This window comes from Megalops cyprinoides, chromosome 3 (assembly GCF_013368585.1).
Source record: "Megalops cyprinoides isolate fMegCyp1 chromosome 3, fMegCyp1.pri, whole genome shotgun sequence".
Classification (NCBI taxonomy): domain Eukaryota; kingdom Metazoa; phylum Chordata; class Actinopteri; order Elopiformes; family Megalopidae; genus Megalops; species Megalops cyprinoides.
Window position 1 is genome coordinate 15526832 of NC_050585.1, and position 72089 is coordinate 15598920.

The 72089-nt window shown below is 38.8% G+C and overlaps 6 protein-coding genes across 6 annotated transcripts; all 6 read left to right on the forward strand.

The window, feature by feature from the left end:
- The first annotated feature begins 4936 nt into the window (after positions 1–4936).
- LOC118774177 (olfactory receptor 52D1-like) lies at positions 4937–5866 on the forward strand. The gene has a single exon (XM_036523335.1). It carries the CDS (start codon positions 4937–4939, stop codon positions 5864–5866), a length of 930 nt encoding a protein of 309 aa, XP_036379228.1.
- Positions 5867–14089: 8223 nt separating this feature from the next.
- On the forward strand, positions 14090–15097 carry LOC118774178 (olfactory receptor 142-like). Its single transcript, XM_036523337.1, has one exon. It carries the CDS (start codon positions 14090–14092, stop codon positions 15095–15097), a length of 1008 nt encoding a protein of 335 aa, XP_036379230.1.
- Positions 15098–24498: 9401 nt separating this feature from the next.
- LOC118774179 (olfactory receptor 10R2-like) lies at positions 24499–25443 on the forward strand. Its single transcript, XM_036523338.1, has one exon. The coding sequence runs from the start codon at positions 24499–24501 to the stop codon at positions 25441–25443; it is 945 nt and encodes a 314-aa protein (XP_036379231.1).
- A 6529-nt stretch (positions 25444–31972) lies between these two features.
- On the forward strand, positions 31973–43826 carry LOC118774180 (olfactory receptor 142-like). Its single transcript, XM_036523339.1, has 2 exons — positions 31973–32894; positions 43690–43826. The coding sequence occupies exons 1-2, from the start codon at positions 31973–31975 to the stop codon at positions 43824–43826; spliced, it is 1059 nt and encodes a 352-aa protein (XP_036379232.1).
- A 7335-nt stretch (positions 43827–51161) lies between these two features.
- LOC118774181 (olfactory receptor 8A1-like) lies at positions 51162–52067 on the forward strand. The gene has a single exon (XM_036523340.1). It carries the CDS (start codon positions 51162–51164, stop codon positions 52065–52067), a length of 906 nt encoding a protein of 301 aa, XP_036379233.1.
- Positions 52068–64784: 12717 nt separating this feature from the next.
- LOC118774182 (olfactory receptor 142-like) lies at positions 64785–65747 on the forward strand. The gene has a single exon (XM_036523341.1). The coding sequence runs from the start codon at positions 64785–64787 to the stop codon at positions 65745–65747; it is 963 nt and encodes a 320-aa protein (XP_036379234.1).
- Positions 65748–72089: the final 6342 nt, after the last annotated feature.

The following is a 72089-nucleotide window of genomic DNA, read 5'->3' on the forward strand; positions in this document are numbered from 1 at the left end:
AGGTTGTGCCTCTGTAAAAAGCGGGCTTTAAACCAGCATTACCAGTCATTAAGGGTCAAGTGGAATTAACGTGTTCGACTGATCATACCTTCAAAGAAGTGCAAGCATGGGGACCTGCACTACAGCAGATGCGCAGGTCCCTCTGCCAATGTGGTCAATGTGGTCAATGACCTGGTCAAAGGTCACCATTACCTCTATGGTGCTCTGTGGTACTCAGCAAAATCATCTGGAGAGGGGAAGAACTTTATTTCATTCCAGGACCCACTGAGATTCAAGGGTCTGCACAATCAGGGAATGCACAGCTTTTCAGCATCTGAGGATGCCTGGAGGAAATTAAACAATAGTTTATGGTTACTGTTGAGAGTACAGAGCACACACAGTGGCTGTGTTTTAAGGGCACATGCCCCTGAATTCTTTCCCTCTTGATGAGAGAGTTCAGTACAGCTGTGCCACATTGTAACCGGACTGGCACACACTCTGTTTAGGCACAGCTGCTTAGAATTGGAATAAACACTTCCAAAATATAGCTAGATTCTTTGGATAGGTAAGGGGGGACCAGTGCCAACTGGCAGCCATCACAATCACAAACTAAATCTGGGTACTTTCTGCCTTTGACAACAGGTCAAAGGTCAGCTTGTCCATCCCCTAGCTAGCTGCCTAAGGCCTAATGCCTTCTAGTTAGCTATCTTCCAAGACATCCTCTTTATCAAGATAATATCTAATTTGCCCTCATAGTGTCTGTTGGAAACACTGACCAATGTGTTCATGTACTTTTTCTGATGGAGATTTGCAGAAACTCAATTCCAGACAGGTTTGACTTACAGTAATGGTACATTTAAAGTGAAGTGAAGCTGAAATTCATCAACATGTCAAAAGATTGGAAGATATTTTGGAGGATTAATGTGTGTTAATGAATCCATACCAGTCTCCTTTTGAAAAGTCCAATTGGTAAATTAAAGCAAGTCTGCTGTACTTCCATAGAGCAGTGTTGTTTTAATAAATGTAACTTGTTTAGTTAGACAAATTTTTAAACTGTACATGCCCTGAGAAATACTGTGAATTGTGGTTTGAAAACGATTTGTAATTATATTATTAAATTGCAATGAAGGCGACGATGCAGGTGACTTAAGTTCCTTACTAAAAATAAGGTAAAAAAAAAGAAAAGGTAAGCATTGTTTTTACCTGATGGTCTTTAAACTACAGTGGTGACAGATGGTCACTTGTTTCACTGTTGGCATGGAAAGCAGAATCAATTCCCAGCAGTACAGGGTTTACTATTTGCAGAGAGAAATGGGCATGCTTTTCATGCTTTGGTGATTTAAAAATTAACATTTTGATATGACTACGTATGGATAAATTTTATTAATTGTACTATGTACAACTGATATATAGTTCATTTGAACAGAAACTGTCAAGATCATCTTTGTACTACTCATTTCCAAGAATTTGCGGTGAAAGACTGCATAAATGGCGATTGTATTGCACTATGTAGGTGCAAATGGGAAAAAGGTGATGTAGCAGAGAGACTTTACAATTTCCAACATTCAAAAAACCAGTCCACATACAAACACTATTAACCATCTAATCCCTTTGGTATGCTGGGACACCTGTTGTTGCCCTCTATCCCTGAGGATAAAGAGCAGACATATCAGTATGATGATAAACATGTTTATCAACGGTCATTAGTCCACTGTATCTTTTTATCCCCTTGAAAGCAATTTAAACCACAGTCTGATGAGACCAACTGTCTGGAACAAACAATTGAAGCCCTCGGTGGACAGCACTTGGGGGATAGAGTGGGCAGAATAGGACACTGTGTTTGAAACATTTTAATGACCTCCCCCTGGACAGCAATGAGTTTGCATCTAAAGAGACCATCATGCAATTTCTGTGCAAACTGTGGTAATCAAAGATGCCATGGAAGCACACCCCCAATGGTCTGGGCTGAAGGGTCACACAGTAATCTGTACACACAGTGAAAAGGCCTGAAAAACATGCATAAAACCTTCTATATCCTGAATACCATCTTTTAACCACAACTTTCACCCATGATTTTGAAAAGCTTTCAACAGACTGACTGATTTTTTGTTGAATTTCCTGCATTGTAGAAACATATATGCTGATAGTTTAAAATCAGGTAATCATGTCAGAAACTCTAAACAGGACAGATGCTAAGCAGGCCTGTATATATGCTTACCAATCTATTATATACTTCATTATGATGACTGTAACACTATTGGGGAAAAAAGCAGCTCTGTACATATACATTTACAAACAAACTTCTTTTTTCAAACCTAATAGTAGGGAGACTAGTGACGAATATCATGCCATCCTCTATTATTTCAATACACTTCTGTGTTATTCAGCAGTACCAGTGCAGGATTCAATTTTACACAGAGGACCATTAATGCAGTCATGCTTTGTAACTCCCATAACAAAATGCTCCAAGTGTAAAGCCCTGAAAAACCTACAGCTACATGTCTTCATGAGTTTTGGCAAATGCAGATGCCAGTGTCATATTTTGGAGAATGAGTCACCTAGTTGAGACACCTGGTAGTCAGAAGAAGACTTCAGACTATTAAAGCCTTGAACCACAAGTTACGCAGTTTGAGGAAAGGTCCACATTTTGGTGGTTATGGGATAAACAGAGATCTCTGCTCATTTCAACAAACTTTATACCAACAAACACCAAAGTATCAGGTCTCAACCAAAGTGATGTCTTTTAGCAGTGACCTGAGTTTATGGCACAAAATTGTGTGTGTGTGTGTGTGTTTTTTTGGTGTGAGATTACTAATATCTGGGACCAGTTTTTGCATCGCATCCCCCAAAACAAACACCATGTAGCGTGAAATTATTATCTGCCACAAAGCTGCATTTCATAGGAATGGGGTGCCCATGGCATCCTGGAACTGATCAGAATAAATGTTCTTGTTACACTAGGGTGCTATCCAGCATCCTGCTAATATTGTGTCACATAATGCTAAATCTTATGCCACAAAATACAATTCCATCCTGCCTCCAAACTGAGAAGCCCCATTTCAGGCCACACTTTCCTTTTACATAGATTCAGAGACCACATGGGTAAGACTGCTTTGACTGAATACAGCTAAATCTTTTTGATTGAACAGCACTTTGCATTGGAAACAGTTGATTGAATTCAGACCAAGTCTCCTCACCTCACTGTTAACAATATAGAGTCAGAGGATGGGGTGAGCAGCCTTCGTCATACCAGGCAAAGTTTGCCTGCCCGACTAAGCATGAGACTGTCTCAGCCTGATGACCATGGGGTGTGATCCATGACAGGGTGCCACTCGCAATGATTGTACTTGATGCATTTTTCATTTTTGTTTGTATGCTTTATTAGGATCAGTTTGTACACAGTATGTACAATACTAGCACCATATGAAAATGTAAAAAATAAGATGGCTTCATAAACTTTATGATGACAATCATATGTTATTATAATGTGAATTAAACTGAGCAAATGATTCTTTACAGTGAAACATGATTTAAAATGTGTCAAGTGAGCCTTGGGACCACTGAGAAAAAGGAGTTCGTAGAAAAAAAATAGCGGGGCCGTCTCTACGATATTACAACCACTCATTCCACGTCATTATCTTACAAGGCCATGGGTGCAGATGCTCATAAAAGACTGAGGATGCTGATGTCTTATGTGGTAGTCAGGAGAGTGCTGAATGCCAACACAGCTGTCACGCCCTCACAACTTAAAAGACTTCTGAAACCCCAGAAAAGAGGTATGATCATTTTGTCATCAGCTTTACTTCCCTTATGCATGCTTCAATACTCTTTGAAAGTTTCTCTAGTTTAAAGTTTTTGTTGTCTGTTTGCACAATCTCTCCACTGAAATTGTTCTTCATCCCTCTGGTTGTTCTTTAAATGGTAATATAGTAGAGTTTGGATTTAATGTTTTTGTCTTTGTGTAACTTTTGTCTGTACCAGCCACATCCTATTGTACATTTTGCTCCCTTAAGAAACATGATAACAATGAAAATTGCGAGTTCATTTATTAGTATTTGTAAACCATTTTGAGACAGTAAACTTGACTGGATATTGCTTTTGCTTTTTATGATATTGTTTTCTAAATACTCTTCCAAATGGATTACTCAAAGAAAACCACATATTAACCTTACGTGTGATTTTGAAAAATTAAGGAATCTGAAACAATCATCACCTTCACCTTGTATGTATATTTAAGACTCACTGCCAAAGGACATTATTTTAGGCAAAACATTTCAGACTGGTACAATCTGATAATTATCTTAACATCAATGTCCTAAATTGAAAGAATATCTACCTACAGGAAAAAAAATGTTGAGATATATTGACAAGCATATTGACAGTACAAAGGGGCTTAATATCCCACTGCTTGGTCCATACATTGTAGTAAAATGTTTTAAAAGATTGTTAAACTACATGCTGTGTAAATTCTGGACTGGGAATATAACAGTGTTTGAAACTAAGCTGTGACAAAATTAAAAAAAAATACTACTGCAATATTCACAGTGAAATATTGAAGCACAATAGATGTGTTTCCATTGCAGCAGTATCAACATTATAACTAAGCTTGAATTTCACTCATGTGAAATTAAATATTTGTATATAATTGTAATTATACATATCCCATACCCCATTACATAAGTTGTAACAACTGTGCAGTGAAACATTAATGCCATACTAACCCCCTGGATTCAGTCAACATACAAATTAATAAACTTTCTTCTCTTGAAGGCAGACACAGTTTTATAATGTATTTTGCCAATTGCTGAATTTGTCAAAATGTACTTGTAAAGCAAAAACATAGCACTTTCATTTCACTATAGGTCAAAATGTTTGTTGACTGTGCATTTTAAACTTTAAAAACTTTCAAATTCCTTGCTTCTTTTCTCCACAGCACTCTTGATGCAAACAGAAAACCATGGAAAATGCCACCACAGTGACATCATTCATATTGACAGCATATTCAGAAATGGATAATCTGAAATATCTGCACTTCTTTGTATTCCTTGTGTTGTACATCCTAATCATCATTGTCAGTTCAATTCTTACTGTTGTAACTTATATTGAGAGAGCTCTACATGAACCCATGTACTTACTTGTCTGTAACTTAGCAGTTAATGGGGTGTATGGTAGCACAGGTTTATTACCAGCTTTACTGGGACACTTGGTGTCTGAAACACATGAAGTATCTCTAGGCTGTTGTCTGGCACAGGTGTTTTGCTTACACACATATGCCACTGTTGAATTTACAATCTTAGCAGTGATGGGCTATGACAGGTATATTGCAGTATGTTACCCACTGCATTACCACAGCATTATGTCAATTTCAAGAACTTGGAAGCTTATTGCATTTTCATGGATTTATCCATGTTCTATTTTTATCATGTATTTTTCATTGACTCTGCGACTTACATTTTGTGGAAGGTTTATTGAGAAGGTGTATTGTGTTAACTTTGAACTGGTCAAGCTTGCCTGTGCTGGTGCATCTCTGATTAACATTGTTGGGCTGGTATCAATTATCTTTTTCATTCTCCCCCAGCTCTTCATGATACTTTTTTCCTATGCGCAAATACTTAGGGTTTGTCTGCGCTCTTCAAAGGAATCTCAGATCAAAGCCCTTCAGACATGCACACCTCACTTACTGTCAGTGATAAACTATTCTGTGGGATCCTTTTTCGAGATCATTCAGAGTCGCCTCAACATGAGCCATGTACCCCCTGAAACTCGAATCTTCATGTCACTCTATTTTATATTATTTCCACCCATGTTAAACCCTGTGATTTATGGAATGACCATTCATGCCATCAGAGTGCGGATTTTCAGTATGTTCCGTGTAAGAAAATGGTAACAACATCACACGAGCTTGGTAACAGAAATATTTGGTTTGGATTTATTATACTATGCCATAGTATATTATACAGCATCTGGATTATGTATGTTGTAATTAACAGTAGTCAGTAACAGCGATTATAAAATAAAGAGGTCTGTGGAACTGTATAATTACATATTGAATTTACTGATATTACTAATATTTGTGGTTCGTTTTAACAGTTAGTGTTCTGAAATCGTCAGGCTGCCCTGCAATGTGGAGATTTGTGTCACTATATAAATACTAGATTTCGATGAGCTAATTAATTGTAGTGAAGGAGGAGAAAAAATCTTGAGACAAACATTTGGACTGAATGGTTTTTGCCCTTACATTCCACTTCACTAATACAGGGATGCATCAAAAGATACAAATGTAACACTTCTAATTCTCATGTCATCAGTTTTTTTTCTCTCACTTTTCAAGCATACAGTCATTTTTCAGATATAAAGGCCATTTTCTTGCAAGCGTGACGTTGCTTGCTATAGGACAAGGAATGCATACAACTGCTAGCTGTAGAGTATAGTTATAGAATTTTGCACATTTAAATGCTCAGATCTCCAGGGAATTTAATCTCTTTACATACATGTTCAATTGTGCATTAATTTTAATTATAAAACAAATAAATATGACAATGTTATACAATTATAATAGTAATAATAATTATAATGAAATACAGGCAAATTTGGTAATTAATAATCATGGAGGAAAAGAAAAAGATGAGAAACATGACCTTAGACAGGACTTTTGATTTCCTTTTATAGTTTGTCCCTATCACATACACTTCCATTGTAAAATATTAATTATTACTAATAAATCATTTCAAATATCATAAATAAGTCAATAATTTTCTCATTAAATAAATGATTCATTCATAAATCATCATTCTGTCATTCAGATATCAATTTTTTAAGTTTCTGAGTTATCTGCGGGAATTGTTTTACTTTTTCCATGCTTTAGAGAGGGCTAGTTTCCTAAGAGACTGCGGACAGCTCATCCATTACAGTTTGGTTGTGAAATATAACAAATTGAAATTAGAAATGATGAGTGTTGATTAGCAAGCTAACCTTTGTAATGATGATTATGTTTATTGATATTATATCCCCCTTTATTCTTTCATTATAATGGATGATAGAGACTAAGGCTGCCCCCGACCAAAGATTTTCCTAGTCGACTAGTAGTCAAGCCAGTTCAAGCCATTAGTCGAGCCAGTTCAAGCCATTAGTCGACTAGTCGTCGTACGTTTATGATATTAATCTAATTATTTAAATATATATTTATGGGGCATCACAAAATGATTTCAGTTCCAGGGCTGAGAACGAATGTAATAAGTAACATTGTTAACACTGTGCTACGTTACAGAGAAATACAAAACCGTAATAATGAGCCTTTAAAATACAAATTTTACAAGCGCACTCACAAAGGCAGCCGCCTGTTAACAACAATGCTAATGGCAAAAGAGGTAATGATTCTGAATGTGTCGGAACAACCAGCAAGGAGACTGAACACTTTAATTTATTTAATATATGTCAACACACATAACACAACTTATGAACTTGTAACACCAACACAATAACTTATAAAACAAATGATAAATAAAAAACAGAACATGAAGTTAAACATGCAGTAAGCTAGGTTATTTAGCTTCCCCAGTCCCCAAGAGCACTTGGATAGCGCATATGACAATATATTAATTTAGCTGCAAATAGCTAAATTAATGTTAATTAGGCCATCAATTATTTAGCATAATGGAACAACCCTTTCGCGCATACGGTCACACTGTTGTGATTAGCCGTTAAGTGCATGTGGTAAAACCGGTGTGATTACAACACTAGATTGGAAAAATTCTAGTTAATTTTAGCTTTGAGGAAACAGCGATTTAACATAAAAATATAGCAAATGCTAACTGAAAACTATGAGAAGCTTAATAACGCTAATGAAAGAAGATAACGTTATAGACAGAAACTAATTTTTGTTGTGATCAACAACTCACAACGGTGTTCTATTTATAGCAGGTGATATTTTGTACAAATGTGGAGCGACTTCGGTATAATAATATAGTAGAGGGACAAAAGAAACAACTGTTACAATGGTCCCGACAATGACTCCTGACAGTTAAACCTGACTTGCTTCTAAACTGAAAGACTCTGACATAACAAATTTCAGGATGTGTTAAAGTACTAATTAATCTGTCAAATGATCATGACTATGACCCATGAAACAAGACACAACTTGTCATTCAAAAAAATGTACTGCTTGAGTGAATTTACTTTCCGTGATCGAAAACAGCTTCTTGGGTATAACTCTGCGAAAGTATGACATATCCACGCGATTTTTCGCGGCTCTGGTAGGCCTAAGTGTTGCACGCTGTAGCCTACATTCTGACACAGTTACGCTTATCGGACTTCTATGGGCTCGGAGAAAATTATTACTTTTGTCCCGGCTCTCCCCTACATGTTTCAGATGATAAGTCATGTTTGAGGTCGACGGATGATAGGCGAATCTTTGCATGCAGACTTTGCATGTCACCTTCTTTGGGTCGTCCTTTACACACTGGAAATGATCCCACACTTTGGATGATTTCCAGCCTGACATAATCTAATAACTTTTCAACGACAAGGCGCAGCTCCCGAATGGAGTTTTTTTTTTTTTTTTTTTTGCGATTAACTGACCAATGAAAACTTGGTCGACTAAGACTCTTCTCATCGAATAACGTTTGGTCGACTATTGGGGGGCAGCCCTAATAGAGACACTACTAATTGGTACTGAGTGCAAGCTGGTCACATAGAGAGTAAATGGAAAAAAAGCTGCTTAAGTCTGGGTCATCTTTATATATGCTGCTGTGTCAACCTGTGGAGTATCTAAACTGAAGTGGTAAAGAACAAGTAAGTAGTATGGTTTCAAATACCTAGTGAGGAAGCCAGAGAACAGTGGAGAAAAAACATCAATGCATAACAGATTTCTGTGTTTCCCCCCTTTTTAATCCCAACTTGGAATATAAAATTAGAGATCATAGTGATCTCTGTTATAGTGTCATAGAGATGCTGCTCATTGTTATAATCTCCTCTAAAAACCTGGGAGTGTGTAGACAAACAGATGCTGTCCTCCAAAATACACAGTTCCAAGCACCACTGTTTTTCACACTGCAATCCCCATGCCAAGCCCGCTCAGGCATGAGCTGGAAGACACTTCATGCACAGCTTTATATAGACAGACTGTGTGTGCCCAACTGACCAGTGGGGGTCACTGGTGTGCAATGAGATGGCCAAGCCCTAGCCTACCTACCCACCTCTATCCCCAGTGTAACAAAGCCACTTTTTTCCACAGCTGTGGACTCCTGGTCATCGTGGTCTGATGTCGTGGCTGGGATGGAACCTGGGCCGTAGAGCTCAACTTGTGTTCAAAGTGAATACCTTAACCACTGAGCTACTCTGTCACTGTGTTATACTGACATTCAATTCAAAAATCGATTATTAGAAAATAGTGTCCTTTGTAAATGAAAGCTGTCACGCTAGAAGTCTTTCAAAGCTGAAAAACAGTACAATGACCTGTGCTTAGCTGCTGAAAGCCTGGTTAATGACACTATAGAAATCACAGTGAGGGAATACTCAAACTTCACTTTGCGCCCCTGCTCGACAGCACGAATAAACAGCTTTGTAGGAGAAAGTGAACCTTTCAAAGCAGTCACCCGTGCTCTACTTCTCATAAGTTTATTCAGCTCTGACATCACTGTGCTCACGTGCTGAGATTGATAATAAGAAATTCTGCAGTCCTTCAGAAAGCAGGATTGTTTTTTTACCTACTGTAGGATTGCTTCAGGCTTCTTTGAGGTTAAAGGTACCAGTCCTTTTTCTCTGTCTGTCCGTATTGTCCTTCCCTGACTTTCACTTTGTATTACCTTTCCTTTTTCAATATATAACTGTAGTCTACATCCAGTTTTAGCCTTCTTATTTTTTATAGCTGTTTTTAGTCTGTGTAATGTTTCTTGGGCAAGCCTGGTTGCTTACAGTGTTGGCCAGTATGCAAAGACATATGCAGACAGAGAACTGACTTCACAGCTTCTCAAATATCTTTAACTTTTTCATTGTTGTTTTCATTATTAACATGCTTGCCTGTTTAAGTAAGGACGTGAAGTGATTAGTGTAGTTTTAGCTGATGTTAAAGTATTACAGTTCCTTGGTGCACTTCATAAAACCAATGTCATTAAAAGAAAAACTGATTTTACTGAAGAAATTTGTGTTCGGTTTTAGTATCTAGGCCAGCTGTTCTATCTAAAACAATTTCATGTGAAGGGCACAAAGAATACATTTGGAAGTACCTCAGGACATTTGTCAAAAAAGGTATATCTTCCTTCTCTATATTTTAACTCACCAGCCACCACAGGTTGTATGCTTTGCCAAATTATTAGGTAGGTGCACATAAAGTGCATACAACCAACTTTTTTTTACTATATTACATCAGTCTTGTACATTATTATTGTTCACGTTATCAGTAGAATATTAAATTACCCCAGAATTCCCAAATTGGAAATCCCATAATTTGATAACTGATAACCTTTTTGTTTCAGGCTAAAATTACATGTTTGTTCTTGAGCATGGTATTTTTAGGGTAAAATACTTAAATGCCTTCATGCGTTTATGTGTAACCTACTGAAAAAAATAAAAGATAACCGCCATAGCAAATGTTGGGGTGGCAAAGTGAAAGTTTGAGGTGGGTTAAAACTTCAATTTGGTGGTAACCAGGAGCCTTTATTGTTGCAGATGGCCTCCTATATTTGTCTCTGCCACATTCTGAAATGTTATAAAATTGCATAATTGTTATTTTCATGGTGTTGCCAACACACACACAAAAAAAAACATTTTAGACGCAATTATTTCCATCTCATATTCACAGATGTGGAATTGCTATTAAAATGTAAGGGTTGTGACTGGAGGGATGGCAACTCGAAAAACAAATCAGCTATTATAAAAAAGCTAAACATTGTGCTTTTGAACTCACACAGGATCACATGCTTCATGCGTCCTTTCTCCACAGCATTTTGGACACAAGCAGATGACCATGGATAATGCAACCCTCGCGACATCATTCATACTGGCTGCATTTGTTCAAATGGAAGACCTGAAGTACTTGTACTTAAGTTTATTCCTTATTTTGTATGTGCTTATTCTCTTTGTTAGTTTGGTTCTTATTGTGACAATATATGTTGAGAGAGCTCTGCATAAACCCATGTATTTATTTGTTTGTAATTTAGCAGTTAATGGGGTGTATGGTAGCACAGGTTTATTACCAGCTTTACTGGGACACTTGGTGTCTGAAACACATGAAGTATCTCTAGGCTGTTGTCTGGCACAGGTGTTGTGCTTGCACACATATGCCACTGTTGAATTTACCATTTTAATTATGATGTACAACAATGACAACTATCTTTTTACTGTTCAATGGCCTTGTACTGTGTTCTCTCAAAGTATCATCTAAAATTATGAATGGGACATACAGGCATTGGACCTGTAATAATATTTTCTTTTATTCAGTTACAGTTTTACTCCATTGAGTTGGCATATTACTCCAAACTAAGATCCATGTTCACAAAATGGTTAACACAGTTGTCAAACCAAAATGTACACTTTGCAAAACAGACTAATTCCACTGCAAAATGAGCTATAACATTTCTAATAATACCTCATTAAAAATAAAATATCTACATTAAAACTATAAAAACATGTCCCTTTGAGGAAATCATATATTCACCTATATCTCTACAGCAATACTAAAGGCAAAACATGTCTTTTCAGGACCTCTTGAAAGACATTCTAGACCTTATTTCCTTTTCATTTGGTAATCAGTTGCTGATGGTGGTTTATTATGTGGTGGTTTATTATGATGTCTTTCCTGTAGATTGTCTGTGAACTGCACTGCACTGTGAACATCTAAGATTTGATGCTACCCATGTCCACAGGTCTTGGTTTACTCATAGATTATAAATATTTGGGTGACTCTGGGTGACACTCAGTTTGGGGTTCCCAATGGGTCACACAGAGTCACTCAATGGCTCAATGTATTCACGTAGCTCTCATCAAAAGAAATCTATTTTCCCACTATATATTGTCAGTTGATTAACAGATAAGAAGTGCATTCAGAGATTCACTTACAAAATAGTTACAAATCTGATGGAGAGCTGATCATTATTTCTTTCCAGAAATTATTTCAGGAAACGTGTTTCAATAATATGGTAAAATGATAATTTTTACAATTCATACAATGGGAGAACAATTAATGTTAAAAGACATATTCTGAGACTAACTTGTGGTGTGTATGTTAAAAAGCCTATGGGAGTTACAGTTTTCATAAATCATTTACACACTGAGAGTACATGTATACAAAGGTTCAACAGCTGAAGCTCATGTATCAAAACCCTGAACCATTTCTAACTTTTTTTTACCTTTAAAATGTGCAAGATATGACACATGCACATCTTGAACACCATTCCCTTATCAACTATAACAACCTTAATATTGATGATACCATATCAGTGTACTGCTTAGGACTGACAAAAAAGGCGTGTCCATGCTAACCAAACCCCACTGGGTGAATGAACATTACACATTTACAATGTGGATAAATCCACGTGATCATAACCACACTGGGAATTAGTCTCAAAAATGAATAAAATGCTTGCTGTGTGTTCAGCCCTTTCATTCAGACAGCAGCTCTAAGTTATAACTGTTGAAGGATTCAAAGATACATACAGGTATGGAAACTTCAATATTAATTTGCTTTCTCTACACTGTCAGTAATAGATGTGCACACTTTTCATCTATTCATACTCAAGTGTTTTGGCATTGGCTTCAGTCATTGAAAGTAGAATTATAAATGAATGAATGAATGTTTATGTTTTAAATAAGAAAACAATTTTATACATTAATCTCAAAAAGAGGAAAGATGCTTTGTACCAGATATAGCTAATAGCTAATTTCCATCTGCAGTTCCTGCATAAGTAAATAATAAAAATGAGCAGAATCTATTGAATGTGGAGTATTCTCATAGTCCTTTATTCATTACAATTAAAAATGGTAATATGATCAAGTTATTATTTTTGAATGTTACTGTGCAAATGTCAGGCATTATGTAGGTCAGAAATAATGCCATAACAAATTCAATGTCCTCAGCTAAATTATTTCAAACATAAAGAACTTGTAATCTGCAATGTGTGGTTCATTTAATTATGCAATCATGAGCTTTTCTAGTGCAAAAATGCCACCTCAGTTATATGAGTGCATTCATTCTGTGTCTTCCTCAGTTTTCCTTATGTTCCCTTTGTCTTTTAAAATATTACAAATGTAACACAGGCAGATTGCTTGATTTGTATGAGTGGAATATGTACAAGGTGAGTATAGGAATGATTCTGTCCCAGCATTTTTGATCTCTGTACAGTATTTATTCAATTAATATTCAAGTCATTCTGATGAAGTGAGTGTGGTGTACTCAACTGGGTTCATACAGATGCAATTTTTCTCTCTATGTGTCCTTTCTGTAACCACTGAAAACCAACTGGTATTGTATTTTGTTGTTTGAATTGATTTGCAATTTTTATATAGTATATTCACAGTACATTCAAAATTCAAAAGCAAACTGAGGTGTGAGCCTGTTGAAGTGCAAAGCCAAAAACATTATTCACAGCTCCATAAGAATCTTTCCAACTGATTAAATGAGGTCTATCGGAGGGTGTGCAATACGTAACAAACTCAGCTGGTTTTGAATGTACTCTACTTGCTGCTGTCAGCACTTCATTCAGGCATAGCTCATTCATTCAGGCATTCAGGAGACATAAAGAACATATTCAGAAATATTTTAGCAATTTTTAGTATATTTAGCTAAAAGACTGTCTAGACCCTCATATGAATACTGTTACTGTACACACTTTATACATATGTGATACATTCACATTATTTTCTCATTAAAAACTGGATTTGCATATGTGTATTCAAAGAACAGTGAAACTTCAGGTGCATGTCACTCAAGGTCTGTGCTATCAAATTATTGACTATAAATATCATGACATGATTGAAAAAAGAAATGACACATGAAAGTCTGGTAATAACAGCAAATAGAGTTCCTGAGAGCTAGGTATCATGTCCAAGTAATCTCGAACATATATTCAACAAAGTTTCCTTTTTTCCCTAAAGTTTGCTGGGGGCAAGGAGGAACATGGAAAACGTGTCTACCGTGGCCACATTCATATTGACTGCCTTTCATGAAATGGAGGACCTGAAGTATTTGTACTTCTTTATTTTCCTTTCCATTTACATTGTCACTCTTAGTTTCAACTTTATTCTTATTGGGGTGATTTGTGCTGAGAGATCTCTACATGAACCCATGTACATCTTCGTGTGCAGTTTAGCATGTAATGGATTATATGGGAGCACTGCTTTGTTTCCACCCACTCTGAGGTTTTTATTGTCATCGACTTATGAAATATCTTTGATCTTTTGTCTCATACAGATATTTGCTTTGCATACAACTGGGACGGTTGAATTTACAATTTTAGCAGTGATGGGCTATGACAGGTATGTTGCCATTTGTCACCCATTGGATTATCACAACAGAATGTCTCCTGCTAAAGTGCACAAACTGACTGTGCTCTCCTGGGCATTCCCCTTTGTTGGCCTTGCTTTGTATTTAATATTGACAATACGACTTACATTCTGTGGTAGACACATGCCAAAAGTATACTGTGTCAATTTTGAACTTGTCAAACTTTCCTGTCATGATACATCCATCAATAGCATAGTTGGTTTCTTAACAATGATTGTCTTTATGTTCCCTCAGATTGTCATGATAATGTTTTCCTATGCACAAATACTGTATGTTTGCCTGCGCTCTTCAAAGGAGTCCCGAATCAAAGCACTTCAGACATGCACACCTCACGTACTGGCAGTGATAAACTTCTCTGTGGGGTGCTTTTTTGAAATCATTCAAAGTCGGTTAAACATGAATCATGTATCTCACAAACTTCGCACATTCATGTCACTTTACTTTGTGATTTTTCCTCCCCTGCTAAACCCTGTTGTTTATGGAGTGAGCATTCAAGCCATAAGAGTTCAAATTATCCGCTCTTTCATCGGTAAAATGTGTAAATTACAGGCCATGAAAAATAAAATTGGGACCTTTTGCCATAAACACTGGGACTCTTTAGCCATGTTAAAAAAATCTTAGAGTCAGGGCTAGCAGGATACTACACTAATATGACACATAGTGGAACTATGTTGTCAGCCTTAGCTTTCAGCGTTTTTAGCTTTCTTTACATTTGATTGTATTTTAAGTTTGGTTCATTAAAAAGAGAGTGCAAGTTGCATGCATGTTAGCAATAACAGAGTAAGGACTGGAAAGCAGTAAGAACCATTTTTTGTGATTTTCAGATACCATAGCTGTAACAACCAAATCCATTACAATACTGCAATAAAAAAAGAAAAGAATAAAGTGAACTCTTTTCAAAACATCAATGTGGCTTCTTTTACCTCTTATTAAAGTCACACAGGCCCTGAGTGATACTTGCATCCAAATATCATATTACTCCTTGTCAAACTGTTTAGTGAGGAGCCAATTCAGACTTAAGGGCATGGAGTATTTTCTTGTGTGTGTCCTGCATATGTGTGTGTCCTGCATTGGGATTATTGTTGCATTCACGGAGGAATGAATGGAGAAGGAACTTGAAAATTAAGAGCAACAGCTTGGGGGCATTCACATGATTTCAACTCCTTGTTACTGGTTCTCATGATATTCATCAGTTTTTTCACGATTAACAGCTATTACTTTATTCTGAAGAACATCTAACATCTATCTAAATAAATCCACATTGTGCTTATTATGTTATTTTATTAAATCTTTTATATGCAGTGGCAGGTCTGCAGTCAGGCTTGGCTCACTCCTATAACATCTAATGGCCCAAAGGTAAACAATCACTTGTGTCGTAGATCAAATGGGAGACAGTGACATGTGGAATCCTCAAGACTGGCACTACCTGGATGCTGATTCCTGGCTGTTATTTTTATGTTTCATAAATGTATGCATTTAAATCAATAAACACAAAATATTCAAATAAAGCAACTTTTAATCGCCACTTGCCTGTGCTTTCATTTTAGTATGCTGATGGGTGGTGATCCTGCTAGCTTGTGACAATAAATTTATTAACAAGAAAACTAATTGAATTGTTTGGTTATTTAACCAGGTAGAAAATACAAGAACACATTGATTGCCAAACATAAAAAATGTAGGAGACTCTTGAGTAGATCAGCAGTTAAGGCATTTGCTTTGAACCCAAGCTGAGCTCTACATCCTTGGCTTCATCCCTGCTGTCTCATCAGCTGACGATGATCAAGGGCCTAAAGCAGTGGAACAAATTGGTTTAATACCATCTGGGCAAGATTTGAGTGGGCTGGCCAGGGTTTGTCCATCTCATCACACAGCAGAGATCCCTGCTGGTCAATCAGGGGCCCACAGTCTGCCAGCATTAACCTGCACATTAAGTGTCTTTTGACTCATGTCTGTACAAGCTTGGTTTGGGGACTGAGGTCTGAAAAGAAGTGACACTTGGCATCACGTGTGTCAGCGGAGAATGTGTTTGTCTGTGCTCACCCATCACCTCAATAAATTCTTTGAACACTTTACCATCCCTTTGAGATAACCTGCCCTCCCACTCAGCTAGAAACTGAGTTTGTGATTAGAAAACTGTTGTCAGGTAAAACCCCAGGCAGTGATGGCTTTACCACTGAATTTTATAAGTGCTCCCACAACATTCTGACTCCAGCCCTTGTAAAGTTACTTAATGAGATACTGTAATTAGACTTAAAACCTCCCACCATGCAGGAAGCTACAATGTCACTTATTTGATAATTTAGGGCGGATCCAGTGGAGATGGAATATTTCTGTCCATTGAGTCCATTGAGTATCTAGAAAAAAAAAAGATTCTATCATTGACCCGTGTAGAGCAGGTTAGGTTTGTGCCAGATCTACCATCCTCTAATAATTATTGTAATCAGTTGTAAATTACTGTCATCACTCAGTAATGATGACAGTGATGACAGTAATTTATAATTGATTACAATAGCTACCTGCTCGCTACCTGCTGCTCATCACCTGCTTCCTATTTCGCACTTCCTGAACGCCAGACGCAAGACACTGATCGGCTAGGACCCAGCCAGGACCCAAACTTGGTTAGCAGAGAAGGTAGCAGAGTTAGAAGCATGCATCCGCACCTTATATGAAATGAAAGATAGTGAAAAGTTGATCAAGTCTTTTTCGGTACCGGATACATCAGTTAGCCTTTCCCCTAGCTCAATCCAGGTTCTCCCCCCTTAGTAACGCACCTGCTGGGAAGCCTGTTAAAACAGCCCTTATAACTGACGATTCTATACTGAGAAACATGAAAGTAGAGACGCCAACAACCATAGTCATTCTTGGAGCCAGAGTGACTGACACTGAAGCCAATTTGAAAGTGCTGGCTAAAGGTAAAGATAAAAGTAAATACTCTAAAATTGTCATTCACATCAGCGCTAACAATGTCCGCATGAGACAGTCAGAAATAACTAAGTTAACAATTAATTGGTGTGCAAGATTGCAAAGCAAATATCAGAGTCAGTAATTTTCTCTGGCCCTATCCCCATGTGGTGCGGTGACAAGATCTACAGCAGATTAACATCACTTAATCATTGGTTGTCTGAGTGGTGCCCCTCTAACAACATGGGTTTTGTAGATAATTGGCACAAGTTTTGGGGGAGGCCTGGTGTTTTAAAAAGAGATGGCATCCACCCCTTGAGGATGGGTGCAGCTATCATCTCTAGAAACCTGGATCATAGTCTGAATTCCTCTAAAGCTTGACTTATCAGGGCCAAGGCCAGGCAGCAGACTTTCTGTCCTACACAGATGTCTGCTTTTTCCCTTGAACCACCACTTAAACTCAGTCCTATAGAGACAGTGTCAGTTCCCTGACTTTCAGGCCCAACCTTCTTAAAAACATCTAGTAGGGGCATTTGTGCTCATAATCTGATAAAAATTAAATTTGACAAACCTGGAAGTAGTATTTGCAGACAAATACGTCCTTAAGCTTGGGTTAATAAATATTAGGTTGTTACAACCTAAAGCTATGTTAGTAAACGAATTGATTACTGATCACCATTTTTTTTTTGTCCAAGAATTTTTTTTATTTTTCCTTTTAGATAACCCAAACATACACACAAACAAACAACACTCCACTCCAACAGAGCCCAGTATCAATATTATCAATACTGCACCATTGATACATACATACACTATACAGTAGAAATGTGTGTGACATAAAGAATCGATACAGCAAAATAAGGCAAACAGACATTATAGGAAGAAAAAATAAAGTAAAATAAAAAAAAAAAAACGGATAAAGGGAGGGGGGCAGGGAGAGAAATAAAGGAGGGAGACAATTAAATTCAGGGAATTGAAATATCAGTAGAGTCCATCCTTTCTATGAATGTAAGAACAGGTTGCCAGATAGTATAAAATTTAAGAACACTGCCTCATGTAGAGTAGCGAATTGTTTCCAATGCCAGATGATGCATAAGATCATTGACCCAATGCTTAAAGGCAGGTGGGAGTTTGTGTTTCCATTTAATTAGCATAAGCTGCCTGGCCAAGAGGGTTGAAAAGGCCATCATATTTTTTTTTTAACCTGAGCTACTTACGCCAAGTTCCTGTGGAACTACTCCAAAAACTGCTATAATAGGGGATGGCTCAACAAGTGTTTCTAGAAGCTCTGAAAAAAAAGAAAAAAAATGATTGCCAAAAACCAAATAGTTTTGGGTATGACCAGAAAATATGAGAGTGTACCAGGTTCTGTTCTACACCAAACACATACAGGGTTAATATCTGGTTTAATTTTAGCCAACTTTACTTTATACCAGTGCAGACGACGAACAATTTTAAATTCAATAATTGTATGCCGTAGACAAATCGACGATGAATGTATTCTATTCAGGGTCACTTGCCACGATTCTTCAGATAGTCGCATATTGAGTTCCTCCGCCCATTGTTATTTTAATGAAGTCAGAGGTATCAGATTATCTCTGCTACGTAGAGAGTACACTATGCCAATGGTCTCCTTAGAACAGGGATGAACTTTCAGTAAATTATCTAGGAGAGAATCAGGTGGTAACAACGGAAAGTGAGTAAAGTATGATGAGGTAAAACTGTGAAGGTACAACATGGGACGCACATACATTTAGTGTTACCACAACAGCTTTAATTCAAAATTGTAAAACAAAAAAAATACATTAATACAATTTTGTATTACTATGCTCAAATTAGAAGTGCTTCCTTTTTTTCCTTTAATGCTATTAAAAATGAAAAGTGCAGTTTCAATAAAAGTTGGTCAAATAGCAAGATGCTGTGTTACAACTTTGTCCAAGTCATCATCATAGAATCGGACCAATACATTGAGAATGCTGACCATGTTGAAGTCTGAGGACCCGTCAACGTTCTGTGAAAACATCTGTTTTGACAGCTAGTGCGCTAAACATTGCCTAATGTGACTCCAGCTGACTGGGCTCCAGATTGGGCTCCAGCTGATTTATGGAATAGCGTAGTGTAGTACGTTTGCACACGTTTGATGTAGTAGGTCATTTGGGTACTGTTCGACTACTATTAGATGCTTACTGAGTATTCGGACACTCACACACGGATTGTGACGTAGTGCTTTTTGCATACTATATAGTAACACAGTATGAGAAGAAGCCCAAGAAGAAGAAAAAGAAGAAGAAGCTGAAAAAGCCAAATCTAGATCCCAATTACCTGTCAAACGACAGGCCCATCTCGAACCTTCCATTCCTCTCAAAAATCCTGGAAAAAGCAGTATCAAAGCAACTCTGTGCATTTTTATACTCTAACAACATTTTGGAAGTCTTTCAGTCTGGGTTTAGACCTCATCATAGTACGGAAACCGCTCTTCTGAAAGTGCCCAATGATCTTCTACTCTCCTGTGAAAATGGCTGTATCTCTCTTCTTGTGCGGCTAGATTTAAGTGCAGCCTTTGATACCATCGATCGTCGTATCCTCCTCGAACGCCTCGAAAACCTGGTTGGCATAAGTGGACAGGCTCTATCTTCGTTTAAGTCCTATCTATCAGAACGATATCAGTTTGTCTCCATTAACAACAAATCTTCCGCTCGTTCCAGAGTAAGATATGGTATACCACAAGGATCCATGCTTGGGCCTCTGATCTTCTCGTTATACATGCTGCCTCATCCGTATCATGCGTAAACATGGCATTAGCTTCCACTGGTATGCGGATGACATTCAGTTATACATAACAGTCAAACCTGATGTCCCTCTGAATATATCAAACTTGGAGGCCTGCCTAACAAATGTAAAGAACTGGATGGCCCGACATTTTCTCCTCCTTAACTCAGACAAAACCGAAATATTGGTTGTTGGCTAAAATTCAATCAGGAGAAAATTCATTCATTTTACACTAGATCTTGATGGTGTCTCCCTTGCCTCAAGTGCAGCTATCAAAGACCTTGGTGTTGTTATTGATCCCGAGCTCTGTTTTTAAAGACATATAACTAACACCTCTAGGACAGCCCTCTTTCATTTGAGAAATATAGCCAAATAAATCAGGAAAATTGTATCAATTACTGACCCTGAAAAAAACTAAGCCACACCTTTGTAACATCCAGATTAGACCACTGTAATGCCGTCTTATCAGGATGTGCAAATGTCTCACTAAAACCCCTTTAGCTGGTACAAAATGCAGCTGCTCGTATCTTAACTAGAACTAAATGCTTTGAGCACATTACCTCAGTTATAGCTTCTCTCCATTGGTTACCCATTAAATACTGGATTGATTTTAAAATAGTCTTACTCACATTTAAGGCTTTAAATGGGCTTGTCCCTCCCTATCTTAAAGACCTTCTTCACTCATGCCTTCCACAAAGAGCCCTTTGTTCTCAAAATGCCAGGCTTCTCATCGTTCCAAGAGTGGGCAAAACTTCTATAGGTGGTAGACCCTTTTTCTATCGAGCCCCTCTCCTGTGGAACAGCTTACCCACTGAGGTTCGGGGAGCGGACTCTCTCTCCACCTTTAAGTCTAGACTCAAAACATATCTATACAGTAAATCCTTCAGCTGAGGGACATACCCTGGTGCTAGTATGAATCATAGAGTCTGTCGTAGACTAAGTGGTCACTGCTGTCACTTTATCATGGCATGGACTCTGTGCCGTGATCTGGTGTTGACTGCCTTAGGGTCGCCCTCATGATTATGCCGGTCCTTGCCTCCTGTCCCCTCGGTATGCTGCCATAATGTTGGTCTGCCAGGGTTTTTTCCTTGTTGCACACTGGCATCTTTTTCCCTGCCCCTCCTTTCCTGCCTCTCTGCTGTACATTCCTGCCATTATTATTATCCACTAATCAATTTTTCAATTTTGTTTTCCTCACCCGGCTCCGGGCTCCTGAATGGAGCTGTAACTCAAGCACCACTTCGGGACCCCCAGCTCAGTTTCCTTGCCGTCATTCCTGTGGAGCCCTCCATGTACCAAGAACTGGACCCTCGAGGATTACATGCCATGCATATTCTGCTGTATAACTTTTAAGATTTAAGAATTTTCAGACTCATTATGTTTTTTGCACTGTATATTGCTGTGTCTTACTATCTACATGTTTCACCGTTCTTAAGTACAGTTAAGAACTTCTTAGGAAATTCTTTCCTACTCTATTTGTCCACCCAGTGCCAGCCAGAAGCAGATAGGCTCTCCCTCTGATGCGGGTTTTGCTCAAGGTTTCTTCCTATTAGTCAGGGAGTTTTTCCTTGCCACTGTCGCCTTTGGCTTGCTCTGGGGGGGTGTCAGGCCTGGAATACCGATGTAAAGCTGCTTTGTGACAACTCATGTTGTAAAAAGCGCTATATAAATAAACTGAATTGAACTGAATTGAAAAATATTCTACTTTTTCAAGTGATACAATAAAAGTATTGAATGAAATAAAAAATAGCATTCATACTACTGCTGGTAACAACAGTTCAGTCACAAACTATGCAATTTTATATTGTGCAATGTTTTTGTAAGTGTTACATTCATGTAAAAATATGTAGTTTTATTCTGAGACATGTGCAGTAAATTGAGACAATCCACCTTAATAATGAAGAACACAGGCCTACAACTGTACTAAGGCTTAAATGACAACCTGATATTTTTAATGGATGGTAACTTAATACAAATACTATATGAAGATATGGAAAAGTACAGGAAACACTTCCAAGTGATATTCTGTGTAAAAGGAGCAAGGTATCAAGATCTATGTTCCCCTGACATGTCAGCTGCCTGGCTGGCTAATTTAAGAAATCAATAGTTTTGGAAGGATGAACGGAGCAGCATGGTTGAAAGGAAGCAGGAAAGCCCAGATGAGAATACAAACTGCAAGTCTTTCTTACATCTCCAGGCTCTTATCAAATGGACCCCACTGGGTGTCATTATAATGCAATGTGACCGGAGAGTGGTACAGCCATGTGATCACTTCCGTGGTGGGAATTTATTTCAAGATAGATAAAAAACGAAGAAAATGCACAGCCCCTCATTTGCAAGTGCAATTGCATTCACAACCACAACGTCAACATTCAAAAGGTAAGAAATAAACAGTGCACAGCATCATCTGTCCAGCTATTTACTTTCATCTTGTTATCTGTAATTTATTTATGAGTGTGTATATTTATATATGAATGTGTAAATATGTGTGCACATATGTGTAAATACACTTAAACACAGTACATCTATATGTACTCTGTTTAAGACAGAGTACAATGAAACTAGTACCAGAAATATACTGTACCTTTGTTGATGCAGAACCATAATCTATGTATCTATAGAATATGATGTTGTTACATTTTTGAATGTACATATTAACACAATAGCCTTTTTATTTAATGTTAAAACCTGTTTCAGTTCATTGCATAGAAGACATTAGTATCTCAGAATTTGGGCACAGTGCCCATTCTTGGCATGCCCTCACACACTCAAACTCTTTTATTGTCAGGTGGCCCCTTTTTCATACCTCAGTTGATTTTTGTTGACAGATAGCAGGTGTCACTTGTATTTTCACTGAGGCCTCATTGGATTCAGTTGTTAGCTGTGATTTACCTTTTCTTTTATGGCTTACTTGATTTTACCATTTTAGCCGCATGGATGGGAGGCTAAAACAGGAGTTAGCGAGATATCTAGAGAGAATTTAGTAAAACTGTATTTTTTTTATTTAAAATAAAAGCCCATATTGCTGAGCTCCATTAATCGTACCAATGATTTAGAGGCCAATTCAAACTTGAGACACGTGCATAATCCCCACTGAAGCGCTTCCGTCGAGAGTTGTGCATCTCGATTCTACTAAGTGCATTCATACACGGGATGCATAAGATCCTATGTGGAAGATGGGTGTCTGAGGTACAGTCTACCCAAAATGAGGGTACTTTGCTTATAATGAGTCTAATTATTTTTCAAGATACATTCATTCAGACCTGACACTTAAGGCTGTTTTCTCTTCACAACCATTATACGCAGAAAAAGGCTGAATAAGTTGTGCACCACAGTGGCGATCAGGTTCAACAATACTGTTGGTAACTAGAGGGGCAACTTGCAGTGAAAATACACACAAAAGACTCATCTACCTGTAAATACAACAAATAATGTCTCTGTCATGTGGTGTTCTGTTAAAAACAAATCACAATGTATTCTATGTGCTCATATATCCTTAAGGCAAGTGAATCAGTAAGCGAACCACAAGAGAATTCCTTATGGTTTAAATGGTAGTTACCCCCAGACAGGGTACAGTACTGTGAAATAGCTGACACAGTTAGAACAGTCACAAAGTGTCTACATTCACAAAGTGTATCCAGCAGTTTGCAAACAAAAAATCCCTGCCAGACAGCACACAGTACCTGACACAATTGCACCAGTGCAGTTGGAGTATGAAGTATGGTTTAATTAAATATATTGCTTTTGCTATATTATTTATTTATTCTGTGAATAATGTGAGAGAAAACGGAACTAAATATACCGTGGTGTGTTTGCCTTTTTGAAATAAAAATATTTGATATTGTCTTAACCTATACTAATTTTGTGCAATTAAAAGGGCTTATCTTGTTTCCACAACTGCTTTATTTTTGTGGAAATATCTGCTCAGCTTTCATATTTAAAGCTGGAAATGTCCTGGAGCTGCATTCAGCAATGAGAACCAATAACTTCATGAAAAATCTAGTGGCCACCAGGCTCTGGGCAGGGAGGTATGGTTTTTGGGGCAATTTACATTTAGTCACAACAGGCAATTTTGTACTGGTATTTTTAATGGATATGTGGGTGTGAATGTTAAGTCTGAATTCCAAAAACTGGCAAATAGTTACTCAGTCTGAATTAGCCCCTTAATAACAGCACCCTTAAAATGAGGTTAATCAACACCAAACTGTATAATGTAAATACTTTGATACTTTAATAAATAGTAAATACTAAAATATTATTACATTCAGATTTAACAACTGGAATGTTTTCATATTTTATAGTACTCAACCATTCTTTTCTGTATTGTGCTCTGCAGAGACCCAAAGATGACAATGGAAAACACATCCACAGTGACAGCAATTATATTGACTGCCTTTTATGAAATGGAGAAGCTGAAATATCTGTATTTTGTTCTTTTCTTTTTATTGTACATCATCATTGTTGTCTTCAACTTTGTTATTATTGGGATAATTTGCACTGATAGGGCTCTACATGAGCCAATGTATATCTTTGTGTGCAACTTGGCATTTAATGCATTGTATGGTAGTACAGCCTTATTACCCCCACTTCTGAGTAATTTACTGTCACCCTCTCATGAGGTTTCTCTTCCCTGTTGTCAGGCACAGGTCTTTTGCTTACACACATATGCAATTAGTGAATTTACCATTTTAGCAGTAATGGGCTATGACAGATATGTTGCCATTTGTCACCCATTACAGTATCACAGCATGATGTCTGTTTCAAAAGTTTATAAGCTTACTGTTTTTTCCTGGGTTTATCCCTTTATTGCATTTATGATAGTTTTTGCTCTAACTTTACAACTAATATTATGTGAAAAAATAATTGACAAAGTGTATTGCATCAACTATTCACTTGTGAAGCTCTCCTGTACAGATACAGCCATTGTAAACATTGTTGGACTAATTTCACTTGTTGTGTATACTGTACCTCAGCTTGTAATGATACTTTACTCATACTCACAGATTCTCAGAATCTGCTTACTGTCTTCCAAAGAAGCACAGATGAAAGCACTGAAAACATGTGCTCCCCATTTAATAGCCATGTTCAACTATTCTATCGGATGCTTTTTTGAAATATGTCAGAATAGATTCAATATGGATTATGTACCTTATGGAACTCGCATATTCATGTCCCTGTACTTTTTAATATTTCCTCCCATGATTAACCCTGCCATCTATGGAATGAGCATTCAAGCCATTAGAGTTCGGATTTTCAAATTACTCCATCGTGAAAATAAGCTAATACCAACTCTATAGCTGGTAGAAAGAAAGAAATTATATTTGTGGCTTCATGTTCATGTCAAGAGGAATGTTCTGTCACTACAGACAAAATATTACATATAACTGACATTGATTATCACAGAAAGGATTGGTAGAAATACCAGTTATTAAAAAAAGGAATTTATGAGAAATAACAATTTTAACACATTGGATGGGACTAACATGGCAGTTTATGCTTCATTTGTGTTTACTATCAACCAGATATTTACATTTTCAGCAATGCATACATTTGCTGTAAATCTTTTTGAAGAATCTCAAAACAAAAACACATTATTAGCCATAACACTTACAGCAAAATGTATGCATAGACATGCAAAAAGTACTGAGACTGCCTCATATGCTTGTAACTATGCTTTTAACTATTTACAAATCTCATGTTCTCTCTTGTACATTACATTATTGCATTATTGGCATTTAGCAGACGCACTTACCCAGAGCGACTTACATCAGTTACAACCTATTTATATAGCTGGATATTTACTGAGGCAATTTGGGGTTAAGTACCTTGCCCAAGGTTACAACAGCAGTGCCCCCGCGGGGAATCCAACCGGCAACCTTTTGGTCATGAGTCCTGCTCTTTAACTACTAAACTACACTGCTGACCCCTTGTAGCAAGAGAATTGTTACTATTATATTATTTTTTTCCATAAGACATACAAATATGTCCACCAGTCAAATCAACCAGTCTCTTGGGTGAGGCACTTGCTTTTGCACCCCTCAGGTTACTGTTTTTTATTTATTTACAATTGATATAAAATACATATGATTAATAGGGAGATGGTAGCTTCTGTCTTGTAGCAGCTTCTGGAGTTCTCTGGGCTACCTTCCTGGGCATATTCACAATACATGACAGAGGGCAGACAGGTCAGCTGCTGGCTGTCTGTAGCATTCCCTCTATTTTTTTTGTCTCTGTAGCTGGCCTCTTCTCATTACATTATAGCCAGAGCAGGCCCTCACTGCACAACCTATATTGATCGGCTCCTGGGGAAAGTAACAGGATTGATGGCTACAGGGTGAAATGGAGTCCTCCTCCTGTCTTGCTCTGCCTCAGTAATCTAAACATAGTCTCTTCAGATGATACTTTGTGTCTTGGTAATTACTAGCTTTCTTGCTTCTCACTAGTCTATCTTGATTTAGTTTATATCCATGGTAGACCCACACCTGTTTTTGTTTAATAGGTTGCTAGCTTGTCTGCTTTGTTGTAGCATCACCAGGAGTCCCCACTGCGGGCTAAATACCCTATCTGCCAGGGGACATGGCTGATGACTAGGTATTCAATCAAGCCTGTTTCCCATCTTGCCCTTTCTCTGTTGTATGTCCTGCCACCTGCAGTAAGCAAGAACAAAACCATGGTAATAATCTGGTGAGCTAACTGAGTACCATAACTGTGACCCTTATGTTTCCTGGAATAAAATTCAATAAATTTATTTGTGGAATAATGGGCATTGCTCTGTATAATGCTGTTGAGATTTCAGTAAAACATTTTTTTAATTAAGCAGAGAAAATGTACAATACATATTTTTGTGTTATATTTTCTGTTCCTATTCAGCCAACTGTATGATTAAATATGGAGGTCAGCCTCAGTACTTTTGTAAGTGGTGTGGCGATATCCCACCACTTCCATCTTACTTATTGCATAACATTGCTTGCAGTTTGTTTATTTTTGTATTTTATACATTTGTATTTGTAAATAATGGCATCCTGTTGTTGTTGGGGCGCAATTAAAAGTTACACTCTTACGCTCATTTTACGAGTTGGGTCATTCTATGAAATGGGTGCCATTTCCACTTTGCTATTATCAAAATTTTCATCAAGAGTAAACTTTTTTTTTAAGACATCCACATTATGAAAGACATGTTAAACCTCCAAAAAAACATATTTTCCCACCTCAGGCATAAAATCCTTATTTATATTATCCTTTTTGTTCAGACCTGGGAGTCATTCTTGTACCACCCCATCATGGACAATATGCATACTACTTGAGTAGTAACACATTAAATACAGTTTTAAAAAATAATGTTTTCCAACAAGTAAAATGTTGTTTTTTGGGATACTAATAATTTAAAGCATGTTATTTAATGAGTTTTTTTAAATTATTTTTAGATTCTTAGTCTTGAAATATGAATTTGACATGTCAACTGCCTCATTTTTTAAACAAAAAATGCTATTTTGGTTCATGTTATAATATGAAAATGGCATTTATTTGAACAGTCCACTAAGTAAGAGCATTATTCCGCATTAATTTACAGATGATTTCACTCTCTTTCCATCATTTTTTAAGAAAATGACACTGTGATGGGGTGGTAACTCATGTGACATGATGGGTGACTATATGACTGTAAATATGATTTGTTGGTTTTAGCCTTACCATTACAAGTTTTTTTTCTTCTGGGTATGAATGTGAACATAATGATACAAGATCCAAATATATATCCAATCAGGCTTTATTAACACAACAGCATGAAAAAGTGAAAAATATGCTTTAATTAAACTAAACAAATATTGACTGTTCAAAATGTTGATTTAAAAGAACTCACTAATTCAAACATGCAACATGGTTTGATTAAAATAGCATTTCATGCTGCAACATGAACACCAGTTCAAATCAAATCAACAAATTCATATATGCATCATTCAGAACTTTTGAGTAGAAAGAGCATATCATTGTCACTACATCTACAAGGTTACTACCCTAACCTTGAAGATTCTGCCCGCTGCGCTGGCTGTTGGACAAAATCTGGACTTTGAGGAGGCGTTTCAAGGGTCTGCAGCCTAGCCTTTGCCTCTTTTCTTTTCCTGGTCTGCTCTCTCCACTTTTTACGCCGCTGACGTTTCTCTCGCTCACTTAGATCATTAGTGAGCTTCTTTTTTCCGTGCTCTATGTCCACGCTCACTCTCTAAGTACTTCTGCCTCCTTTCAGGATCAGCATTCCGATGAGCACGGCATCGCTGCTGTTTCTCAGCAGCGCTTAATGGAGCCATGATAGAGACAGCTCTATCTGCAAATATTATGAAATTGACTCCGTGATTGAGTGAATGACTGACTGCATTAGTGGGTGAGTAAGGTCTTGAGTGAGATAGTGACTGACTAAGTGTGTGAGTGAGAGACTCTGAGTGAGTGGGTGGGTGAGTACCTGCTTTTGAACTTGGCTCCTCCAATGGCTCAAGTGACTCAAGAAGTCACTTCCTCTTTTTGATGTCATTTAAAGCAACAGTGTATTTTTTATAGATAGAAAATGTATGCGTGACGGGGTGGTAAGGCGAACTAAGGGACACACACAAATCATAACTTTTTACAAAAAATAATGTTTTTATTTTCAATAAATATAGTTTATGGTATCAAGGATATGCACTAAATCCTGAAAATAATAAAAGTTTAATAAAAAAAATTAAGATTTTTTTGTTGAAATGTTAGATGCAAATTCCAAGTTGGCCATTACGGACATGGCAAAAATGCTCATGTACAAATACAAAATGATTAAAAATTGTATGTTATTCTCTCAGAATAGCATCATCTCATATATTATCTTATTTGGAACACTTCAATTAACAGATTTAAACTTTGGAACACACATTTTGACACATTTTTATAACTTATGCATCTCATCAAATGTTGCAGACTCAAATGGCACCCGCTTCATAGAATGGCCCAGTTAGCAATTAGCAGTTGACCACGAAATTAGCTTATTAGCTGTGTTGTATTGTTTCAACAGGAAAGGAGAGCAGATTCAACAAATGCATGTGCAGATGATAAAGATGATGCCCCATGTTGTAGCTATTTACATTTATTCATTTGGCAGATGCTTTTATCCAAAGCGACTTACATAGGTTACAGTTCTTTACAATGTTATCCATTTATACAGCTGGATATTTTTACTGAGGCAACTGTGGGTTAAGTACCTTGCCCAAGGGTACAGCAGCACTGTCCCAGCAGGGATTGAACCGGCAACCTTTCGATTACGAGTCCTGCTCCTTAACCACTATGCTACACTGCCGCCCCATGTATGTACCTATCAGGTATGCTAGTTTTTTGGAATTATAATATTGGTTAATTAAAAGTGGAATTATAATATTGGTTAATTAAAAGTGTAATCTGATTTGTGTGTACAAATTGTCCGCAATCTATGTTGTAATACGGACACGTCTGTTATTTAGAACAGTCACTTTGCAGCTGTAATATGCTACTATATGATCACAAGATACATTCCATACTTAGCTATAACTATAGCTATAACTGTGATTTATTGATTTATAAGTGTATAATTTTATATTACTGTTATTATAATGAATAGTATTATAAATTATTGCTAGGTTGCTATGCTAGGATGTATCGATATATCGCTCGGCTGAACTATTGCTAAATCCTAGAACATTGCTACATTGCTATATTAGTGCTAGTAACTTTAGATAATGTTTATAATTATAACAATGATTACAATCCTAATATTGTAATTGTATGGTATGTAGGTCTGCCCCCTAGCTAATAGTCGACCAAACCGTTAGTCGATGAGAAGTCTTAGTCGACCAGGTTTTCATTGGCACGTATGCTAAAACCAGTGCGATTAGAACACTAGATTGGAAAAATTCTCGCTAATTTTAGCTTTGAAGAAATAGCAATTTAACATTAAAAACAGCAAATGCTAGCTAAAAACTATGAGAAACTTAATAACGCTAATGAAAACATAAACATGTAACATAGCATAAATAATAAAAGTTACGTGCGAAAGGGTTAACTTCATGTGCATTTCTCTCTATAGGCGCATCCACTATACTGCGAAGATGACTGCCCAGCCTCAATTTCATCTTTGCGGCCGACACTTAACAAAACCTTTAACAAAAGGGTGTTTTTTATTTATCACTTGTTTTATAAGTTATTGTGTTGTGTTACAAGTTCATAAATTGTGTGATGTTATACTGTGTTGAAATGAATTAACAAAATGTTCAGTCTCCTTGCTGGTTGTTCCGACACAGAATCATTACTGCTTTTGCCATTAGCATTGTCGTTAACAGACGGCTCGCTTTGTGTGTGCGCTTGTAAAATTTATATTTTAAAGGGTCATTATTATGGTTTTGTATTTCTCTGTAATGTAGCACAGTGTTAACAATCTTATTACATTCTTTCTCAGCCCTGGAACTGAAACCATTTTCTGATGCCCCATAAATATATATTTAAATAATTAAATTAAATATCATAAATGTGCGACAACTAGTCGACTAGGAAAATCTTTGGTCGGGGGCAGCCCTAATGGTATGGTAGTCTTTTCTGTTCACATTAGTAATGGAGTTGCACTAATGCTGAAGTGGAGGAAAGGAGAGCAGATTCAACAAATGCATGTGCAGATGATAAACATGATGTCCCATGTGTGTCTCATGTGAAGTGTTTCTTTACAACACCGTAAGCTCATTGAGCCATACGAGGGCTGCTCACCTTTCATAGGCTACATCACCCTTCAAAACAGAAGGCACTTCTCAACAGCAGCTGCAGTAAGAGAACAGAAGAGGAGAGAACCAAACTGGTATGGTATGCATTTTAATTTCACATCTGAAGTAGGCTATAGATCATTCTGTAAATGAACGCATATGGCATACCTTATATACTGTTATATATGATGTGCATATTTAATTGTATTAGCTTATTGTTATGCAATTTAAACTAATAGATCTGTTATGTTTAAATATCCTCAACAAGATTCACTTGGATGGAGTCTCTCAGTGGTGCTTGTTATTTCTTTAATTTAAGTGCATATCAGTACACATTAGTGGAGTTATGCCTTTGTCCAGCTTTGTATATTATGTAAGGACTAGCTCCAAATTCCAATATTTTACATATGACTGTTCATGCACTCAAGATTCTACTTGGTTCTGAAAGAGAAATGCAAAGCATTTATTTAAACAAACAAGGCCTCATCCAAAAGGATACAGTATGGACACACAGCATGGAAAATAAGGTTTTAACAACAAACCTTATTTCACATTAACACTACAACCAGCAGGCCAGTCATTTCACTCATTTTGAGCATTTAATCATTTCACAGTTGTCACTTTTAAACATTTTCACCAAATGCTTTGCCATTATTTCAGATTCATAAATACAAACACAAGCTAATTTGGACTTATACTTTTGGACTGTGATATACCCGTCTTCTGTCAGGTTTCAACAGCATAAAGAAATACTGATTTTTTTTTTTTTGCTCAATTCAAGACCCATACCCATTTTCCTTTTATAAGTGAATCTTTTTAGAAATAATATGATGATATGAAAATCATTCAAATTATATATATGTTGAAAACTTATTTTTACTAATTTCTCTTTGCAAATATGACTCCTGAATTGGTAATTACTCAGCATGTAAAATATCAGTATATTTAAAGAGTGGAGTGCTTTGTTGTAGCATCTAACAATCAAGTTAAGTTATTAATGTGATTGTGATAAATATTGTAGAAAGAACGCAATTGTGACACATTACTTTTTTGTGTAGGGTTCTAGGAAGAATCAAGGAAGAACATGGAAAACGCTTCCATGGTGACATCTATCATTTTGACTGCCTTTTATGAAATGGAGAAACTGAAATATCTGTATTTTGTTCTTTTTCTTTTTTTGTACATCATTGTTATTGTCATGAACTTTATTCTTATTGGAGTAATTTATGTTGACAGAACCCTACATGAACCAATGTATCTATTTGTGTGCAACTTGGCATTTAATGAATTGTATGGTAGTACAGCTTTGTTACCACCCCTTCTGAGTAATTTACTGTCACACTCTCATGAGGTTTCTCTTCCCTGTTGTCAGGCACAGGTCTTTTGCTTACACACATATGCAATTAGTGAATTTACCATTTTAGCAGTAATGGGCTATGACAGGTACATAGCAATATGTCACCCCCTGCAGTATCACAGCATTATGTCTCTTTCAAAAGTGTACAAACTCATTGCATTCTCATGGTTGTATCCTCTGGTTGCGTTTGGTGTGTTGTTTGCTTTAACTCTACAGCTCATATTTTGTGAAGAACACATAGACAAAGTGTTCTGCAGCAATCATGCACTGATTAAGCTCTCCTGCACAGACACATCCATTGTAAACATTTTTGGATTAATTTCAGTTGTTATGTACAGTTTTCCTCAACTTGTAATGATACTTTACTCATATTCACAGATTCTCAGAATCTGCTTACTGTCGTCCAAAGAATCACAGATAAAAGCACTGAAAACATGCACACCCCACCTATTAGCAGTGATAAACTATTCTTTGGGATGCTTTTTTGAAATATCTCAAAGTAGGATAAACATGAGTCATGTTCATTATGGAACTCGCATATTCATGTCCCTCTACTTTTTGATATTTCCTCCCATGATAAATCCTACCATCTATGGAATGAGCATCCAAGCGGTAAGAGTGCGGATTTTCAAACTGTTCCAGGTCAAAAGTAAATTAATCCCAACATGAAATAATGAATTGCTGATCCATAATGTTTTTAGCTGTAAATTCAAGCGAAGCGGCACATTCCATATCAACTGGACAGTCATCAAATGAACACTTTTGACACCCTTTCTATCAAATGACAAGTGTCAAGCATGTTTAATAGACTTTAAATATTAATGTGTATTTTAATTTTGTATTTGTTTCTGTCTGAATTGTTCAGCTACTATCCAGTTGGAAAATGTTAATAATGCTGATATATATATAATCTTAGCGAGAAATACAGTTAGAAATGTGTGGCATTTAGCCAAAAAGTTTTATCTCCGTCTCATCTGAACCACCGGTTTTCAGTGTTTTTGAATAAAATATCACACAAAACAAAATTTCAGTGTATCATTTGTAATTCAGTAAAATGTGAGAATTGGTCAAGGGTCTGCATACTTTTGCAAGGCATGGTATATGAGTCATTAATGAGAGTCATTAAGTGGTCAATTACTTAGTAATGATGTAGAATCTAGGAAGTCTGTTTGTGTCCTCAGAGCACGGATAGGAGTGTTATAAAGCCATGTGATCAGACTGACACCTGGAATCCCCTCTAAGCTTAATAAAAGGTTCATAGAAAGACTTGGACTTTGGGTAACCTGCATCAGCACGAGGTCTTGAGGGAGAGAAATAAACTTTAACTTCAGAATTAATCCCTTTCAACTCTCTGTATGTAGTCAGACTACATATGTATGGTAGCAATTATCTGCAATTATCAAGCAAAGGGTAACAAACGGATTGCAATGTTATGTAAGTATATTCAATTGAATTTAATCAGATGGGGTCCTTCTTTGATGTCTGAAATGCTAGTGCACGTATATCTCACCATATTGTACTACAGTCACATTTAGTCTGTCTAGGTATTTGAAGACTGTCCTATGGATGTGTACTGTGTACCTTGTAAACTACTTGTGTTAGGTTACAGTACACTCCACTTACAAGAATCTATCTAGGACTCATAGGTCATCTCTTATGATTAGTTGGCTCTTAAAAGTAGAGTTACAGATGAATGAATAAATTGGAGGTTTTAAATGTTCTTATTTAATTTAGAAATATCCATTGGTGATTTCTTCCCATATGGAACAAAATATATTTCAATGATTAGTATTCTTATGCAGTCCATGGTTAAATGAAATAAAAATAATGCACCACTCCTGTTCAGGACTATGAGTGTCACCTACATAAATGACTGAAGCCATCTCAGTATACTCATCTCACAGCTGCCTTGCTGGTGTATGTTCATTCCCTGTCCCCTTTGTCCTTCCTTTTCTTTTAGATTTAGACAGTGTAGACAGCAGAATATCTCGTTTCAGTGCTCTTTATTTTCTCACTGGTTGTAAGAAAGCTCACAAGTCTCAAGAAGTCATCATTTGTCATCACCATGGTGACTGGCATCCAGGGACTTGAACTTGAATTGCACAACATTTTCTCAATATTTCACATGCTCAGTTGCACAGTAATTAACATGAGATGATATGACTTCATTGTATACTTTTTCTAAATGGCTTTTATTGCTTATTATGTGCGATTGCCCTCACTTCAGCATATGTTACATCCAGTAACATACAGTTAAGCCCAAAATGACAAAAGCCTGCCATTTTGGTCCTTTTTCTTATTTTATTTAAATCTGTGTCTATTATTAATAGATGTGCATCTTGCTCATATTTTAGCCCATAGTTTTGAAACAGAGGTGTGTAGGCAAAAACAATTTCAGCGATTTTTCACAAAAGATATACACTCAGTGTTTCTAAAGAAAAATGAGCCTAAAAGATTCAGTCTCGGCACACCTCTTTCATCAGTGAAGTGGTGCCGCTTTGAATCTATGTGCATGAAAGTTATTCCAAAAATGTTTTTTTTTCCAGACATGCAGGAACAGTTTTATACTTTTATTAATTGCTATGACTAATTTTTGACATCTGACACCCCACCTGATGGCAGTGATAAACTATTCTTTGGGATGCTTTTTTTGAAATATCTCAAAGTAGGCTCAATATGCATCATGTTCACTATGGAACTCGCATATTCATGTCCCTCTACTTTTTGATATTTCCTCCCATGACAAATCCTACCATCTATGGAATGCGCATCCGAGCAGTAAGAGTGCAGATTTTCAATCTGTTCAGAACATATATTTTTTCCAAAGACACAAAAAGTAATGATGAAATAATTCTTTAAGACATTATTTTCTTGGTTGCATAGCCAAGCTAAGTGGAACATTTCATTTAAAATATCACATGTCCCACAGAGCCTCCAGCTGTACCATTGAACATTTCACAGTGGATTGGTACGTTAGGAGTGAAATACCTGTTTTGCCCTCCACAAAAAATTAATTATAGTTTAGTTTGGAGTCCTCTCTCTATATGTCATTCCCCTCTGGAAATGTTAAATGTTAATGTGTACAACAATGCTTTTCATAATTGTTTCCACAGAGATGCTCAACCACAGCTCAACTGGTGTTTACAATTGATAATGACAATTGTTATGAATCTCAAACACTAAGAAACTTAGAGATCATAATTATATCCCTGCAACTTGAGACAAATCAGTCCATCAATCCATAAAGTATTCTGAGAATTAGAAAAATCTTTACCTGTAAAGATGTTAATTTAAATAAACAATTTTACTGAACTGTATTTTCATTTTCATTACTTCATTGAACCTATAACAATTAAAATTGAATAACTGGTTTCAAAAAAAGTTGCAAAAGCTTGTTCCAGATGCTGGTGAACTTTTTTTTTTTTTTTTTTTTACACTGAAGCTAATCAATTTCTATTTAACTCATAATTAAAGGGGTGTGGCACCACCATCACATCAGCACCTTGGAGAGATCCCCAAGATCTCTACCTGCAGGAATATTAGATAATGCAGTTTCCTTTCCTGGATCAACCATCAATCTATTCCAGCTAAAAGTTTCCCAGTGGTATGCCATGTATTTCTGATGTTTCTTTGCCAAGCTTAAGGTGATATTTTTGAAACATTTCTGTTGCCTCTTAAAAAAGTTGTGCTTTCCTTCAAAACGCGTTGCACCACATGTGAACAATGGGACCTATATTCCATATGCAACGTGCATAATGAATCATTAAATGGTGTTTGGGTAGTAGTTTTTTATTAGGAAATAAATGTTTGAATAGCCGATGATGTTCAACAATCAAATGTTTCAATTTGATTTGATTTGAAATTGATTGTTCGGTACTTGAATAACACTACCACGTATGCGCCCACCTAATGCTGGGACATCAATGCCTTCAGTCTCTAGAATTTTGAGGTCACTGACAAGTGGTTCAAGAATGGAGCTACACCCATAGATCTTAATATCCTGAGCATGGAAAAGCAAACATAAGTGTATGCAGATCAAACATGAATTGTATTTTGGTGGAAAGTTCCTTAAAGTAAAGTAAATGCCTCCCAGCTTGTGAATACCTCTTTTTGATCCCAATGGGTTGCAAGTCTCAAAATCGTCATAAAATAGTTGAATCTGCAGGGCACTATTCTCTTTGGAAAAAAGAGGATGTCTCTTCCAGTATATTCCATCTTCTATATCAGTATACACATTGCCTCTTGAGGAATTTGTGGACCTAAACACATCTATGACATTGGGATGTTTAAAGATTGACTGTAGGGTTTGTAATATAGGTATGCAAGCAAATGTATCTCTCACAGTGACCTGATCATATGTTCCAGTGGTTTTGTTCCTTCTGTTATCAAACCTCACACCAAGAGCCTTCTCCACAGGACTAACCATTCCCCATTCTTCAGAAAAATAAATGTTTCGCTTTGCCTCAGAATTCAACTTCGTAAAAGGATTTTCAATTTGACTTAAAGAACGTTCAATACACTGCAAAAATAGCCCTTCAAAAATAAGAAATAAAATAATTAATACAAGGTGTTTTTTGCTAGTAATAAGTGAAAAAATCTGCCAATGGAACTAGTGGAAATGCACAGATATTCAAGATGCACCGTCTAAAAACAAGTCCTTGTAGCTCAAGGAAATTTTGCTTGTTTGGTGACTGTGTCTTATATTAAGTGTAAAGAGATATTTTGACTTGAAAAGAGACAAATATGCTTGGTGAGATTTGGATTTTTTGCAGTGTACAATCAAAACATTCTGTGTGTTCTTAAGACTTGAGAGCCATGTCCTTAACCTGACCCTGTATTTCATGTACAATTTCTTCTAAAGAACAAACTAAACTATATACAGTTACTTGACCAACTCCTGCAGCTTGAAGCTGAGCAACCACAGATGCACACATATCCAAAGTATTCTTGTTTGACAGTGGTGGAACAGAATATGTATTTGGAGCCAAAGTATCAAAATCTTCCCGTATATCAACTTCACTGCCTACCTCAGCATTTGCTACCACACTGAATGCATTTACATTATCTTCCTGTAACCGTTGTACATGCTTCCTAAAGCCAGAAAAAGTACCCGATACATGTAAACATCCTGTTTCACCACATTTCAACCTTAGTGTTTTGCCAGGACATAGACTATGAATTAGCTTAAAGTGCCCTACTAGCAAATTAGCATTTAAGTGATGAGACCGACATATGAAACAAATCATTTCTGAATATCTTCATGCACAATTCTTCCTTTACTGGAGAAATTGAGCCCTTAACTCAACTACTCATGGATTGTCTTTGACTTTCCCAACATCTATATTATAAACCGTCTGTAGCGAAGGGCGAGAGCCGTCTAGAGACCCGGGTCTACGGGGTACTAAACATGCGACTTTGACCGTGACGCCAAAGAGCCAGGCTCGTTGGTATGGCAGTCAGAGCACATACTCAACCGTACTGACGGCACTCCGTCACACTGCCCTCCCCTTCGGGAATCGCAGCCATGCACTTCACGCACCATGGCATCCCTCACGCATTCTCTTGCTGTACTTCTCCCATCCCAGGATGCCCTACTCACCAGTGCTTCACCCATCTCTGGGGTCCCTCACACCGTACTTCACCCATCTCTGGGGTCCCTCATACACTGGAGTCAACTGAACCTGGGGGTCCCTCATACGGCTCACACACAGGACACGCCTCCAATGGCCTCGTGGCAAGCCATCCCACTCTAACACCAATTGTAGCAAAGGGCGAGAGCAGTCACCCCACCTAGCCTTGAACCTGGGTCTACGGGGTACCAACCATACGACTTTGACCGCGACGCCAAAGAGCCAGGCTCATTGGTATGGCAGTCAGAGCACATACTCAACCGTAGTGACGGCACTCCATCACACCGTCGTCTGAATAAAATTGTACATGTTACGTAAACTCTCACAGTATGCAGTGCCAAAGACAAAATGTGCCTTAAACAGCTCATCAAATGCCCCCAGTTAACCCACTGTCTTACATGGTATGGCCATTTTGTCCATTATGATGTAAAATGCATGAATGCATCTTCTTGTGGTACCAACTGCAAGAAGATATGGCTGGCAAGGCTGGACAATTGAATCAAGGTGTTCTTGAATACTGTTCCCTGTCTGGGGAAAAAAAAAAAACATTTCATTTAAGTGGTCTGATGGCTTAACTGGAAACAAACACCAGCAATTTTGCACCAACTAAAACATTAGTGGGGGTGACAAAAGGAATGTACATTAGACTGTCAAAGCAAAGACGAACCTTTTTGAATGCAACAAGATTCCCGGTGGCTTGAGTGGCTGACATCTTCCCTGGCTTCTTTCGGCCTTGCGCAGAGGGAGGGAGTAAATGAAGCAGTAGTAGGATGGATGAAAGGCCGCTGTCCCACCCTTACAGCAACAACATTGAGAGACCAAATTTAAGGTGGGCAAGAGCTTGACAATTGCTAAAACTGACATGGTTAACAAATGGATCAATTGGTACGAAAAATAGTAATGTAATATATACCAAACAAATCCTGTTCTTCACTGTCTGCAAGTGTCGATTCTGCTGCTTCAATCAGTTCTTGAAGTTCACTGGAAAGACAAAGTCCTTTGCTCTGCTGGATGACTTTATCCTTGAAGAAAGTTGGTCACCTCTCAAGAAGCTTTGCAGATGTACTTTCATCAAAAAGCATCACAAAGTCTTGCTCAATCTGTAGAAAAGTGCAACAAATTAAACATATCTTGTACAGTATACCAATACTAAACAGTCTAAATATAATACATACCAGGCCCTTCACATCTGCAAATTGAGGAAACACTGAAAGCACATTGGAAGATTGTTGTGGGTCATGGACCATCGTCTGGCGATGGCTGAAGGTCAATTTCATCTTCTGCTTCACCTCATCAGGGATATTGCATCTCTGATCTGTTCTTCATTCAGGACAACTTCAAAATTGGATGACAGCTCTCGTTCTGAAGTTGGCCCTCCTGTGTATGCACTGCATGTTGGCCTTTGACTCTCTGCAGCTGATTTACATTTACATTTACATTGATTTCCTTTGGATCGTTTTTAGACGCCAGGCCAGGTACCCCGATCCGCTGTCTGGGTCATAGTAATTGTAAGGAAAAACAAGGCGCAGTTCCGATCTTCGCAGAAAAGACTTCTTTATTTACAGGAACGGCAGTATCAGAAATACGTGAAGACGCACTCTGGGTTCAGCGGAGTCAATCTGACCCCGAGCACTTAGTGAAAGCATTCTTTATACTGATACAGAGCTTTGATCAGTATAGACAATAATCAAATACCTATCAATAAGGGTGGGAATACATGTGGTGAAATACCGGGGGTTTGGTAATGAGATTATGTCGTCTTTGATCAGGATAGACAATAGAGTACTGGTGGTGAAATACCGGAGGTCTGATAATTAGATTGTCTTCCCGGGCAAGAACACTTCTCAATCAACCATCGCTGGTTCCTTTAGAAGTGTCAATTGTCGCAGCAGCTAGCTGCCGCCAAAGTGATAGTTGAAGCCTATGAGCAGGACTGTGGTTACAATAAGGCCATCTTAGACAAATGAATACAGGTATTAGCATACCTTAAGTGAGAGGATCTGTGTTATCTTATGCTGCACTGAGTGAGCTGGTTTAGGGATCTAGACCAAAATCTTACATAATGTTCCTTTGAAAAAGAAAAATAACATTAGGTAAGGGAAGAAAGGGAACTTAAATATAAATACAGAATATTTCTGCAGTGTATGATGGCACTAAATGAAGCACTAAAAGCCAGCTGTAATAAACCATACTACCATACTTACATAGCCTTTTTTGGAATATGGGTCCTTCAAGTATGGGAAGAGGGAAACAATTCCCTTTGCATATGTTTCCCTCACATGTCTTGGTGGTTGTGTGCTTAAAACAAGCCAACAACAGTGGTGTAAGCCAAACAATTGAAAGTTCAATGGAATTTGTACAGCTCATTGAGTAGTGAGAACACAAACTAAAAAATAAAAATGTTACAAAAGCATATTACCCATGAGTCTCTGTCATTTCAGCAGTGAGTATATTGACAATTTGTCTTCTAGTGGTGTCTGACAGGGTTTTGGTCTTAATGTAGTCCTTAATTATTTAATCTCCTCCAGGTCTCTTCTGTAGTATGTTTTCAATCAGCTACAAAGAACAAATGGCGAAACCTTCAGGCAATATTCCACACTGTAGAGGTTTGAAGTCATTCTTGAACATACCTCATAGTAAACCTTTCCCTAGAGTGGGTCGTCAAACCTTATATTATTTTGCAAGAAATCTGAGAAAGTGCATCTGGGGGCTCATTAAGTGCTTTTTTGTATGAATTCACGATCTAGCTGTGGGAGTGAAATATGCTTTCACAGACTTTATGAAAGGATACATGGATTCAAAAACCCGGTAAGGCAAATGTTCACCAGGAGGCAAGCTCAAATCTCTACAAAGTGGAGCATCACTTCAATATAACTTCCGGAGTACATTTCCAGAATAAAACAGTTTCACTAATTTCTGGACACATTAAAATACCGGATTACACTAAAATGAAGCATGTTATTATTTTATCACTATAGTAGCAATTGCCCAAATGATATTCACATTAGATTTAATACTGTTTAATTGCCTTGTCAACTAGTATTTGGTAAGTTATTGGTCTTTTGTTTAGTATTGCTGGTCGGTGCAAGCATTTGAATTCTCTTAAAACTACGGCACTTACCTGCTCTGGTTCATCATCATCTCTCGGGCGTTTATTAGGGAGCAAGATGACCATGTCGTCCGATGATGACAGATCAGCTGAGAGGCTCTGTGATGTGCTCGGAGAGACTTCTGTTGTAGAACATTACAATCAGTATTGAGGGAATGTAATGGTGCGTTGGCTGGAAAAGTCTGGAAAGATTTTGAACATTTTAATGTTGATGAATGACTATCATTTAAGGACTATAATGGATTTATTAGCTCCTTTGAGCCCTATTCAGAGCTCTTCCACATTCAAAGTGGCAGGCAGTGACTGCTCTGCTAGGTTGAGCTCAAACCAAGTTCTCGAATAGGAATTTGTGCTTAATGAGCAGGATTACGTGTGAGAGGAAACAAAGGATATTGGGAGACAGGCAGATTGTCAGGGCTCCCGCCCCCTAGCTGTTGTGTTTTTGTTTTTCCCTGTCCATGTGCCTTTGTTTTCCTTGTGTTCTAGCCCTGCCCCGCTCTCCGCTCTGTCTCCACCCACCTGATTGTCTCCACCCGCCTGCCTGCACACCTGCTTCCCATCACCTAATCAGCCCAGCCCTATATCTACCCTGCTTGTCTCTGTGTTGTTTGCCAGATCGTTTCAGTGTTTTCTGCCTGTCTCGTTTCCCGCCTGTTTTCCTGTTTGGATTTTGCTGGTTTTTGCCTTGCCTGTTCCTTGACTACGTTTTTGCCTGCCCTCCTGTCCTGATTGCCTGATCTGCCTGCCTTCAAGGTTTGACCCTGCCTGTTTCTGGTTTTGATCCTTGTTTTTCCCCTTGGACTGTCTACCTGGTATTTTGACCCTGCCTGTTTTTGGACTGCCGGCTTGTTTGACGATTCTGCTTATAAACGCCTGGAATTGGAGCACTTGTGGTCCGCGTCTGAGTCTGTGCCTGAGTCCTGACACAGATTGTGTTTAAAAATCACCTATGATTAATTCTATTGCGTGACTTCCTCTCATGACTTGCATTCTACCTGTTAAACTCTAAATGGGGTTAACCCTGGTGCTATTTTGATATCTTGATTAAGAGGACATCATTACTAAATGTATTTAGTAGCATGTAATGCATTTAACACTTAACTAATGTCCCTTTTCAGAATTAAATGCTGGCCTAGCAGATGCTGCCTCTTACTGGGCGGTGTCATTTTTCAAATTTTCAAGTTATTTCCTTCTTCATACAACACTCACCAGCATGCTCTTTAGACATCAACTTTAAAATACCACAATTAGGATCCTTCACTACTTCTTCAAAGACATCATCATCAATCTCAGTTCCAGATTCATTATAAACTTTAAGTCCAGCCTGGTGTTCCACGGTTATGCTGAATTTGATGAAAACTAAGTCCAAAGATAAGGAATATTATTAGTCACCCACCTGCATCATATATATATATAAGAGAATAAATTTAACATAACAAAAAGTTATCCGGTGTTGCATCAGTTTGACATATTTCTGCTCACTTTTGTACCTGACCTCCACCAACATTCTGTGGGCAAATACATTCATATTAGGATAACTATTTTGAGCGCTTAACAGTTGCCCTCTACTCTTTTCATCATGCTGAATTCAAACCTGACGCAAAGTTCGTTACCTAGTTATGTTAGCTAGCTAGTTACCTTGCCTGTACAGACAAGCAAAGAACAATGGTGCTTAGCACTAACAGTTAGGTAGCCAGCTAGCTACAATGCTCAAAATTGCTAAGCTATGTTAGTTAGTAACTGGTTAAATACCCAATGACCTAAGTATTATTTCCGTAAAATTAAAGACATTAATATCAACCATACAGAGGACATAAAATGATTAACCTACCTAACGCTACCATTCAAACCACTAACCGTGACCACTTACGTTCAGCTAGTGATGATATCGTGAAGAGACGCGGGCAGTGACCAAAGAGGCGGGAGGAGTGGTCTGTAACATATACAACTATGATGAAAAATACTTTTAGCTCGCTAGCCAGCTAGGTAGATCAGCGAACATCAATAAGCAGTAAATTCTGGCCCGGGACCACTGTCACTGTAATATTTAAACTGGTAACATATAATTCAGTTTTGACTGAGCATCAGCAATCAACTGACCAGTGAGGTCTCCATCTTACCTAGCTGGCTAAGTGCTTCTAACTAGCGTCGTTGCCACCTCAAAACACTTAACTAGCTAACTTGACAGGCTGACTGAGTTTGCGTCCTCGTTTAAAGCAGCAACTACTTCATTTGAATTCACTGTTCACATTACAATATTAGTATGAGAGAATTTGAACACATCACTACAACCTACCTGATAAATCCAATGTAGGGCAGTATGAGCTAGGTCGCTTAAAAAGGAGCTGCAGCTGTTGAGCATAATGGAAATTAGGGGGCGGAGTTTGAATGGCAGTGTGAAAACACTTGTTTTATGAACTCTGATAATTAACAATGATGCTGGAGTTCATTCTGCTCTTATGGTTGTTGTGGTAACTCTTCTGGTGTCAAGAAAAGTTTACACTGTGATTTTAACTCTAGGGATTTTACTGTGTGGAAGAGTTTTACAACCTCCTATTCACCAGCTCTGTCATCTACAGAGGACATGGCTGTGGCCATCAGGGCCAAGTGTTGATGCAGTCATTCATGCTGTTGTCTTAGATCAGTGTCAGAGGTGTGTTCCCCATGAGCTATGCAAAACAGTTATCCAGCCCCCAAACCCACAGAGGACATAGTGGGGCTAGTGGAGAAGCTGGAGGCTGCCGGAGACATGGTGAGAGAAAAATGGTTGCCTCCACCTACAAGGAGAGCCAGTGAACCCTCGGAGTTCCTGAGCCCGCTCATCACCCCCAATACCCTCTAATGGTACCTGACAGCCTGTTCTTCCCCTGGTGTTGTAAATATGACACCAGGGACCCTGGGTATGAGAATTCCCAGCCAATGATGAATCCATACCTGATGACCCAACTCCCCCAGCTTGGCCCTCTTGCACTCAGACTGGGGACTACCACCTTTGAGCCCTTCCTCAAAGCAATCCTGAAAGACCAATCTGTCACTATGCAGTCAGGCTAAGTTCCAAGAAAGCAATGGCTGCCTTCTTATGCTACCTGGGTACCAGGATGAGTATGCTGACTCACCTGTGTGCATTGAGACACTTGGGATGTTCCCACTGCTAGGGAAAGTCTGCACACTGATATCAGAGCCTAGACTGTAGTTGCGAGTATCCTGAAAGACCTCTGGAGGACGCTGGTGCTACTAGGCTGAAACTGCTGCTCCATCTATGCCGTGTCCAGGTGTATGCTGTTGCAGCCACCCCTGGTTACTCCACCCCAGGCTCTGGAACTCCACTCCACAAATCTCGCCCACTACCTTTAAGAGATGTACCTGATTAAGTAAGCATTATGTGGCCCTACCCCAGAACCTGAGGAGGACACCGCAACGGCATCAGAGGGACTTAGAGACACTTCAGAGGGTGAAGCCCTCCTGACTAACCTAGATTCTGTTGCAGGGTCAATTTGGCCAGCTTCAGGATGGAAATTGCAGAATGTATGGCTAAGGATCCAGGAGGTGTTTATCTAACTGAAAGTTAAAGGAGGATTCCACATACGTGCAAACATATTAAATTCTTATGCATACTGGAAAACTCCCTCCTTCAGACATATCTTCCAAGACTGTTTGCAAATTCCAAGCACTGAAAGAATAGAGAATCATTATCCTCTGTTCCAGCTACAATACGTTGTACATAGCCAATTTGATTCTGTATTAGTATCAATGTATGTATATCTGAGCAATACACCACAAATACTTACAAAGCATACTCCTGCGTATGCTTTGTTCTGTGTACATCTGTCATTAAAGTCAGTCATTTGATGAGTACATACAGTCACATGTATTGTTAGCATGCTAACCAGAAACAAGACCAACCTTTAGTATACTTCAACAGATTTTAATTTCCATAACATCAAAATGTGATGGTGGAACTCAGCAGCACATGTGAAATTTGGAAGTTCATTCCAAAATAGTGGGACAATAAAGTTCTGGATGGAGATTTTGTGCTGCTATGTGACAGGACCACCAGGCACCATTCGGTAGCAGAGCACAATGGTCGGGAGAGAACCTATCTGTATGCTCGGGCTTTTAGTAGAGTATACAGATAGGTAGGTGCAGATTTGTTAGTTGTTCTGAATGCAAGCAACAAGGCCTCAAACTTGATGCGGGCAGCGACAGGGACCTAGTGGAGCGAGACAAAGAAAGGTGTAATGTGGGCCTCTTTGGTTAGTTGAAGACCAGACACAGCGCTGTGTTCTGTATCAACTGTAGAGGCTCAATGGTGCATGCAGGTAGGTCAGCCAAGAGAATGTTGCTGTAGTCTGGTCTTGAGATGACAAGAACCTGGACAAGGAGCTATGCAGCATACTCAGATAGGTAGGGCCTGATTGTCCTCATGTTGTACAGCACAAATCTGCATGATCTGGCTGTCATCACAATGTGATCCTTAAAGTGTAGCTGGTCATCAAACACTACCCCCAGGTTCCTTGCAGACCTTGATGGAGTTAGTGTAGCAGAGCCAAGCTGTATGGTGATGTTATGCTGAATGGATGGGCTGGCTGAGAAGACGAGGAGCTCTGTCTTCAACAGGTTGAGTTGAAGGTGGTGTTCCTTCATCCAGGCTGAGAGAGGCTGCTGGGGATTTGTGCTGAGACCGTGGGATCATCAGGTTGGAGTGAGAAGTAGAGCTGGGTGTCATCGGCATAGCAGTGGTAGGAGAACCTGTGCGGCTGAATGATTGCGACCAGTGAAGTAGTGTACAGTGAGAAGAGCACGGGGCCAAGCACTGATCCCTGAGGTAGCCCGGTGGTTAGCCAATGTGACTTAGACACCTCACCCTTCCAAAATACCTTGAAGGATCTACCTGTGAGGTAAGACTCAAACTAGTGGAGTGTGTGCAGGTGATGCACTGATCAGTGAGCGTGGACAGAAGGATTATGGGTGATTCACCTTATTGAAGGCGGCAGACAGGTCTAGTAGAATGAGGACGGATGATCTGGAGGTAGCTCTTGCCAACCGCAGGGTGTCAACAATAGATAGGGGGCCATCTCAGTGGAGTGGCCAGTTCTGAAACCAGATTGGTTGGCGTCCAACAGGTCATTCTGAGAAAGAAAAGCAGAAACCTGGGTGAAAACAGCTCGTTCAAGAGTTTTAGATAGGAAAGAGAGAGACTGGTTTATAGTTCTCTACTAGTGTAGGGCTAAGTGTAGGTTTTTTAAGCAATGGGGTTACCCTAGCCTGCTTATATCCGGTGGGGAAAGTAGCAGTAGTAAATGATGTGTTGATGATGTGTGTGAGTGCAGGTAAGCGTGTAGGAGAGAAAGCTTGTAGGAGATGGGAGGGGATGAGGTCCAGGGGGCAGGTGGTAGGTCAGGTCACTTTGGGTATGTCTAAGCCACTGGCCACAGATCAGTGATTTAATATTTCTCTACAAACACTTGTCTCTCATGTCTCTCAAACACTTGCTCAGAAAGGTCAGATCAAGCCCCCTCTGACGTGCTGACACCTTCTGAGCAAGGGAAATTAGTGAAAAAGGGTGTAGGCAGAGCCGGGTGGTCCTATACGCTCACTACGCAAGTTGCGCAGGGCCCCGCAAATTATGCAAGGGCCCCACCTCCCCCTCGTGTTGAAGCGGGTGTCAATGTTCACAACTTCAATGAGAGGATGAAGCAGAACTATCCTTTCCTCATGAAAAGAGGAAAAAAAAACACCATGAGAGTGAATTGCAGGAACAGCAATCAGGTAAACTTTGTGCTAGTTTGCAGTGCATCCTGTGGCGTAACATAATTGTGACTGGCCTCGGTGCAAATATTTTTTCACACACACATGCACTGACACACACACACACACACACACACACACACACACACACACACACACAACCACTCCAGACAATAAAATTAAATAAGTGGTGGGTAGAAATAATATTTATTTTTAACCCTTTTGCACGTACAGTCACACCGGTGTGATTTGCCATTTAGCACGTATGCTAAAACTGGTGCGATCAGAACGCTAGATTGGAAAAATTCTAGTTAATTTTGGCTTTGAGGAAACAGTGATTTAATGTTAAAAAATATAGCAAATGCTAACCGAAGACTATGAGAAGCTTAATAACGCTAATGAAAACATGACGAACCGTGTATCGTAACACACGCGTATTTATGCTACATAGCATAAAAATAAGATACATGCGAAAGGGTTAATAAAACATGCCGTTTTGGAACATTTCAATAAGAGCAAATAAAAATACATAAAAATAGGCTATGACTCAAAACCATAAGTGTTATACACAAGGTGTGAAGGTGGTATATATAGGTATCACAATTACAAGTAATTTTAATGATATCGTTGAATGGTTAGTCTTACTTTGAAGACTGCGTGAAACGGTCAATGCGCGAGAGGGCCCACCTGCAATAGTAAAGCAGCATAAAATCGTCTTCCTTGATGGGCCCCTGACAGCTTCTGGGCCCCGGTGCGCTGCACCAGTTGCACAGTTAATATTTACAGCAGTGAGTGCATCTCTCTTGTCTGTCTGTTTTTTTTTGTGTCTGACAAAAGTGAGATATCTATTTTTTAAGCTTGATAAAAGGCAACAGGCAACGGTGTTTATAACCTGCAGCTCGGGAAAGAAAACTGCGTCGCGCGCGACTTTACTATTTTGAGACATAGAGCTGCAACCATAGCCTATAGGCTTATGTTTACATTGTATAGCCAAAGCTAATTGTATAATATTGTGAGGACTGGACTAATTACCAGGCAGCAGAACCAAAGCTCAGTGTTATATTTTATTATTTTCATCATTTTATATTTTCTACAATTTCTTATTTATGTTTATGCTAATATTCACTTATCTTAAGATTCTATAGAAAGTATTCTATTCAATAATAATATTCAATATTGTTTGTTTATACCTCATTCTGTTCTGTATACGTCTACTTATTCTTATACCAACAGAGCAAACTGTTTTAAAGGAAGGAGGATTGTAGTGGGAGCACTGGGGTGTCAAGTGTGACTGTGAGGCAATAGCAAATGATTTACATGGCTCACGGGTCAGGTAGGAGGGCCAAATTTTGCAGAAGCAGAATTTTGCTTAGGGCCCCAGGGAGGTCAGGACCGGCTCTGGCTCAAAATAAAATGATGAAAATCTCTGTTAAAGAAATAATTTGTGTAACCTAATTGTGTTTTGTGAGTGTGCAGGAAAAAGCAACAACCAAACAAACCCAAAGAATGGTACAAGACCTCCCAGTCCAAGGCAGAAAAGGTGAACTTACTGACACTGGGAATGTCCCTCCGCTGCTGCTTCTGGGCTTCAGAGCCACTGCAGCTACAGCAGTGGTTTGTTCAGTTTATTTTCATTTAAAAAAATGATAACACAGTGGGAATAGTTCAAACCCTGGCTTCTGTGAACTAATAGCATAAAGGCGTCTCCAAAATGTTGTCTTGCTTGTCCCAATGACACAAACACTATATACAAACAACCAGTGCTTTGGTTGTGGTGGGCCCCACACAAAACACTACTGTCTACCGGCATCCTGGTGAAAACAAAAAGTATTTACCAAATTACCTAAATGATGTAAGCTCCCAACAAATGCTGATAATTGCTCTATCCATCCAGATTACATTAAAGTAGGTGCCGATGTCTCTGTTCTCTCAAAGTCTGTCAAAGTTAGCTGCCAAGTTTTCTTTCACCCCTCTTCCTGTCAGTAGTTCACCTCTTTACGCATACCTGAAAATAAGCTGCCTCAATCTACATTGAGGCAGCTTATTGATTGAATCCACTTGATTGCAGCAAGTACCAAATCAAAGAAACAAAACAAAAATTGTGTGTACATGATATATTGTGACCCAATCCTAACAACATCAACCGCTGTTGTTTCCATTGCAAATCACACGGTGCACCACAGTAAAGTGGACACTCATTGGAGGATGAGTGTTTTGTTTCAAATTGATGCAAAGCTAGTGATGTCATCCCAGTAACTCACAGGTACCTGACAAATTTAAGGGTGCTTGAGAGCAGTTAAATAAGAAAACCCTGGCCAACCTACCCGCTGCTATCTCTGGCGGAACAAAGCCAATTTGTTCCGATGCTGCGGGTCCCAATCATTGTTGGCAGATGACAAAGCAGATTTTAGTAAAATTAAGCAAATAATGTTTTTTTTAATTATGTTTCAATAAGTAAAGAAAAAATAATGACAATTTGCTGCAGTGGATTACTTTTATTTCTCCTAGGATGGTAGAGGACGGATAGCGTATGGACATTATTATTATTAGCTGGACTTGGTTTTAGGCATGATAAATGAATCATCGTCATGGAACTTTATACTGCATTATTCTGCATTACAAATTTTATCTCAATTATGATCATGTCCCTCCTCTCCTCTGGCCCCCAAGTGGAAGAATTAGCTCCACACAACAGTAAGGACAGCAGATTCACTGTCCGTTCGCTGGCACAGTCTCAAGTATCACTCCACTGCATCTCAGGTCTGTGAACTCGCACTCCCTCCCCTTCATGACACTGTGGAAAAGGCCTAGTGGTAAAACCTGATGAGGTTATAAGCACTGGATGCAAACACCTGGTTGCGGTCCAATCTTTTGAAACAGCAGAAGCTTGGTGGATATAACCTTTTTGGTGATACAAGCTTGGTGGCTGAAATACAACAGTTGTACTCTGTGCTTGTGTGTTGCACTTATCCTCTTAATGGCAGGCCTTCCTACAACAGCACCATATTTCACTTAAAGCAGTGTACAGTGTACAAGAGGGAATAACATCAAGCAAGGTCAGACTGTATTGGAAAAAAGAACTGATTCCCTGACCCTCTGAAAAACATGAGTGACACTCATGTGGAAGTAGGTGAGAGAGGGTATGTTACATCTACCTTAGACAGTGATATGAATCATTCAGAGATTGTAATGGAGTGATGAACGATGATTCAGGGACTCTTTGTCCTCAGGGCTGAGAATAGATGGGAGTGTGGTAAACCCACGTGGTCAGACCGACACTGGGAATTCCCTCTAAAATAAATAAAAGGTGAATGTACAGCTTAATAGATTGGGTAACATTTCTTATGCGCTCCAGCAACAGGCTCTGGAAGAAGAAAAGGGAAATTCAACTTTACAAGTATTCGCCTTCAAATTGCTGTATGTATTCTAATCATATATGGTTTGCATTTTTCTGTCTTTTGTGCATAGAGGTTATTCAATCAGTGAATCTCAATCAGATGGACTGCAATAATATGGAAGCAAATTCAACTGAAATCTTTCTGTGATATCTATAATGATAGTGTAAATATAACTCACCACATGGTACTGCAGTCATACTTTAGCCTATTGAGATGCTGTTTGAGCACTAATTATTTTATACCAATGTGTGTTGCATAGGATATAAACTATACATATATGTCTAATATTGTTTGATGTCAGTGTAACTCACATGAATGATTTTTGAGTGTCACTTGTGTGGACTGTTGGCACAAAGTGTTATTGGTGCCTTATTGGTTTGCATTTGTTTTCTGTCCTTGCAACTCCTTTGCAATTCATGAAAATATCCATGTCTTTTTTAATCTTAGCCAGTATGTATTATGAAATTCCCCCATTTCTGTGCTGCATTAGTTTATTTGGTTTTTAGAACATTCAATATGAATAATATTCAAGAAAACAGTGTTTATCATCACCAGAGAGGATCCTTTTTTCCTTCCTCATTGGTTGGTATGCAGGCAGAAACTGTATTTCTTTGTTACAATATTTTGCGTTGTGAGGTCCACACAAAATATTACTACCATAGTAAACTACAGAAAGCAGGGTTTGGATTTTTTGTACAGTAGGTTTTGTTTCAAATTGATGCAAAGCTAAGACTGTGTACATGACATTAATTGCTACAGAAATATGTCTTCTGACACATTAATTTACAACCTGTTTTCATATGCACAGTGATATTCGGCTTTTTTGTATAGCAGATTTGTCTCAAAATACTAATATGAAATTGTGACTGTATACATGATATTAATTGCTGGAGAAACATCTTTTGAAATGTAAATTTTCAACATATTTTCATATGCACATATTTTGTCTTGTAGTACTCTGGAGGGATTTCAAGAAGAACATGGAAAATGCATCAGTGGTGACATCATTTGTACTGATACCCTATTATGAAATGGAGGACCTGAAATACCTATACTTTGCAACATTCCTCCTGTTATACCTGATCACTATTCTCCTAAACTTTATTCTTATTGTAGTGATTTGTGTTGACAGAGCTCTGCATGAACCAATGTATATATTTTTATGTAACATGGCATTTAATGGATTGTTTGAGAGCTCAACATTGTTACCCCCCCTTCTGAGTAATTTACTCTCCCACTCTCATGAGGTTTCTTTTGCCTGTTGTCAAGCACAAGTATTTTCTTTGCATGTATCCACTGCTGCTGAATATACTATTTTAACAGTGATGGGTTATGACAGGTATGTTGCCATTTGCCACCCCCTGCAGTATCATAGCATTATGTCTTTTTCAAAAGTGTATGCACTTATCGCGTTCTCTAGGGTGTATTCCCTTGTTGGATTTTCAATATTATTTGCCATGAGTCTACAAGTAAGGTACTGCAGAAAAATAGTAGATGAGTTATACTGCATGAACCATTCACTGGTTAAGCTCTCCTGTACAGACACATCCACTGTGAACATTGTTGGATTAGTTTTCACTGCTGTGTTCATTTTTCCACAGGTAATACTGATCCTTTACTCATATGCACATATTCTCAGAGTCTGCTTACGGTCTTCCAAAGAATCACGAATGAAAGCACTGAAAACATGTACTCCCCACCTATTAACAATGATGAATTATTCTTTTGGATGCTTATTTCAGTTGTCTCAAAGTAGGTTCAACATGAGTCATGTTAATTACAGATTTCGCAGATTTATGTCACTCTACTATTTGATAATTCCTCCCTTGATACATCCGGCAATCTATGGAATATGCATTCAAGCTATCAGAGTTCAGGTTTTTAAACTGTTCACCTGGAAAAATGTAATCACTAATGTCATAGAATTGAAAAGTTAAATTACTCTATTACCTATGGCTTTGCATTGTAAGCTAAGTGGAATTTTTTCCTTACTTAGCCAGAAAGACTGACAAAGAAAGTATAATCTTGAGAATCTTATTGAATTGGTTTGTTAGGAATAAAATGTTAACTTGCGATGGAGGAACAAACACAGTGTATGCATGTTCTGTCTGTTTTTGCCAACGCTCCATGACTCATTTTGTGAGAAAATGTCAAATAATATAACATCAAAAATAAATCTGTTTCAAGCTCATTGTTAATTTTACCAAAACACACATAAAATGTATGTTTGTTTCTTTACTTTGGATTCACATAGGTAACAATATTTTGATTATTTTTGAATAGCTTCAGTGAAAAAATAAAAATGTAAGAGTTGACAAGTGTCCCTATTTAAAGCTTTGTGTGCTAGCCTGTCTGTCTGAATTGCACAAATACAATGTTATTTCCCTGCTCTTTAATCTTTGGTAAAATTTGTCAATGCACCTCAGTCTCCTTTGGAAGGTGTTAAGCAAACAATTACGTGATGTAAATCTTATTTTTGGAAGTTTTTTTTTCCTAATTTGTTCTACCTTTTCATGTGGTGTAGATTTTTACAATGTAACTTCATCCAATTGCAATAATAGTTGCCATACATAATATTTCTGAACTGTAACTGTTTTTGGAATGTTCACTTACAGATCTTTCAGATGAGAGACTTGCATCTGGTATCAAAATTGAGGTGGAATGACTGATACCCATTTTGGTTTGGAGGCCATCGTATTGTTTTACAGTACTGATATACATCCCTTCCCTTCAGCTGAAGGTATTCTTTCTTAACGAGAATATCATCTGACCTATTGCAATGAACATTTCCTTTTCTCTCTTTGAAATTACAGCAAATTGATTAAACATTAGTTTCAATCAGAAGCGGCATTTCTCTTTTCTACTCAACACAGGAAGGATTCTTTTAGTGATAAACATGTTAACAGTTAAACAGTTGTGGCCTTGCGCTCCTAGTTGGTTATAAATGCAATCGCCTGACTACGCCACCTAAGGACTCGCACCTTAGGAATCTGATGCCACCAAACCAATCACAGGCTTAAAGAGGCTCCCCAGTACACAGGTAAGTTTTGTAATAAATGGCAGAGACATGATGTATTCACATTGGATGGGCAATTGTATTGATAAATATTGAGGAAAAAAATTAAAAAGTGGATGAAGCAATAAAAAGTCACTTTATTTAAATAATTGTTAAAAGCTACAATAAAGCACAAAGTAACAACCATCAAAATAGGATAGTATAGGGTACTGGCTGTCAGCAAGGGAATAAAAGATTACAACAACCCTGTGGAGTTGTTAAGTGGAATTAGGGGGTTAGGACTGACTCAATGAATTCACACGTCTGTGCTCCCAGTGCCTAGAATCACACACAATTCCCTCCCCCCCCCCCCCCCCCCCCCCCCCCCCCCCCCCCCCCCCGGCCCACACACACACACACACACACACACACAGTGATGAAGGTGAAAGTGCACGTTATAACTGTTACATATGTATCCACTTCATGCAGTATACGACAGAAGGGGCCATTCAGTATCCAGCCCACAGGTGTGACTGCAAACCAATACACGACAGCAGTAGATCTGGGAAGGGAGGGGTTTAAGCTCACCCAAGTACAGCCGAATTGAGTAGGCTATGATATAAACAATATTACGTCAAACCTAAGCAAAGCAAAGTAAATTCACAAAGTAAACAAACACAAGTCAATTAAAAACGATAAAGCTAATAAATCAAAGAGTAAAATGACATAACAAAACAGGCAGAACAAAATGGCAATATAAGTTAAACAAAAATGAAAACAAAAGAGTAAAACCAAGCTAGCAAACAGGTAGGCAAAACAGTAAAAACAAGCTAAACCATGGTGGGGCACACAAAGCAAAACAGCAGTGGCAAACTCCTGCGAATAAAAATGCAATCACGGTTACAAACAACACAGTTACAATGATTCCTTAATGCACCTTCCTTAATCTCAGGGGTTGTAAGCTATGTGCAGTATGAGTTAAGGGAAAAAGGCATCGTGCTTCCTACCTGCAAGCTGCAGCAATTGACTGCACTCACTGTAGGTCTGTTGTGATCTCACAAAACAGCGTCAGTCTTTCCACAGCAAGGCAGTCTCCAGTGAGGACCAATCGAACCAAACAGGAACGAGCGCACTGCCTAGGGACGCTAACCTGGGGTTTTAAATATGCTGTCTTCCAATCAGCTGCTTGGGTGTCAGCCAGGAAGTAACCGCGGTGGCTGGCTGGGAAGGCCCAAGTAGCCCAGGCAGAAGGCCTACTTCAGGCCAGTTACACAGTGATCTATCTTTTAAAAATGCCCCCATTGACTATTTGGTTGTTTTTACACAAGCAGTCTCTCTCCCTTACCTAGGAAGTCTTTGAGTCTGTGGGATAGGTGAACAGATAATCTCTTTGAGATGAGAGTGATTTTCACACAGTCTTCCTCCTGGTTTGCCCACTTCGTACAACCTTGGAGTAGGCTTTGACCCACCACTGTCTCCCCTGTTTGTGCATGCCTGATATACACTCTCTGACCTGGCTCCAGGGGTGATCTCGCTGTGTGTCTTTTGTTCAAGTTTTGTTGTTGTTTTAGCTTCAATTCTATGTCCTTCTCTCTGAAGTGTTGGACGCTATGCTGTTGTGGCTGCGATAGAGATAGGTGTCCTTAATTCTCCTACCCATCATAAGCTCTGTAGGTGAGCTCCTATGTACTAATGGAGTAGCTGTGTACACCACCTGAGCTGTGTAGAAATCCTGTTCACTTGAAAGCAATGGTTTCATTGCTCCAACAGCCCTTTCTATTTTGCCATTGCTGCAGCAGTAACAATGACTGTTTGCCGCATGAATGAGATCAAAGTCATTTGCAAATTGTGAGAATTCAATGGACACACATTCCAGGATGATTACAATGATTGGAGTCTCTGGAATTTCAAAACCACACAACCACTGACTTGAACTTGAACCTTTCAGCTGTGTGCTTTGAAGATGTGGTATCAGCTAATTTTGTTGTTTTTCAGCATGCCTGGAGACGTAGTTAACCACTGCAAAGTACTGTACATATACATTAATATATACATATACATTATACGCATGTTTCTACCATCTGTTTAATCCATGAAGTAATGCCAGGCCACCACACTGACTCATGAGCTCATGATATGTATTTAAGGCCTTGGTGGCCCTGATGTAATTTCTGTCCTAGGATTCAGGTATTTACAAATTTATGTATTTTTTGAGGAATGTTAACTATCCTCCTGACTGGTGCCTCTATGGGGATAGCAATATTTCCTTTCTAAGTTTTTAATAATTGTTTAAATTTTAATGTTAGCTTGTTTTCAAAAATCTCCACATTTCATTATAAGCAACTGAAAATGGACAAAGTTTTCCAAGTAAAAAACTTAATTAAAAAATTGATTTAAACTGAATTAAAAACCTGAAACTGAATTAAAAACCCCTGAAGTGATTTGTGGGTTTTGCCTAATTGTCCCTGTCTCCTTGATATTAGGCCCCCAGGGCCGGCCCAAGCCTTTATGGGGCCCTAAGCAGAATTTGATTTGGGGGCCCCCCACCGCCTCGGCGCCGCCAATACTATTAACTACTGTCAATGCTTGATCATTCACACGGACTGTAACATAATGTTAGTCTGACTGGCTGTGCTTGCATGATTGGCTGTAGCCAGGGCAAAATTTTAACTGAGGTCCAGAAGCATAAGTAGAGCGGGTTTATTTTATAGCTGTACATTTGTACTTTTTCCCAAGAAAATTTGTAATTCTAATAGGCTATTGTATAGACTAAACAAACATCCCTTCTTTCTTACCACCAACTCACTTTTAAGGCATTTTGAATCATTCCTGTAAAATCAGTAGGCTAGTCCCTTCTTATGAGCAAAGATGTTTCTATTATGGACATGAATGGGTTAAAAAGACAGCAGCCCGAGGTGACCGACGTTAGCTAGCCAATCTTAGCGAGCTAACCTTGAATACTGTAAGTTAGTTGATATAGCAACATATGGTGACTGTGTTGGACCACATTGCACAGGTAACGTTAATTTTCAAAGCTGTCAAATTAAGAGGCTAGCGAGTGCTGTAAGATGAAATCACATTGACGAGAAGTAGAGTACCAGCCAGTCCTACGCTTGTCATTACTGATGAGGTTGTTATAGTTTGGTTAACATTACAAGCTAGCTAGCTGTTTCAGAGACATGTGACAGTTGCCTCACTGTTGCCTGGCAACAGAGCTACGCGCTGCCTGCTACCACTCTCTCTCCCACCCTTTCCTCAGCAAACACAGTTTTTCTAAAACTTTTAGGCAGGCTCTTCCTGAATCATTTTTTGTTAATTAGTAAACCATAAAATGCAGTATTATATTTAGCATTTAATAACAGTGACCATTAGCTAGCAAGCCTAGCTAACTAGCTAGCTAACATTTGATTACATTAGCTAATGCTAACTAATTAGCTAGCTAGCTAGCTAGCTCGATAACGTTTAGCAGATACAAAATGATACAAAATGTCAGTTGGAAGCGTTGCTGTCCCACAGGTTGTGAACGGACCGGTTCAACAGATACGTGAACATGGTAAATATGTAACGTTAATATTTACCTAGAGTGACCATATTTTGGTTTTCAAAAAAGAGGACACTAGTTGGTAGATGCTAAAATGTTGGCAGACTCTCGTTCTTATCCCTCCGACTATCAGATGTGACAGAAACACGGTAGCTTATCACTGAGGAATAATTTCTAATTAGCTGAAATAAGTCTTATACAGTACCGAGGTGGCTCCGTCACACTGGTGTCGGAAGTGAAATTCCCATTCATTTTAGTCATAGACATTTTTTAAAACTCACTTTTAAAGTACTTCTAGTGATTTATGGCTTACCATCATTACCATTAACTTATATTGTTTATTTTAATTGTTTGGAGCTAAATTTTACATAATTTAATTTTTTATCCTATATGCTAGTACAACCACAGGCTAAAAACTACACGTCCCATGGATTCACGGAGCTTTCTCATTCCCGCTCTCCGGCCTTGCTAGCTAGAGTGTGGGTAATCATCGCTATCATCTATCGCTATAGCAGCTAACTTGCAAGCTCTTCTTTAGTAGTCATTGTTATCCGCAATAGCAAGTCGTCATCCTTAGCAGCAATGGTGCCGCTTAGCCATATTCTCCTCTTCTTTGAGGATGAGACCCGAAGTTTTCAGCAGGGCAAAAACCATTATAAATCAGGGCATGTGGAGGAATTCAGTTGTTTTGAGGGCCATATCACCGGTTTTGTCAGGGCAAGAATGAGGGATAGACCTACAGGGTGTCGGTGAGTATAGGCCCCGTAGGTTAGGTAGCATAGCTAACCAGCTAGCTAGCTAGCTAGCAAAGTCAGGTTACCACATCATCACCCATCAAGCTTGCTAAGTGGACTTATTGTTAGCCCACGATTTTGAATGATGAAAAACACCCAAAGACTTTGAGACATATCTACAGAGTCAGAAACACCTTGATGTTTAAGCAAAAATATAATTCTGCTTACACGTGTAGATTTGGGCACTCGACTTGACTGAAAATGCACATTCGATTAGCTACATTTGATAGATGTTTCTCTGATGGTGTGCTTACAGAGATAACCTTCACGGTTTCCATAATGTAAAACTATTCTGTGGGGCATTTTGGAAATCTGAAAAATTTGCAGTCGCTCACATATGTATGGTAGCTACAGTCCAGGACAAAGCACTGAATCATTTTATAACGATTACAGTTGTTTGTTAGCAAGCTAGCTACCAGACCTCGGTGACCTCATAGCTGGCTACTGGGGTTTTTGCAACAAAATGCAGTTAACATCTGTTATGGTGCGCATGAACGTGACACCAGCTCTGACAAAGGTAGCAGGAATTGATTAAACCAGTAGTATTAGCTAGCTAGCTTGTTGACATAATATTGTGTTTTTGTATGATTAACATTGACATTATATATCACTAAATAAATAAATAAATAATAAAAACATTTCAAGCTCTCTTGTGGTACACTTCAAGCACTCTAGGGGACCCTCTGGTGGCCACGGGGGCCCTAAGCAGGCGCTTAGGTCGCTTATGCGTCGGGCCGGCCCTGTAGGCCCCCATTAGGCCCAGGAGCTGCTCTTGTGCCTGTCAGACTGCTTTTTCCACTTCTCTCCATTTTGGAGGACCAGTATCCAGGTGGTAGGCAGGCAGCTGGATTGGCGGGATGTCGGATGGAATGGCCATTCGCTCTTGCCTCTTTGGGTTGGTGTGAATCTTCTCCAGATGTTCTTCCAGTTCCTGTTTTGATTTTTCTGGGTTCTACTTTTCTCCGTTGCAAAGAGACCTTTGACGAAGCTGAAGGGGTCTTTGTAGAATCGTGTTCTTGTTTATTCTTTCTTCCTACGCAGTCTCCTTAAGTTCTCAGCTCTTCGCAATGTTATCAGTTAGCTCTTGATGTCAGCTTGGGGTGGGTTAAGGCCTTCCCTCTCACCCTCTGAGACCTTCTTCCACTGCTTCCTCAGCTGTCTCCTTTCTTGGATAAGCCGCTCAATCTCCTGCTGCCTCCTGGACTTTGCTGGTGGTGTTGATGCCTTACGACTCCTCTTTTCACTGACTCCGAACTGCTCTGCCCCATAGTGGTAGATTAAGGGTGTACTCACACTAGGCCCGGTTGCCTTGTACTGTGCCTGAGTACAACTATCCCCCCTCCCCACTCCCCCACTAGCCTGCGCTCACATTGCGCTTAATGTTCCGGGCCCGAGCACGCTTACATCATCACGATGTAACTTTTTGTGTTGAAGAAAAGCGCACTCGCACAGCACAATGGAGTTCATGATTGTACTAACTTCTTATTTGGAGTGACACATGGCCATCTCACATGCCTTATAGATTTATTGATTATGTAACGCAGCGATTTTCATTTAATCGTGCTGCGCATATAATAAGATTTTTACGGAGGCAAGCTGACGTTTAAGTCATTATACTAAGGGACAGACCAATATTTTGTGTCAGATTACAGTAGCCTAATCACAATAATGTTAGCTAATGTTAACCAATGAGGGCTACTACTTGTGTGTGTGCTACTGTCATCATTACAACAACAAGCATCTTCTATTACTGCTTGGATAGTACACTTTTCAATTCATTCGAGAATATTTGAGTTAATAACGGGTCTGGTTCTCACCTTATTGATGAATGTGAATTGCAGTCTGCGAGTAAAGCAGCTCCAAATTCCTCTCTGAACGTCAGATGCCTCCAGAAAACTGTTCTTATACGTGCAGCACAATTAACTGAAAATCGCTGCGTTGCATCCATGCTAACTGGCTGGGTAACTAACGTTAGCTATCTAGCCATAGATTTGATAAACATATCCCCGCCCCCCAACCCTCTACCTCAATACAACTGTACAATTCCACTGTGCACTTTAAGTAGTTTTTAAAAGGCCATTTTATTGCGCAAGTTTTTCTTTATATTTCTTTTTATTTACAATGTGTCTTCTTTTTAAATTTGTATTTTATTGTATTTATTGTATTTTATTGTATATTTTGTATATTTTTTTTCGTGTCGTGTGCCTTATTTGTATTGTGTTTATATAAATGTTCCACAGTGCGCTGTTGTTGCAGACCACCCACAATTTCGTTGTACCCCCACCGTGCAATGACAATAAAGTCTATTCTGATTCTGATTCTGGTTAGCTAAAAGGCTGCCTATCTGAACGATTGTTGAAGACTACCTACCTTCACAGGTTGGCTGCTTACTTTGTGATACTCTAAGCCCCTGACAACAGCAAAGCTTACATCGCCACGTAAAGTATGGTTAGTTTTATTTCGCTTGCTAGTAATCAAGCTAATGTGGGGAGTTATTTTTAGGTATAGATCTACAGAACTAACCAATCTAATTTTTGAGGTAGCCAGCTTGTTATATTTAAGGACGTCATCTGGCTAATCAAATGATGGTTTAAAGGAATTATTATCAATGGGAGTGTAACTAACAGATAGCTATCCAGCTAACTGTTGCTATAACGGATATATTTGTTAAGTGGGACAGTTGCATTATTGTTGTCTTGTCCGAGTTCTGTGCTCGGGCATGGTTAGTGATCACACTGATGCGTACCGTGCCCGAGTCCAAATGAACCGTGCTCAAGCCCACTTCTTCAAGTGGGTACGGAGCGATCACACTAGTCAAACCAACTGGACTTTGGGGGTCAAACGTGCTCGGGCACGGTACGGATTGCCTAGTGTGAGTACACCCTTAGAATCTAGGGTTTATGGACAGAGACCCTCTGGATTGTGCTCAGCATGACAGCCTCATCCTGAGCAGGCCCTAGAACAACCTCGTGCCATCTGAAAAGAATCTTTGCACTCTTTGTAATTTTACACTGAACTTAATTTAAGCAAACATAGGCATCCTGTTGCTTCCATGCCAAGCACTTAATGCCTCTGAGGTGCCTGCTACTTTAAAGGGGAGCTTCAGCAATGGTCACCTAGGAGTTACTGGAGATTCTCACGCTTTCTACCAGCGATCGAACCATGCGCCCACAGGGACTACAACTGTGGAAGTGATCCCGTGTAAGTGTGGCAAGAACAATAGAACTTTGCTCCTCACTCTCCAATAGACTAATAGGGGACCCTTCTTACTCCAAGAAGCATGGGGGGCGCGACCAAGGCCTTATCTCACCACCAGGTCTGGAAGGCAACACTACAGCTGATAACAGACACGCCCACATTGTGACTTCACAGTCAGGGCTTTATGTTGGTCCTGCATTGAACCTGCAACCTCTTCACCCGATCATCAGGACACCACTCGACTTAAGCAAACCACAAAGTACTGCAGCTGCCTACATCCTACATGCGGCACCTGACATCTTGGTGAACTGTGTGTTCTGTGAGAATTCTGCCTCATGTTGGATTCCAATCTCGTATATTACGCGAGAGTCCTAAGTTGAATGGTATATTTATGAGAAGTAAGGTGAATCCAAACGCAGAGATCACTCAGAGAGAAAGGTCTGTTTCAAGAAAACAAAATTTTTACTGAACACTCAAGAAGTGAACAGCAGGCTTAGTACATGAGTGCATACACAAATCATGGCAATTCAAAAAAGGCAGGTGTAACACAGTATGTAAGTAAACGGTGAAGTGAACGAACAGGAAGCAAACAAGCTGAACAAACAAGCAACAGCAATTTATATCATATTATGTAATCTTAAAATTATACTGTGAAATAAAACAGTTCACATTTATGTATATATATTTCTGAGTACCACAAAGCATACCCACATTCGCTGCTGTTTGCCCACCGAGGAAAACAAACAACAGACTATCATGTGTGCACATACAGAATACCGGGTTTGGGTATACATCTGCTGCAATTCTATATGTACTAAACCAGTTTTAGTAAAGGACATTAGTTGAGATATTAACAAACATCCCTGCCTTGATAGCTAGTATAACTAACTTGGCTGCTAGCACTGGGCAGAAATTGTGTTTATTATGATGTCATAACCAAATTCTAGAAAAGCAGGTGTGCATGAGCTAAAATAAGTCACGCTGGGGGGACAGTTGGGAATATTTTAGCACTTACGTGCGAAACGGTTAACTTGCAGCTTTTGAAATCCCACTCCCTAATCCCTAATCTCCATTCATATAAGGAGAGTGGGCATACACATGTGTGGCTATTTAAAAAAAGGTTACTCAGGGGATGGAATTCACCTTATTAGCAGGCATGTGGGGGTGTGTGTCCATGTGAGTGGATTACCAGCCAAGTGGAGTGATTGGATTCGTGGGAAACTGTGGACTGTACCGTGTGTTGTGCTGTGCTGCGGTGAAGGAGAGAACTGGGACCTTAATCTAGTGCATGTTTTATTAATCTAGCATGCTTACCTGTGTAACTGTCTGGGTGGGAAGAAAAAGGTTATATTTCCAGCATAATTTTATGATGCCTGCAAATATAAATGAATGGAATTTCACAAATGAAACAAAAAATTGCTACTGTATCTGTGACCTGCTTGGTGGGGCTTATGGTGGAATCTGACACCTGGGCTCCTATGGAATGTGGCTAGGGTGGAGTCAATGGGGCTTTCCATAACTCCTGACACAGTCAGGATATTATGCTGTGTTTAAAGAAATAGAATGAAATGTAGGACAGCAGTGTAGCATAGAGGCAAAGAGCAGGGATCATAACCGAGGGGTTGCTAGTTCAATTCTGCATTTGGGCACTGCTGCTGACCCTTGGGCAAGGTACTTAACCCAGAACTACCTCAGTGAATATCCAGCTGTATAAATGGATAACATGTAAAAAACTGTAACTTATGAGTTTTGCTTTGTATTAGAGTGTCTGCTAAATAACTATAATGTAATGAGGACTGATTCACATGTAAAATTCAATATGTCGACTGCAGACTTGGTTTTCTATGTTGATTGTCACTGGACTTTGCTTGCCTAGTTACCAACAATGTTGCTGTTGTACATGATGGATGGCACATGATTTATTCAACCTTTTCCTTCATGGATGTCTTCTTGACAGAAAACAGACGTAAGTGTGAAGTCGGAATATGCTTATCTTGGACCATGAGAGGCATCCTTATTTCTTGCAAAACACCCTCATTTTGGGTAAAGTCTGCCCCAAAGATATCGCCCACAAAGGATCTTACGTGGCCCATTACTAAATGAACTCTCTGTGGAAGTACTTAAGCAGATTTTATGCACACATATCTGAAGTCTAAATCGGCCCCTGAGTGACTTTCACTTAGTAACAATGTAGGGTGTAAGGACTTTATTCCCTATGTGAATTGATGGGAGTGTGGTAAAATCATGTGATCAGGTTGCTGCAAGGAATTCCCTCTAAACTAAATAAAAGGTTGGTGGAAAGATTTGTACTTTGGGAAACCTTTCCTAACTTCTCCAGCAACAGGATTTGAAGGAAGAGAAATAAAGCTGACGATTACTTACTCTCAACTTGCTGTATGTAGTCACACTATATATCATCTACGCTTGTGTTGTATTTATGATTAGCAATTATTTAAGCAATGCATAACGATCAAATGGACTGCAGTGTTATGTAAGTATTTAAGTGAATTTAATCTGATAAAATATTTCTGTGGTGTCTGTAATACTCACGCAGGTATACCTCACCACATAGTACTGTGGTCATATTTTATGTACTTATATTGAACTTGGAAGAACAGGTGTGTATTGTATGCTGTATAAACTATAGAGGTCTTTTGGATTACAGCACACATTACTTATAAGTATCTCTCTAGGAAGATATGATTTTCATAAGGGGCTGACTCTTGGCTCACATGAATGAATCAAAAGGGCATTTGTGTTATCATTGGTTTCTTTGTTAATTAAGAGCTATCTATAAGTAAATTATACTAAATTTAAATTTTATGTCTAAATCTTTATACAATATATTTTTAAATAAGATAAAGACAATGGGACTCACATTAATCATTTTAGAGTCTTCTAGAATCTTAGGCTTGTAAGCTCTGGAACGCCTAACTTCTACACTCCTTTGTTGCTGCTAAACTCTGCATATAAGAATCAAAAATCTGATCTGCTAATGACAATAATTTGGGGTTCACCTGCAGTATGTAATGGATACTCATTTAAGTATATTGGTTAGGGCTGTGCGATATGACGATACATATCATGTGACGGCTGAAAAACGACTGTCGTTTCATATCATGCTCTATCGTTTATTTCCTTGTGTCACAAATCACACATTTTACGGCAATATTTTTCGTCATTTGGTTGACGCTTTGCGTTCTTCCACAAGGCACGTATACAGGCAGGAAATTTGCACAAGTGCGCATGGGCAGAACGGATCGGGCAACAGGCACAGACTGGGTAATAACAGCCCAGCCAACACAAACAAATGTGGAGGAGAGTGAACATGACTATAATAGGCTATAGTTGAAAAGTGTTTTCTATGTACCTCTTTATATTTCATACATTAACATATATATGTTTATGGTTCGTTATCGGGATATGAAATGACCTATATCGGGATATGAGATTTTGGTCATATCGCACAGCCCTAATATTGGTGCAAATTCTGTCCCAGTGTTTTTGATCACTAAATGCATTTTTGTATCAGGGATTCTTGTAAACAGAGTGCACTTTATTATATTTCATCTGAATTTGGGGGAAAGTGTGGCATTTCATGACATTAACATATGTTAGGCTTTCAGCAAAAATATAATCACAGTAGATTTTTAAGAGACTGTTTTAATCTGACATCAGTGCTTCCAGGCTGATTCTTCAGCTCTTGTCTTTGCATTTGTCTATCTTTCATTCATCTTCATTTCTTGTGACATTATTTTCTGTAATTCTCTCTGACAGCTGATGCTTGTAGGTTGCTGAATTCAACCTTATGCTGGATTTAGCAACAGGTAATGTTTTTCTTGTATTGGGGAGAAAATAAGTACTGGAAATATAAAAATCATTTAATAATATTACTTTGTTAGAACTTACATTTCTGGAGAATTATATCTTGTGTAAACATGTAACTATATGACTGCTAAGAAATATTTTATGAAATAATATTATGGAAATTAACACAGGGAATTAGGGAATAAAATATAAATGCAACATTGTCTTGCTTCCCTATTATAAATTGCTAGTAAAAGGTGTTGTCTGAAACATTGACATTTGCAACATAATTCTTGTTGTAGTGCACCGGAGGGAAGGCATGGAAAATGCATCAGTGGTGACATCATTCATAATGACAGCCTATTATGATATGGAAGGCCTGAAATACTTGTACGTCATAACATTCCTACTATTGTACATCATTACCATTGTTTTAAATTTCATTATTATTGTAGTCATTTGTGTTGACAGAGCTCTGCATGAACCAATGTATCTATTTGTGTGCAACTTGGCATTTAATGGATTGTTTGGCAGTACAGCCTTGTTACCACCCCTTCTGAGTAATTTACTGTCACACTCTCATGAGGTTTCTGTAGCTTTTTGTCAAACACAGAGCTTTTGTTTGCACACACATGCATCAGCTGAAGTTACTATTTTAACAATGATGAGTTATGACAGGTATATAGCAATATGTCACCCCCTGCAGTATCACAGCATTATGTCTCTTTCAAAAGTGTACAAACTCATCGCATTTTCTTGGTTGTATCCCATAGCCGCAGTTGCTGTGATATTTTCTCTAACTGTACAGCTCATATTTTGTGAAGCAAACATAGACAAGGTGTACTGCAGCAATCATTCACTGGTTAAGCTCTCCTGCACAGACACATCTGTTGTAAATATTATTGGATTAATTTCAGTTGGTGTGTATACTTCTCCACAGGTAATACTTATTCTTTATACATATTCACAGATTCTCAGAATCTGCTTACTGTCTTCCAAAGAATCACAGATAAAAGCTCTGAAAACATGCCTACCCCATCTATTAGCAATGATAAACTATTTCTCTGGAGGCTTATTTGAAACATCTCAAAGTAGGATAAACATGAGTCATGTTCATTATGATACTCGTCTATTCTTGTCCCTCTACTTTTTAATTTTTACTCCTATAGTAAATCCTGCCATCTATGGAATGTGCATCCAAGCCATCAGAGTTAAGATTTTTAAAATGTTCAGCAGTATGTGTAAGTTATCCCCAGCATCACAGAAGCGAATCATGAAATAAGTTTCTTACCTATCATTTCATGTTCTAAGCCAACATTTTATCTCAATTCACTGGAAGGTCTGTCAGAGCAACTATAGGAGTACACATGTTAGGAGAAAAATGTTAACTTTCAATGGAGAAAGATTGACAGTGTATGCTTCATTTGCTGTTGCCATCCCTTTGTGATTCATCATTTTCAGACAAAAATGTCAAATAATGTATGTAATCTCAGAAGTAAATGTTTTACGCTCATTATGTACCTTGTGTGTTTCTTTGTAAAGAAAGTGCTTTCTTCTCATGGATTTTTGACATTAGAGACCTGGACGTATCTAATTTGTGGAGGAATGAATGATATTCCATTAGGTTTGAAGGCCATGACTCCAAATGTTTGCAACTCACACAAGAGTATGCAAGATGCGCAAAGCAGAGTTAAGGAATGACTTTGATTCCAGTTGAGTTAACCATGTGTGGTCTATAATAATCTATAATAAACCATGGAAGTTGGATGTCATTCATGTATCTTCTTCACTTGCATTTTTGTTTGGAAATTTGGTGGTTTGGTTGCTATGCGTTTGTGATTTGTTTGTCTACAAAGGGATAGAATGTTATGGGGAGATTGGAATTAAACTAAATTATTTCTCATTAATATGGTAATGTTGCTACAGAATTTTTTTTGCTTTTTCACAGTTGCAGATTAAGTGGTGTTTGGTACAGTTATTCACTGAATATTCACTGCGTAATCTTTTTTGCAACTGAGATTCTGTCCTATTTTAGGGGTGTCATGCTCTGTTTTGGTGACAAGACAGTTGTAAATTCCAAAGTGAATTCTAGTGTTCATTACTAGGGGTGTGCAAAAATATTGGTTTTTTCCCGATTAATCGTTTTTTTTTTAAAATTCGTCCGATTCGATATCGATCTGTAAAATTTTCTAGGTTTTCTAGGTTCATTTCCGAAATGGTTAAACATAGCCAGAGAATTAAATAGATGGGCTCTGAAATAACCTAACTGTCGTATTAAAGGCAATTACTACCCCCCGGGGTAGTAATTGTATGCCGGGTTTCCCCATACTCTACAATTTTTCTCTTGATACGTACAGAGATATAAATAAATATGATGCGTGGAGAAGGGTGTCCGAAATCGTGGAGATGCCTGGTTTACATATTCATATATATGTGCACTGCAGTCACCGCTATTTAGCTTTAACTTTAATACAGTGCACAACCACTACCTAGCTACCTAACTAGCTAGCTAGCTAAACTGAACTGCAACAACTGCTAACGAATGCAATGCAATTTAGCGCATTTCAAGAGAAACGTAGTTATTCATGTTCGTTTGCTAGGTAGCTGGCTAGCTAGTTGTTCATATTGGGCTAGCAAGAAAACGTTGTTCACAATTGAACAGTTGCTACTGGCAGTCGGCTACGTTTTGTCAGTCATTGTAGCTACCTTACAAACCAGCTTTCCCTGAGCTAACTAATGCAAACACATTGCTGCTTCGTGTCATTATACAGGTTGGTTTTGTTTTTAAGGACCTATACCCATGTGTTCCTCAAATGAAAGCGATTATGCGTCGCTTAACGTTCACGATACGTTCTGTGAAATAGGACGTTATATGATTTGGACGTTGTGCAAACACCATACTATATACCCCGCAAACCTATATGGAATAGGCACGAGATTGGATGCTGCTGCTTACAAGTCGAAGCATACACTGATATACGGTAAACGTTTTAATTGTAAGTATGCAAAGTTCACATTAAAACACCGATAGAAATTACAGTACATACATAAGACATTAGCATAGGCGTTTATTATTACTATCAAGACGGATTATATGGTATACTATGTACCATACCATTAAACGCCTGGCAGCGCAATCACTTTATTTCCATGAGACATGAGATACACGTGTTGCGTGCGGGGGGGTTGGGGGCAGTTTGAAATACTTTCAAAAATGCTAGTGACTCAAATAAAATGCAAAAAACTGAAAGATTAGCCCTGTAGATGTATTGTAGCCTACCATGCTGATCAGCTGAATGCACAAATACGACCATGAATGAAGCTGCACAGCCACAACTTCCTCTGACTCAGGAGTTGTTTGCCAAAACCAAGCAACATAACGTGCTTGGAGGAGAGCCCCATGAATGCGATCGAACCAGCGATCGAACCGTGTGCCCACACGGACTACAACTGTGGAAGTGATCCCGTGTAAGTGTGGCAAGAACAATAGAACTTTGCTCCTCACTCTCCAATAGACTAATAGGGGACCCTTCTTACTCCAAGAAGCATGGGGGGTGCGACCATTGGCTTATCTCACCACCAGGTCTGGAAGGCAACACTACAGCTGATAACAGACACGCCCACATTGTGACTTCACAGTCAGGGCTTTATGCTGGTCCTGCATTGAACCTGCAACCTCTTCACCCGATCATCAGGACACCACTCGACTTAAGCGAACCACAAAGTACTGCAGCTGCCTACATCCTACATGCGGCACCTGACATCTTGGTGAACTAACTGTGTGTTCTGTGAGAATTCTGCCTCATGTTGGATTCCAATCTCGTATATTACGCGAGAGTCCTAAGTTGAACGGTATAGTGCATGAGTGCATACACAAAGCATGGAAACTGAAAAAAGGCAGGTGTAACACATTAACTTTATGAACAAACAGTGAAGTGAACAAACAGGGAGTGAGTCCATCCAGTGGCAGTCCTGGGAATCAGCAGTAAGAAACACAGACAGCAGAGCCGTGTATAGAGGGAGTTTGGACAACTCCAACATAGGGCGCCTTAAATCCGAAGGTTCTACAGTGCGTTCCTATGTACTAACATGCTATGTCAAAGTAAAATGCTGTTTTCGCCACTAACAGTTTCATAAATGTTGTTATAACTCATACAAGAAGGACAGGATCCCGAAAAAAAATACTCCCGTGCCTGTGTACCCCCATAACTGCAAAGAAACCGTAAAACAACTATTGGTAGTAAATCGTAGAAGCAGTCGGTGTTTACCTTTCTCTTCTTCCATTCATTCACGTAATCTTGTAGGCTAACAGTGGTGTTCATAAAAGTTCATTGCAAGGGATTAAAGTCACTCAAAAATCACGAAAGATGCATTATTGTTATTATTAGGGCTGTCAACGTTAACGCGTTAACGCTCGATTGCGATTAATCTGGAAACTTTAATGCGTTAATTTCTTAACACAAATGAATCATATTATCAAGTTTGACCTCAACTTCCTTCTGTAATTCTAGCGCGGATATTTACCTGGCTGAATTACTGAAAGCCGTGGCAAACGCAGATGTGCTGAACGTCAAATTTCGTTTTAACCCTTTCGCATGTAACTTATTTGTTATGGTATGTAGCGCACGTGTTACCTTATATGGTTCGTTATGCTTTCATTTGCGTTAAGTTTCTCATAGATTTCAGTTAGCATTTGCTATATTTTTAGAGTTAAACCACTGTTTCCTCAAAGCTAAAATTAGCTAGAATTTCTCCAATCTAGTGTTCTAATCGCACCAGTTTTAGCATATGCGCTAAACGGCTAATCACACCAGTGTGATCGTACGCACGAAAGGGTTAAAAATAGATAGAAAAATAGATGAAATATAGAATGAACCACAACAGAATGGCACAGATAATCGGCTACATAACTGCTTCATCTGTAAAAAAAAAAACTGGTGATGTGAAATATAAAGTCAAAGTTAAAAAAAAAACAACAATATTTATTGCATCCCGGTTATTGTGAATGGGCACTGGGATGACACTTACATTTACATTTACATTTATTTATTTAGCAGACGCTTTTATCCAAAGCGACTTACAAAAGTGCATACAGTAGGTACAGCGACAGTACGGGGACAGGGTGTGTACAGTTCCACAATGAGACAGTTCTCAGCTGAGAGCAAGGTCTGTTTGAGGACGCAGTACTATCAGATTTTTACAATTACAGCCTAAAGGGCAACTAGTACGATACACTTTCGAACGGCAAACTTCAACAACTTCAAACAGCACGATGAGCGTCAGGGTAAAGGCGGCAACAAGAGACAAAATTTAAAAGCACAATTTTAAAAAGCACAGCAATTTACGACAGCACTGATGGGCGGGGGGGGGGGACCCAGCAATTGTGTGCTGGGTCAGTCCAGGTAGAGTCTGAAGAGGTGCGTCTTCAGGCCCCGTCTGAAGGACTGGGGTGAAGAAGCTGTCCGTAGTGAGACCAGGAGTTCGTTCCACCACTGGGGAGCAATGTAGGCGAAACGCCGATGTCTGGCAGAACGAGCACCTCCTGCCTTGACCATGCAGGGAGCAAGGCGTCCAGTTGCTGCTGAGCGTAGGGGTCGGGCTGGTGTGTAGGGCTGGATGAGTTCTTGGAGGTAGGCAGGGGCTGTCCTGTTGACTGCAGAGAAGGCGAGGGTCAGGGTCTTGAATCTGATCCTGGCAGCGACAGGAAGCCAGTGGAGGGATTTCAGCAGGGGAGTAACATGGGAGAATTTGGGGAGGTTGAAGATCAGTCGGGCAGCTGCATTCTGGATGAGCTGGAGAGGCTGGGTGGTGCATGCTGGGAGGCCTGCAAGGAGAGCGTTGCAGTAGTCCAGTCGAGGGAGAACTGTGGCCTGGATAAGGAGCTGCGTCGCGAGAGGTTACAGCATGGCACCGATGAGTCACTTGATTGTCCCTGAAAAGCGCAGAACAGCTGACACTCGAGTTGTCCGAACTCTATAAACGGCTCTGACAGACAGGATGTTACAAGGACACCTGTTGGTCATTGTGGGAAGCAGCTGAAACCCTGACAGGTATGGACAAACTGCAGTTGATTAATGTTTTGTCATCTTAAACTACAGTTATCTTTGATGATCTCCCGTAGTTTAACTCACAGCTTTTGAATTCCCACTCGTATTCATGGCCTAATCTCTGTTCATATAAGGAGAGTGGGCTTGGGATGGAATTCACCTTAATAGCAGGTATGTGGAGGATGTGTGTATATGTGTGTGGACTACCAACCAAGTGGAGTGACTTGTGTATCTGGGCAACTGTGGACTGTGTTGTGCTGTGCTGAGGTGAAGGAGAGAACTGGGACCTTAATCTAGTGCATGTTATTATTAATCTAGCATGCTTACCTGTGTAACTGGGTTCTTGGGAGTGGCAGTGAGAGGGAGCAGGGTGTTTGGGTGGGGAAAAAAGTTTATAGTTCTAGCATAATTTTATGATGCCTGCATATATAAATGAACGGACTTTATATATGTAGGCATCATACAAATGAAACGAAAAAATTGCTACTGTATCTGTGACCTGCTTGGTGGGTCTTATGGTGGAGTCTGACACCTGGGCTCCTGTGGAATGTGGCCAGGGTGGAGTCAATGGGGCTTTCCATAACTCCTGACACAGTCAGCATATTATGCTGTGTTTAAAGAAATAGAATGAAATGTAGGACAGCAGTGTAACATAGTGGCAAAGAGCAGAGATAGGGTAACCGAGAGGTTGCTGGTTCAATTCTGCATTTGGGCACTGCTGCTGTACCATTGGGCAAGGTACCCAGAACTACCTCAGCAAATACCTAGCTGTATAAATGGATAACATGTAAAAAATTGTAACCTATGAGCGTTGCTCTGGATAAGAGTGTCTGCTAAATGACAATAATGTAATGAGGACTGATTCACATTCAATATGTTGACTGCAGACTTGATTGTCTTGATTGGTTGCCTAGTTACCAACAATGTTGTTGTTGTACATGATGGATGGCACATGATTTATTCAACCTATTCCTTCATGGATGTCTTCTTGACAGAAAACAGACTTAAATGTGAAGTCAGAATATGCTTATCTTGGACTATGAGAGGCATCCTTATTTCTTGCAAAACACCTTCATTTTGGGTAAACTCTGCCCCAAAGATATCGCCCACAAAGGATCTTACGTGGCCCATTACTAAATGAACTCTCTGTGGAAGTACTTAAGCAGGCTTTATGCACGCATATCTGAAGTCTAAATCGGCCCCTGAGTGACTTTCACTTACTAATAATGTAGGGTGTAGGGACTTTATTCCCTATGTGAATTGATGGGAGTGTGGTAAAATCATGTGATCAGGTTGCTGCAAGGAATTCCCTCTAAACTAAATAAAAGGCTGGTGGAAAGATTTATACTTTGGGAAACCTTTCCTAACTTCTCCAGCAACAGGATTTGAAGGAAGAGAAATAAAGTTGACGATTACTTACTCTCAACTTGCTGTATGTAGTCACACTATATATATCGTCTACGTTTGTGTTGCATTTATGATTAGCAATTATTTAAGCAATGCATAACGATCAAATGGACTGCAGTGTTATGTAAGTATATTCAAGTGAATTTAATCTGATGAAATATTTCTGTGGT

What these genes read in the sequence shown, in the direction of transcription:
- LOC118774181 (XM_036523340.1), top strand. Translation starts at nt 51,162, where the DNA reads ATGGAGGACCTGAAATACCTATACTTTGCAACATTCCTCCTGTTATAC.
- LOC118774180 (XM_036523339.1), top strand. Translation starts at nt 31,973, where the DNA reads ATGGAAAACGCTTCCATGGTGACATCTATCATTTTGACTGCCTTTTAT. An exon ending in CAAACTGTTCCAGGTCAAAA is followed by an intron (nt 32,895 to 43,689) that starts GTAAATTAATCC and finishes CCAAACCCACAG; the next exon opens with AGGACATAGTGGGGCTAGTG.
- LOC118774178 (XM_036523337.1), top strand. Translation starts at nt 14,090, where the DNA reads ATGGAAAACGTGTCTACCGTGGCCACATTCATATTGACTGCCTTTCAT.
- LOC118774182 (XM_036523341.1), top strand. Translation starts at nt 64,785, where the DNA reads ATGGAAAATGCATCAGTGGTGACATCATTCATAATGACAGCCTATTAT.
- LOC118774179 (XM_036523338.1), top strand. Translation starts at nt 24,499, where the DNA reads ATGGAAAACACATCCACAGTGACAGCAATTATATTGACTGCCTTTTAT.
- LOC118774177 (XM_036523335.1), top strand. Translation starts at nt 4,937, where the DNA reads ATGGAAAATGCCACCACAGTGACATCATTCATATTGACAGCATATTCA.